The following is a 72,089-nucleotide window of genomic DNA, read 5'->3' on the forward strand; positions in this document are numbered from 1 at the left end:
GTTCGGCATTTATATAACTTACAAATGATCCCCCCATAAGTCTTGCACCATCTGACACCATACATAGTTATTACAATATTATGGACTATATTCCCTCTGCTGTACTTTGCATCCCTGTGACCATTTTGTAACCACCAATTTGTGCTTCTTAATCCTTTCACCAAGAAAAGGTTTTTAATGTTAGCAATGCTTCCTCTTGGAGTTTTACATTTTTTAGTGCATTTTAATTTCTCAGTCTCTTTCACATGCTTTAGTACATCTATTCCCTATAGCCCCAGCAGGTATAGTTCTATTTATTGAAGAAACTACAGTTCAGAGAGCTTTGGGGATTTCCTTAGTGACAGAGACCCTCTGGGTGGTAAAGCCAAGACTCAGATGCAGTTATTTTATCCAAATTTTATTTGTTCATTTATTCAGTAAACAGGTTTTGAGGATACCGAACGTCACGCAATGTGCTGAAGGAATAAGGCCTGGTGGGTCTTGTCTTCAGGGTATCACCATCTAACTGTGGTTCTCAAGCCTGCCTTGTCATTGTCTCCCCTGGGAGAATCTCTAGAGTGATGATTCTCATGGACCACATCTGGATCTGAGGTCAGGGCCACCCTATGGGGCAAACACCCTGGGCCAAGCACCCTCCCTCACGCCCACCTGCTCAGAGAAGCAACCAGTGTGGGAAAGGTGAAGGTGGACTCCAGACCTCAGAAGACGCTCCTGTCCAGGCAGTGGGGGTCCATCCTAGAAAAAGACTTAGTGTCAGGGTCTTCCTGCCCCCACTGCCCAGTGCAGGCTCCGCCCACTGTCTCCTGGTTGGCCATGCTTTCTCCACCTCTGGGGAGGACAATACCCCTCTGCTGAGTCACCTAGCTCTGGATAGGGGACTTTTGCCTCTTTTTCTGTGGTTTCTTACCTCAATTAGATGTGATTTTTTTCTTTAGTGTTTAGATTTTAAGTTGATTCCTTCCAATGGGTGTTTGGAATTATTTATCTTGCATCTGATGATTCTGTCTTCTGATCTAAAGTATTAAATCCCCCTCTGTTTTGAGATTTACAGCCTGGCTGCTCTAGGTTCATAAAGCTCTTCCATTAAAGGTCTCTCTCCTCTGCCAATATTTATTGCTAGAGTCACTGTTTGCCCAGAAGCCACTGGCTGCTGCATCTTCTGGGAAATGAAATTTATGTCTCCTGGCATCGATGGGGGTGACATCACTAAAGCACCGTTTAGATCACCCAGCTGCATAAAGCCCTGAGCCCAAGTCTCCAATGGATGACAAAGGAAGGGCCCGGGAGAACAGAGTGGGTTTACATAAACAAACATGTCTACCTCTTCCTCTCCCTTCCCTCCCTCACCGTCCCACCTGCCCCTTATATTGACAGTATCGTTGTAGAATTCATGGACTCTCTTAACATGGACACCCCTTCTTACAATTCGTATGGAGGAGCTGGGGCCAGTAGTAATGGAGGAATGGACAGGAGGGGTCTGCTCCAAGGGCAACGACCATGCTTGAAGGTCACCTTCCTTAACTGTGGGACAGAAGCTTTGCTGTCCTCGCTTGACAGGTGAGCTACCTAAGAGACAAGAGTTTCAGAGTGGTGCTAGTCCCTAGGAGAACTGGGATTTTCTGACCTGGGGCTCTCTCCTCTGCCTCCGTGATCGCCTGGGGTGGCAGCACGTGCCTCGATGAGGAGTGAGTGGGTCTCTCAGTCTCAGCCCCTCCCCCACGTGCCCTATAGGAAAGTGAGCCCCAGGCTCCCATGCAAGCTGGCCCGGGAGACAGAGACAGAAAATGCCTGGGCAGCAGTTTGTTGGGTACATATCACCGCCTCCCACTCTCGTCTCTCTTTCCCGATTTAGGAGCTTTGTGCTAAGACATCGGTCTATTTTCTCCAAGGAGTGTTGATGCCGTCTCTACTTCCTCACCTCCCGTTCACTCCTCAACCAACTGCATTCTCCTCTCCTCCCTCCTCCCCACTTCACCTGAATTGACCAATGGTCTCCGACTGCCTAGCTCAATGGACGGCTTTGGGTCCCAGGCTGACTTCACAGATATGGGACGAAGGCCTCGTTCTGGGTTTAATGCTCTGCTGTTGTTGTCTTGGTCATCTTAACAAATTTTGAACAGAGGATTCTAAATTCTCGTTTTGCCCTGGGCCCCACAAATTATGCAGCCAATCCTGCTTGGCTCTTTTAAAAATGCAACTTCTGTAGCAGACATCATCCACTGTCCACCCAACATGCATTCTCCCTCCTTCCCTCCACCAGAGGCCCGTTTTTTTCAGTCACCCTTGGAGACCCCTTGCTCTCAGGGATACAGAATGAATCTGATGAATTCAAACAGTGATGGACTCGCAGACTTTTGGTCAGGAATTGATCTAAAGGTGACCACATGACCTAAATCTCATCAAAGCGAGGAAAAGAAAAGCTTGTTCTGGGGAAGCTTAGGTATTCCTGAAGAAACAGACTCACTCAGCTGGCCTGCTCCTTACCCTCTTGCCCATCTCCCTCCTGCTGTGGATGTGGACACAATGTCTGGTGCCGCAGCCATCTTGAGACAGGAGAAAGAAACCCAATACACTGCCGATGGCAGAGAAAGAGAAAAAGGAGCTGGGCCTCTGTGGCATTATTGAGCCACTGCCCCTGTCTAAACCTCCCTCCCTCTGAACTGCCTGTCATGCACCATACAAACAACACTACCACCAAAACCCTTATTTTTAAGTCATCGTGATGGTCATTTGCTTTTTTCACTTCCAGTGAACACTGTCTTGTAACTGCTACGACGTCTCGGCAACAGTTAAGACAAGGCTGTGTATTTCCTCCACTGGAAACATTCTTTCCCTGGCGTCGACACCATGTCGTTGGCTTTCCTGATCACGTCTCATAATCCACTTTTTAGCTCCGTCCTTGCTGGTGGGGTCTGGCAGGATTTAGTGGCTCATTCTTTTATTCACCGCTAGGTATTTACCGAGTATGCCTGTGTTTGGGGCTTTATGCTAAGTGGGACAGATGCCGCTATGGAGACAGACAAGACCCCTGCTCTCATGGCACATATACTAGTCCTAGTCTGTTCCCCAACCCCTGCCACACTCCTGGGCCATCTCATTTACCGCCTCAGCTTCACCAGGTGCTGTGTCCTCCCACTGCAGGACTTCACGTTCACTTACCTAATTAACCATCAGATCTTCCTAGATAAGAGAGAAGAGACCTAACTGCCCTTGGTGAGTCAGTCATAAAAGACTCCCTAGTCTCAGCCAAGATCTGAAGAGAAGACATTAAAGAGCCAGCTACCTTTTCTCCTACCGAAGCTCCCACTTTTTTTTTTTCTGTGGCCTTCAGATATGTTAGGGGACGCTACAGTAGTAAATCCCCCGATAGAATCTTGTCGTACGTGGGGATTTTCTTTCATTCCCCATAAAATGTATTGAAAGTTTCCATCAGGTTTCACAGTTACTGAAACGGTGTCAGGAAACAATGAGAGGCCCTAGGAAGGGAAAATTCATCAAATTCCCCCCAGACTACTAGTGCAGGTAGATGGCTACTAGCGATAATAGCATTTAAAAAAAAATTTCATTGGGAAAAGTTTAAAATAAAAAAGCTTAAAATAAAATGGCAACCCACTAATTCCATTTATGAGAACGTTAAGGTTTCTGACTTACGGATAGAATCCAAATGACAGAATACAATTGCTTATAATTTATTTACGATCACAAAAACTTGGGGAAAACTTTATTCATTGTTATCCATGTAATGCACTACTTCTTCGATCAAAGGAGAAACACTATATAATCATCTTGAGAGATGCTAAGAAAGCACTTGTTAAACTGCAACAACCATTCCTAGTAAACATTTTTAGCAAGCCAGGAATAAAAGAAAAGCCCTTCATTTTTAAAGGACATATGGGCGTGGGGGGAAGATCCCATTATACTGAATAAGAAAACAGGAAAAGCTTTCCCATCAGAGTTTGGTAAAACACCCTACAGATACTTTACAGCTGGTACCACAGTTAAGGTGAGGGATTAACTTACTGGAAACGCAAAATTTAAGAGCATGCCAACAAAGTCAGTAATTAGCAAAACAAATAATATTATAATGCAATATTTTAAAAAATGAAAATTGATGCAAAAAGTCCTTGAAGAACAAAATATACACATTTTAAATATAGACAGGATGAGGATTTTTCTCAAATTTTCCTTTGGCCTCCAGCTCCAATATGGCTCTCACAGTCATTGAAGTATTCTTTATCTTGATTACTGAGCTTTCTGGTAGCTCCCCAAAGTTTGCACCCAAGGCAAGTGCCTCACGCACCTCAGCCTGGAATTGACTGAGATGTAAGTGAACTTCACTTTGGTCCTCTGTGGTGGTTTGTGCAGGCCAGTAACCCCTCAATACAGCCTTCGGTGCCTTTGCCCGAGTCTGTCCTTCGCCCCTTACCCCGTCATCCTTCAATCTAACATCTGAAAAGGGCCTGGAGTAGGGGTTTGTCTTCAATAGATACTTCACAGGCACCTCCCATGTGTCGGCACTAGAAATGCAACGATGCACAAACTCCCAGCCTTCGTGGGCTTACAGCTGGCTGATGGAAAACAACAAATAAACAAGCAATACCAGTCAAGTATGGGAAGTGCTCCGGGGAGCTATGAGAGCACCTGGCAGGGCTCGCGGCCTAGTTTACGAAAGCAGCGGAAACGAGGTCCCATCCCAACCTTGAAGGTTGATTAGGAGCTAAAGGGACAAGAAGGGGCTGTGGAGGAGGAGGCGCTGTCCCAGATGGAGATGACCACTGATGAAAAGGCTTATTTGAGAAGGTGAAAGATTTACTGTGTAGCTAGAAGTCTCAAGAGAGAAGTGTGGTAAAGAAAGAAAGATGGAGAGGTAAGCAGAGGGCAGGTTGTGGAGGGTTTCGTAAACCGTGTCTAGGAGTTTGGGGTTATTCCTAAGAGCATTGAGGAGACTTTGAAACAGGAGTCCGTGTATTAGAAAGACCATGCCAGCCATGCTGTGAGGAGTGCAAGAAGGTAAAACTGTATCCAGAAGACCAGCTAGGAGGCTGTTACGGTCATTGCTATAGACTGACTGTCTGTTGTCCCAAAATTCATGTGTTGAAGCCTAATCCCCAAAGTGATGATGGTATTTGGAGGCGGGGCATGAGCGTGGAGCCTTCGTGAATAGGACTAGTGCTCTTATAAAAGAGGGCCCAGAGGGCTGCCTCATCCCTTCTGCCATGTCAGGACTCAGTGAAGAGGTGGCCATGTGCAAACCAGGACGTGGGCTCTCACCAGACACTCGATTTTCCCACACCTTGACCTGGGACTTCCTAGCCTCCAGAACCATGTGGAAAAAACTCTGTTGTTTATCAGCCACCCAGTCTGTGGTGCTTTTTAAATAGCGGTCTGCATGGACTAAGTCATCTAGGGGAGAACTGGTGGTGGTCTGGATTAAGGAGGTGACTGGGTGTGTCGATGCATTTTTTGAAATGTGGAGTAGGTAAAATCAATAGGACTTGGTGTTCGATTATATGTAGGAGGTGAGAGAAAGGAAAGACTCAAGGATGGCATCCAGGGTATTGACTTGTGCAATTGATTTTTTTATACGTTAGTCTTAATATCTAGCAACCTTGATATTCTTTCTTTTTAGTTCGGAACGTTAGCTGTCGATTTTCTATGTCGACAATTATATTGACCGTAAATAAGGATGGTTTTGTCTCTCAACCTTCATTTATATTGATGTGACATCAAACTTCAGTCAGGAAAAGAGAAACAGCTGTTGGTATTTCAAGCAGAGAGATTTAATAGAGGGGATTAGGTGCTTGCTTACAAAAACTGTTGGGAAAATGAGAACAGCGAAAGTCAGGGGAAGCTGCTGCTAGCTTTGCGGTTCACCACTGCAGCTGTGCCTACCTACCAATTAAAAAGTGGCTGTTGACAGCGAGGTCAGGAAAAGCAGGAAACCGCCACTGGTAATCCCAGGTATCCTACGTCAGTTGATGGGGGTGCTTTGAGAACTTTGTACATCCTCGAGTCTGCCAAAACCCAAACACCTAACAAGCCACTGCCAGAGACAGGATCACATCTTGTTGCCAAATGCCTTCCATTTCCAAATTTTTATCAGGTGCGTCTCATTGGCTAAATGTTAATGGTGTTCAGAATCCCAGAGATACAAGAGCATGGGATGAGTAGTTCCCAAGCTTCCAGCCCCTGTAATAAAGAGCGCAAATAGTAGAAAGAAAAGCTCGTTGCAAAAAGAAACCAAGGAAAACCAGTATCTAGCACCGTTTGGCCTTAATTTGCTAGGCCTATCCTTTTGTATGCAAGGCACCCAAAACACTTTCAAAATGAGCTCAAGCCTCTAAGTTCTTCCCTCACCATTCTCCTCCCCCCTCCACACACACACTGTGTTCTAGAAGATGCACAGAACTCCATGCCATGTCCCAAACATATTTCCCTACCTTTGCATGCGTCCTACCATTGGAAAGTTACCTTTCCTCTGCCTGTGACGACGCTTCCCATTGCTCTACCTCCTACTCCCTCCCAGCCTCATACCTGCATCAGGCAGGATTGACCCAATTCTCAGTTCCTCAGTGTATCCCCTGCATTTGGCTCGCAGTTCTACGTGGCAACTTGTCCCAGTGAATTTCAGCTTTTAGTCAAATTATCCATCTTTCCCAGGAGGCATAGCATCCTAAGGTGTGGAACCGAGGCTTATTTCATGTATATGCCTCAAAGACCTGCTACAGTGCTTGGGATATGATAGGTGCTCATTGAAGGTTTATCAACTGTATGAAGCACTGGATCTACCTGGTCACCCAGATAAGTACCTGAGGTCATATAAAGAGCAACTGCCTTCAGAAACAGGCATGCCACTTGTTCGTGAAAGGGCCTCTGACCAGTGATAGAGTCTTAGAAGGACAAAGATCCCTGTTTATGAATTGCTTATTAACTTATTAATGCTAGCTTCATGTTCTAAATTCTTATTCTCTCCTTATGTTGACTTTTCCCTTTTCCAGGCTTCTAGCATTTGTCCTTGCTTCTGAAGCTTGAAGGGTTGCTTCCTAGTAAAATAAAATTCCCATGCAACATTCTGGTTGCTCCTATCATATCAAATTAATGCAATGATGGCTTAAGCTGCTGGGAAAATATGGGTCATTACATCGACAGTGACATTGAAGCAGGACAGAGAACATCTTAATAAATAATGGCTTATGCAAAACGAGAGAACTCTAGAGTTTGAAGTGTCCTTAGAGATCCAGTTGTTTTGTTTACATAAAAATGGAGATTGAGAATTTCCCATGATTCCTTAGCTCTGTGATAAATTGGTCAGCGAGCTCATCTCAGGTGGGGGGAGCCTCTACAACCATACCTCTGAGACTTCCTAGCGCCCAGTATAATGTTAGAAGCATAATAAGCAGTTAACCAAATGTTTTTACATGGGTGCCTGGTGCCCTACTTATTCAATTCCTCAAAGCCAATATGCTTTGGTTCCCTATAGGAGCATTTGCCCAAAGTAACCTGCAAAACATGTTTTTCTTGGTGGCAGATACTGCATATTGGCTGATTTGGCATCCATTCCTAACCTTATTTCTCTCGCCCACCTTGCTCATACAGCCCAGAGAAGCTAAGTACTTCCCCAGCCTCCCTGCACTGCGAGTGAGCAGATGACAGTTGACCAGTGAGATGTAAGCAGAAGCCTACAGGAGTTTTCAGTGAAAGTTTTGCTTTCCTGATAGAAGGGACAAAAGAGGTAGGTGTTGTCCTTGCTCCTTTTCCTGTCTGCATGGTGAATGTATTAGCTGTACCTACTTCAGTCTTTTGGTGCCCCTAAGGGCAAGGCCAAGAAAATCACAGAGATCTTGGTCCCGATATTATTGCGCTGCCAAACCACCACCAGCACCCTCTACCTCCTGACTTCTTGTTATGTGAGAGAAACAAACCCCTCTTTGTTTAAGCCACAGTTTCTATTCCTTGTTCTTAAATGCTTTTCTAATATTTGCTCTGTGCTAGCTACAGAAACCTTTTAATGTCATTGCCCGAACCAGGAAGGATGGTTCTATGCCTATCAAATATGGCAGATGTGGACATTAGCATAAATTTACTTCACTATTTTAGTTTTGTAACATTTACTGGTCACCACGTTAAAAGGTTCCCATGCATACATAAAACTTGTAAACAAGAAAAACCAATGACAGTTGCAGTCTTATTTCAGCCTCATCATTCAACAAAGTTTTAAATTTCATTTTAGTTGCACAGTATTGAGAGAATTCAGTGCACACAAATGAGTGGTTGCAAATATATGAGTTTGTTCACCCTGCAATTTCACATCAGAAAGGTTGAAACAGGTGTGAGGACAATTTCCCTTCAAAGTGGAGTCAGCATGTAAGGGCTGCTCTCATTCTTTAACTGGCAAACGTCCAGTCGCAAGGACGGGAGTCTATAAACAGTTCTTCAATCAAATAAATCTTTATTGTTCAAAGAAAAAGCAGGGTAGCAAATAAGAGTTCAGACTCTCACCAATTATCTAGCATTAACCCAGAAGCGTTACCTTGCCAAGGAGCTTTTTTAGCCTTGAAAAGGAAGAGAGAAGCATTCAGATCTTACAATAAATAGGTGCTAAAACTATGCCTAATGTGACACAATCATTCCACCACAACCATTGTCCAAGTTTTATTTTAAAACTAATTATTGTACCTGATCACACATGGTGCTAAGCAAAAGTATATTTTACTCGGCATTTAATTTCATAGGGCTCATGCATGATATAGTTGATACTCAGTGCATAGCTTTATGTAAACAGACATGGGAAGGTCTGAATTAAATACTACTACTACTACTACTAATAATAATAATATAAAAAAGACCAGAACAGAGCTGCAACATTCCAAATCAATGAACATTTGCAAAATACTATGGTAGGAGCTGTATACACAGAAGCACGTAAAATTAAAAGGATAATTTAGTACATTGGTTGTCTTTAGTATGTGAACATTTAGCAAGTGAAACATTTAACTATAATTTTTTAAAATTACAAAGCAGAATTATAAATGAATTTGAATAAAGCATTTGTAGGTTACATTGGTTAGAGCTTAAAAGTCACCTAAATTATCTCCTAGGTCCCTTCAAATTTATAATTTCAGGTTATGTGAGTTAACTCATGAAACCTTACCCAACCTCTTCTGTTTTGACATTCGCCAGTTGCATTAGACTTTTTTATTCTCTGTAAGGTGGGTCTATCTCAAAAATAGCAAAATGGTCTTCCTTCAAGACATTTCATGGTGATTCCATAGTATGAGGTTTATATTAATTAGCACACTTTGGCCAACACGTCACTGTCAACTCAACTCAAAATGGCTTACAAATGAGGGCATTTGCTATCTCACATAACGTGGAGTTCAGAAGGAGGGCAGTTCCTTGGTTGATTAATTCAATATTTCAACAACCTTATCAAGGACAGAGGGTTTTTCTGTACTTTCTGCTCAGCCATCTTCACCATGCCAGCCATTTTCCCTCATGGCTGCAAGATGGCTGCCACAGCGCCAGCAGTCATATCTGCACAACCATGTTCAGAGGTAGAAAACAGACTTCTTTGTAGTTCTTTTATGAGCTAAAGGGCCTTTCCCAGAAGCATCCCCAGAAGAGTTACTCTCCAAACTTATTGATCAAAATTGAATTACATGTTTCTTCTTAAGTCAATTGCTAGCAAGAATAGAATTACCATGATTATTAAGATTGACGTGCTAGGCCTGGGAATAGGGCCAAATTCAGGAAAGTCTATGGCCACATTGAGAAATGTGCATATTGGGATTCTGGGTGGGACACCGAGAATGTCTGCTAAAGAGGCTAGAGGATAAAACCTTCTAAAGAGGACCAGAAATATAATCTCCTGCCTGTCTACCCTCTCCCCTTCCCAGGCTGAGTGAGACTAGGTGGAAAAGACACAGGCAACAGTTAAGAGAAAGCTAGGTTGTGTCTACACAGAGCCAAAACATTCCAATAGAAGTGAAGGTTCGATATGTTCACATAAAAATAAAAAGGTCTCCCAAGTGAGAGGCAAATGTATTTGAGATCAATAAGAATAAGTTATTCAGGAGGCACAGATTCAGCAAAGCCCAAATAGTGTTCCGATTAGGAGACAAAGGCAAGGCGTAATTATGAGAAGGGGAAGGGGAACAATTACATCAATAGAAGGGTTTTCTGTTGGTGCTGGTGATGTAACATAGTGATGTTAATTCTGAACAATGTTTTTAATTTTCAGTCCGGTAGTCGTCAGTCCATAGTCATAATAATTGCTTTTCTGTTATCTCTGTAAATAGTTTTACTGGGGGGCCATGAGTTTTCTCAGGCCCAGTCCAAAGTTTATTTTGCCGTTTTAACATTCTAAGGTCTGAGGTATAAGATGTGCATGGCACTTCCTGTGACATAGCAGCTCTGGCTCCATTTTAAAGTGGTTCCGTTTATGATATTGTTTACAATTGATCTGAATGTTTTACGTAGCCTAGTGCCAAATATTTGAAATAAGTATAAAGGGCCTAGTCTGGAGGTTGTGATACTTGTGCTAACAATAATTTTGGTTTGTTGTGTTATGCGTTGTTGTGTATAAGAGTAGGTAGGTATTGGCTGCAAAAGGAACATCCTGCAAAACGGCTTTTCCTTTCATGATGTGTTGTTTAATGCTTTGTGTATGACAAAAACTTTCATGAATCTGCTCAAATTATGGATCCCCTCCCCAGAAAGAGGACACACATGTACTTTCGTACAAATTCCGCAAACAATTTTAGGAGATTCATTGGTACCCTTTCACTCATGCATGGGCTCCAAGTTATGATATTTTTGATTGGTCTAGTGAGAAAAAAGAAGATTTTGTGTGAGGAAAGAAGCTAAACAAAATAGCAAAATCAGTAAGTCTGATGGACATTTGTTAGCTGTGTGACCTTATTTGAATCTTGTGTAAGACTTCCATTTCACCTTTGTAAAATGGAACTAGTGGAGTTTTTTCAAGAATGAAGTAGATAATGTTGAAGATTGTTGTGAATTACATAGCATTTTACTAATGTTAGGTTAAAAACTGAATTGCCAGTAAATCCAAATGGCACGATGGCTCTTACTACCCAACTGAATTTACTGAATTCAAAATAGTGCCCCCGATAAGGATATGCCTCAAAGTATGTTTTAAGGTTTCAAGGAACAGACGTTTTCTTCTCCATAAGCAAATATTCTCAAACTCATGGATTGAGCCCTGCAGCCTCTTACAGCAGCTGGTTTGAAAAGAGGTGCAAACCGAAATACCCCTAACCGGCCGTCAAGCGCTACTCTCAGTAGGTGATATCAGACATGCAACATGGCTGGGAGACCGGGGACAGAGAAAGAATGGAAGGGTCTTCTAGATGCTTCTGTCCCTGCCTGTCTCAGGCTCGCACCCACCCCTGGGACTCTCATTACTCACCAACGACACGGTCCCAGTTCTTGATTGGTCCCCTCTGTGGATGTACTCCAAATCGCTTTCACCTTTTGAGGCAGGAATGCCAACTCTAGCTCCCTCACCATGGCAGCCATCTTCACTCTTCACCTTACATTCCTTCGCCTCCCTGCTTCCACTCAGTGTGAGAGGCCCAGCTTCCTCTTCTGTTTCTCGTAATAGTTTTTTGCTTTCCATGCCCACCAGCCTTGGCAGCCAACCTTTCACCACTGAACCGCAAAATGCTCACTAGTTTCCCCAAGGATGGATCAACAGAGAGTTGCAGAGGATGGCAGACGGTCCCAGGGACTGAGGTGTGGGACAAACAGACCTGGCTCCAGCTCCACAGAGCATGCAGTCATTGCAGGGGGTCCTTCCTGCCTCTCCCAGTACAAGCAGGCAGCCGACCTGGGGAATTAGGATCTTTTGTTGGACAGTGGAGAGCATCAGGGCTATACCTACAGACCAATAATAAAATGGCAAAAAGTGATCAGTGAGGCAAAAAAAGAAATTCTCTCATTCTAGCCAAAGCTATAATGATGTTGCTGACAGAACAGCCATTCCCCGCGGCTGGGGACCCATATTCCTCTGATATGTGTTTGACCCAAGCTGCCTGCTTCTTGGGTCCAGCTGCTTAAATTAATGGAGCAAACTTCTATACCTGGGGGGTTCAAGAACTTTCAGAAGGGACTTTCTCTGTATTTGATATTTCCATGATTTCACAGCTGTGTTAAAGCATAACATACTCCCCCACGATTGAACCCCGGAGTTGGGGGGAAGTGAGTTCCCAGTCTCTTGCATGCCCATCAGTATTCTAACCCACACCTGTTAAAATAAGATGCTGAGCAAGCAGCACCGCCTGATTTAAGCTTTCTTCTGATTTCATAAACTCCCAGGCTCCTGTCACATGCACCAAAAGTAGAAGTTGGGGGAACCGATGCCAAGTGAGCTTTCAGGCTTTCCGCCCATCCAGAGAGAGGCTGGGGTCTGGGAAAGGTTTTGGGGAGAAGGCAGAGCAGCCAGATCACGCAAGGCACAGGGCGCGTGGTGGCTCCAGCATCCGTTCAGACAGCTGTTTCCGACAAAAATGGTTCATCTCCTCAGCAGGTCTGTGCGGGGGCTCCTTCAGCTTCATGGTGCCTCAGGAAGGGAGGGAGAAGAAAGATCTGCCCCAAACAGACATTCTTTCCCTCCTCACCCAATAGCTTTCCTGATTTAATGAACAGTTCCCCCAGAACGCGCTGGTTCCCTGGCTTATGGTTACACGAGTACAAAGATTATTGTCTTAACAGTCACATTCATCTTCCAAATTATTTTCATGAGTGTTGCACAGTCTTTGCCGCCTCCGATCGGACCCATCACCCAGCTCATTTCTCTCTCTGAGTCTGTTTTTGCCTCGATCGGGGATGAGGGTTCAATTCCCTGCACTAATTCTATTGGCTTTAACTTCCAAGGGAGCTTCTAGTTATTGGTTTGTTTGTTCTTCTCTGTGGATAGCGTGCAGATTTTTTGTTTTGTTTTGCTTTGTTTTTGTCTTTTGGGGGTTGTATGGCGCTTCCTAACTTCCATCTCTGCTTCATTTGTGCACATTTTGAGTCAATGTGTCTAGCAAGGGTCACAATAACTTTTTATGATGACCCTATTGAGTTTTCCAGGTCTCCTTCTTTACTCTTTTCCCCCCTTTCAATTATGAGGATGTTTTCAGGTTTGTTTAGTCCCTGAGGGATAACTGTGTAGGAGACAGAGCACGGTTTTAGGCTGTGTGGAGTCAGGTCCACTGCTGCCACTACGAGCTGTGTGATGCTCAATTAAGCTCTATGAATACCCGTTCCTTCAGCTCGGCAGGGGGGGATAAAAGAATCTCTCCTTCCTCTCTTAGAGGGATGTCTTGAGGATAAAATGAGATCAGGGAGGAAAGAGAGCCCTAAATGCTAGTCTAAAAATCATGTAAATTTCCATGTAGTGAGATGCTGTATGCCAGGCACCGGGCTAAGCTCTCTGTACACTATTTTGTTTCATTGTCATGATGATACAATAAGGGATAGTGTCATTACTACTCACGTTTCCTGGTGAGGAACTTGAGGCTTCGAGAGAGAGAGGGTAAGTAGTTGGCCGTGATCACACAGCATATGAAAAGGGAAGAACTAGTATTTGCACCAAGTCTGTCTGACGCCTGACTGTGGGCTCTTAACCACTGCACCATCCTGACACCAACTGAACCAAAGGTACCATCATTCAACTGGATGCTGGGGATGTCTACATAACTCTATTGCAATAAATCATGTGCCTAGGAGACCATGAAATTCCCAGCATACTCGGTGTGGGGATATTCATTGCTTGGCAGGCTGGAGAGAAATCCCTTACATTTCCAGAATTAAAACTCACACCACTGACCAAGGGAGCAGCATGGTGTACAGGGTAATTAGCATCCTTTTCTGAAATTAAAACACAAACTGTGACTTGGAGCAAGTCAATCTCGTTGGCTTTCTATATCCTCACTATGAAGAGGAAGAGCTTAGAAAATAAAACCGTTACTGTCCCCAGTAAGTCACAATAATTATAATAGTCAACATTTATTAAGTGCTTCCTAAGTATCAGGTTTTTTCTAAGTGCTTTATGTTCAATCTTACATGATTCCCACAACAACCCTAAGAGGTAGGTGATACTGTTATTATTCCCTTTTTGTAGGTGAGGAAACAGGCATAAGAAACTTTGCTCAAAGGCACATAAAGAGTAGGGGGCAGAGCTGGGGACGCACACACTTAACCACCCCACTGTCTTTCCTGTCTAACTTATGGGCATTATACTATTTGTTGGGTAACCACACTTGATCACTTCTTTATAGCCTGCCCCAGTTTTTCCTGCTCTAGATAAAAATGAGTGTATGTTTTTAAATACCCCATCTGCCTAGGACAGAGTATATGCTCAATAAATATTTGCTTACCTGTTTTTTTCATCATTAAATAAATTGTATGAAAAAGGCATGGAAACAAACAAGAATAAAGCAAAAAGTAGAAAATCATGAGACTGCATAACTGGGAGAAATGATCTGACTCAGACCTCCTAATATGAACCACCTTACCAGAAAATAATCCAAAGATAAAAAACAATATGAGCCCATACAGTTCTTATCTTGGTAATATAAATACAAAATTAAAAAAAAAAAAAATCGAATCATCCCGGTTGCGGAAACTCGATTATTGACTTTGGCAAAGCTTTCTCCATCTCTTTGTGCCAATAAAGTTATTAGAATTGAATTGAGAGAGGCAGATGCACCAGAAGAGCTGGGACAAGATGCTGAGCGGTTGAAATCAATGACTCTTGGAGCAGATCTTTTGCCAAAGGCTACACCAACTCAAGGGAGGAATCCGCCACTCTGTCCAGCAGCCCAGCACTGCAGTGCTGTAGAAGCTGCAAGCCAGGTTTCTGGAGGGGACGCCCAGGTGGCTGGGGACTGACTGTTGTGGAAAGGAGGAAAAGGTTGCCTTTCCATTACCAAGAGCCAGCACCCACCAGGGTTGAAAACAGTGAGGCTTTGCTAGTCTACTATCCTCCCCAGGCTGTGGAAAGGGAAAAAGAGGCAGAGAAGGAAAATGGGAAAGAACGCAATGTTACTCACAATCAGTTTGTGACAGGAAGAAAGAGTGGCTTAATAACCCATAGCCAGATTAATGGAATATTCCTCTCTCCTCTGGCAGAGCTGGTCCTCTAGTGCCATCACTTGTAAAATAGACGGCTGCTGGAGGAGCCATGGAGCTGATTAACAGGTCTGCCCATGAGTGTGCCAAAACCCATTCCACTAAAACTGCTGAGCTAGAGACTGTTTACACACCAGCTTAACGAGGGAACCGCTAGCATTCTCTGGAAGCCACTGTGACCGCTTAACTAGCATCTCTTCTAGCCACTTCCTCCCTCTCGGTCCACTGTCTTCCCATCCTCTTCTATGTTGGCCCCAAGCACCTTCCTCCCATTCATTTTCTCCATTGTCTACCCACCAATTATGAAACATCAGAGCCACCATTTAAAGTTTGTGCCCAAAATCTCTGAGAATGATTGCGCCTTCGTAAATCTTTATGAAGTTCCTAGCAAGGGTATGAGCTTTTGATTCGTTGAGTGGTATATATATATTTGCTTCTCTGGGTACAAGTTTTCTACAATAATTACAATGGCTAACATGTATTGAGCACTTGCCATATGTCAGGTAGTTTTTTTAAGCACTTAGAGTGCTTAGGGAATTTGTGTAGCTCAGGAGGGACAGACCTAGGAATATTAACATAGGAGGTTCTTCAGCAATCCTACATCGCAGCACAAAGTCCAAAGCTCCACCCACTGGCCCAGCGTTTTTAATCAGCTAAAGAGCTCCCAATCAGATTAATAGTCCCACACTGTTAATCATGATCAGATATCCAAGTACTACCAAACATCTGAGGAGAGCTGACAATATAGACGATAAACACCAACACAAACAACAAACAAACTGAAATAAAAATAGCATGTGAGGGACTGAAAACATGCAAGGAGAGAATTAAAGTGTAGGTATATTTTAACAGAGATAAGAGAAGAGACTACATCCAAGGGGGGGGGGGGGAAGTAATACAAAAAAAGGAATATTCAGAGGCCAAAATGGAATTCTTGCAAATTAAAAGCAGCAGAAATAAAAAACTCAATAGTAAATCTCATAGAAAGTAGAGCAGAAAGTCAGAGAGATATAAAAATTTAAAAAGAAAAAGAAAAATCAGAATAAAAGAAAAATTAGTCTAAAAATTCCAATGTCTAAATAATAGGAGTTCCAGAGAGAGAAAACAAAAAAAAAGATAATCACAAGTGAAATTATGCCTCCAAATTTCACAGAAATAAAAGACAAAAGTCTCCATCTTCAAAGAATACACCAAATACCCAAAACAATGAATAAAAATAGATCCACATTAAGGTACCTCATTGGAAATTTTCAACAAATGGGAGGAAGTAGTTTTACAAGATTCCAGAGAAGGAAAAAAGTCATATACCAAAAAATCAGAAATTGGAATGGCTTTGGACTTTTTAATAGCACCCCTGGAAAGCGGGGCAAGAGAATATGGGGCAATGTGTTCAAAATTCTGAAAGAAAATGCTCTCCAATCTAGAGTTCTATACCCAGCCAAATTATCAAACAAATGCAAAGATAGAATAAAGACATTTTCAGACATGCAAAGTCTCAAAAATGTATTTTTGATGTAACCATTTCTGAGAAAGGGAAAGATAAAACAAAATGGAAGTTTCAACATAGGACACAAGTAAATGGTATCCCTCAGAGGATAGTGAAAAATCCCAGAATGACACTGTACACCAACCATGGAGGGCAGCCGCCCAGATTGGTACAATACAATTCAAGAGATAGACATGAGACAGTCTATCTTTTCAACCCACGGACAGAATACTCAGGTAAGCTTGGCCTGTATTCTTTACTGTGTGCTGATCTCTACTCTTTGCTTGCTCTTTAGATAAGCTTGTTTCACCACCATGGAAGTACTCTGCAACGACCTACTTTGAAGAGTGAAGTAAGCCAATCAAGTATTCATTCCAAGATGAACATAGAAGCAGAATATACAGAACAGTCCACTTTCCCTGACAGTTTTCCTGGAGGAAGGCCACAGAAGCTGATGTGCACAAGAATAGTAAAGGGATCTGGATGGAAAATAGGATGAAACTCTGCTATAATAACCAGCAATATCTGCTACAGCCTATAATTGGCATGAAACTCTTCTGCAGCTTGAAGTGTGAATAGGAACTCAGCTGTTAAAATGTTCACATCCCACTCTCTCCTGAGCTGTGTGCAGCTGAAGATGCTCTCTGCTTAGACTCCAAGGTCACACCCACATACTCAGCCACAGTTTCCAAAGTAGGTCCTATGTGCTGGTGTGGTGGGTCCAGAGAGAGAGGCTTCTGTTCCTGGTTACTTCCTGTGCCACAATCAGCACTCCCATCTAGGCCTAGCATTGACTTCAATGAGTTTCTCTTGGGGTTCTTTGTGCCTTTTCCTGCCAGCCAATATCATTCAGAACCATCTCAGTAAATGGAAAGATTATAGATATGTCAGGATCTAGGACTCCTAGCTTCCAAGAGTTTCTTTGACTTGAAGCAAATTGGCCCAATTTCTCCCTAAGGGTATTTGGAAGAGAAGCCTTTGTCAAACCCCCAAAAGTTCCTATCACTTCTTTTCCCCTTTAAGTAATGGATGCCTATAAGGCTTGCACTGAGGGAATGCTCAAGTGGTTTGAGAATAAAGATCTGCCCTCATGTGGCCTGCTCTCTCTCCCCCCAGGGATTAAACAATTGACATACTAAATGGCAGCTTCTTTTGCTAAAGTTCCACCTAAGTTGATAGCATCTGCTCAGCCCTAGTAAAAGCATTTTCAATGATGTGTGAGACTCTCTATCTTTCTACTCTGCAGTGTAGTTCTTTGTATCCATGTCTTCTTCTAGACTAAGTTCTTTGGGGGCGGGATCCATCACTAATGCTTTATGTCCCCTCCCCCCAAGCCCCTTTCCCGAGTGGATTCTTAGCACAGAGTAGCTGCCCAATGGATATCTGTAGAGTGAACAAATGAATAAATAATTGAATTAATGGTGACTCCTGAGATATGCAAGATGTGCACACTTCATCTTATTAGGATCAGGTACTTCTGCCAGCTCCCAGGAAAAATCACATCCCTGATTGACTGCTAACGTCTTATGAATCTGAATGCAGGGCAAGACAGCCTTGTTAAATTAGTGCCAATCATACATTATGAAGTCATTTATAAAGAAATTCACTTATTTTCTATTCAGGAGCTTAAACTACATCAGCACAGGCTTCTGTAATAGAAGTCTTAGTGGATGGTGTGTTATTCACATAGTAATTGTTAAATACGAATACATACTTCTGAAGTGTTGAGGGCTCTTGACAGCAGTTGTTCTTTTCAATGTTTTGAGCGTCCCTCATCGAATTGCATTGTATTTAAAAATACTGCACATTCAGAGTGCTCAGACATTGCGAGTGGGAATGTAAATTGACACAGACTCTCTGGCAGCATCTGCTAAAGCTGACCAAATGTCTGCCCTATGACGCTGCTATACTGTTCTTGGGCATGCATCCAACAGGATGAGTTCTATGACCTCCAGTGAAAACATACAAGAATGTTCATGGCAGCACTGTTGCTAACAGCCCCAACCCAGGAAAAAAACCCCAGTATCTATCAACAAAGAGAAGAACTGGACTATCGTCACACAATGGCATACTTCACCGCAATACAAAAGAACTTACTAACCATTGCACACAAAGAAAGACATATTGGTGAGAGAAAGACACTAGATGCAAAAGAACCTACAACATGTGCCTTTATTTATGAGGCCAAGAGCAGGCAAAACTAGACTGCGATGGAGGTCAGAATGGTGATTATATTGGGGTGGCATACCACCTGGGGCGGGGGCAGAGAGAGCCTTCTTGTGTGCTGGAATATTCTGTGTGTTGTAGTAGTGGTCTCATGGGTGTATACATATGTAAAAATCCATCAAGCTGTACATTCTTTGTGCCCTTTATGTAAGTTGTACCTCAATTAGAACAATACTATGAAACCGAGTTCTATATAAAAAAGAAGCGCCGTGGATTACAATAAAAAATGTTTAAAATAGAGTGTTGACTCTGGAAGAGAGTCAAAATTAATTATGGAAAATAAGATATTGGATGAGTGGTCCAAGTGAATGTTGTAGGATTGCAAAGAAGGGATGGAACAGGGAGGTAAAATGGAGCCTGTGACTTCTGAGTTCAGCACTGAGCATCCTATGCATACTTGCTCCATTAGTTTTTTTTCTCTTTCTTAAATCTCTTTTACAGTCTGTTTCTCCTGTGCAATAAGTATGTTCAACTCTCTTCTATTGAATTTTCCTTCTCCGCACATGCTCCAAGCTCTTTCTGTCCCTTCCTGAGTTTCTGGATGGAATAGTCCACCTACTGTCACCACTTCCGTTTTCATTCGCTTCTTGAACCGCTACCTTCTGGCTTCTCCCCAAATACCCTCACAGAATCTTCTTTCACCTGGTCACCCCTAATGACCCAGGTGCCAGATCTAATGGCTTCTTTTTGCTTCCCTTTTCTTCAGAATTCACCCTTCCATTGTTGCCTGATAAGACATCTCCTCTCACCTCTTTGCTTGCCCTGCGTGGTGGGCTCATTTTCCTCTGCCCTTGGCATTCTCTGGAATGGCATCCTCAGCTCTCTCCTCTGTACATGTTGGGGCTCTCCCTTGGCAAGCTCTGCCCTCCATCTTCTGATGTCTTTGGGACCTGAGATCTCCAGATCACATCTCTCTCAGGAATGCTGATTTCTGTACACACAGACTGATGGGTATCTCTGTTTGTCTTTCCCATACAGAAAGCAAGTGCAACATATTAAACACTTAAATCGTCATTTTCTCCGTCACATTCTTCCTTTAAACCCAATTGTCATTCAGTGAATGGTACTTCCCTCCACTCAAAGAAACGAGGAAGTTACCCCTGACCCCCCCCCCCCCCATTTCTCCCTCCCCTATATGCTGCTGGTGACTAAGACCTATTGGCCCTACATTTTGAATGACCTCGGGACTTTCTTAGTCCCTCGTCATCGCTCTCTTGGATATTGTAATAGTCACCTGTCTCATATCCTCACCGTCATCTAGGGCATCCCTGACGCCCTCCCTACAACTGGAATCTGATCACCCCTCTTTCCAGCGTCCCTTCCAGGATCAGCACCAAGCTCCTTAGCTTGCATCACCACCTTCAATGTCTTCATTATCTCATCTTCTTTCCAGACTCACCTCCTGCCCCTTTTTTTCAGACAGTCTGAGCTCCATCCATAGACAATTCTAGCACTTCTCCAAATGTCCCTCACTCTCTTGTCTGCATGAATCCCTCTCTTCCCCTTCTCACCTCCAACAGGGAACTCCTGACTGTCCTTCAAATCCTGACTCCTACAGATGGGGATGGAGCCTGTTCTCCCTGCTCCTGTAACACTCACAACATTGGAGCTGTTTGCCTATTTTTCCCGCTGGCTAAACTCTCAGCGGGCAGATATTTCATCTTATTCATCCTTAGCTCCAAAGCACATGGCTCAGAGTTGGTACTCAAAAATTTATTGCGTAAACAAGTAAACGTTCAGCCCTTGGGTACCTAGACTGTTTTGCCTCAAAGATACATAGCTCAGCAACTGCATTTCTAGCACCGTCACTGTTTCTATTTCTGAATCTAATTGCTATTGCACAAAATTGTTAGGGCAGAAACTGCAGTAAGTGAAATGGTCCAGCGACTCCTTTGCAATGCAAATGCTCCATGCTCTTGCGAAATTGCTGCAGTCCTAAAAGGGTGTAGGTCTTTGGAATTTTAGGCAGGAAAAAAAAAAAATTCCTGTTCAGTATGCTGCCTGGAAAATTCTTACCCCACTGCTGGAAAGCCCCTTCCTCCAGGATTGCTTTCTCCCCTCTCCTCAGTTCAGGTTAACCATATTGAAAAATCACAAATCTAAGAAATCCAGGAGAATCCATGGGCATGTGTATTGCTGCCTGGGCCAAAACCCAAGGCCCAAGGGTACAGAGTTCTCCTTTAGTCCCTGCAAAATGCTGGATGTCCTTCCTGGTGGCAAGTTCACAGGGTCATGGGATACCCCACACAGAGATCAGCCAACCATGAACTTACCTGAAACTTCTTTTGATGTACTTTCTGCCCTCACACTCGGCTCCTTCTTGAATAATGATTTCTGTGAGTTTATTACTTGCCGGAAACAAAATAGCATTTCCTTTCATTTAACCTAAAAGTCCTCTGGCTCCAATGTCACCAGTCCCTTCCTAGACTTGCTCCCCGGGTCCTGTGTGTCCAACTTTAGGGACCTCTCAAGCTGCCTCTCTCAGTCTTTAGCTTTCCAGACCGAAGTAAATATAAGGTATTTGGAAGAAGGCCTCAAACATAATAAATATGGAACGATGACTGTGGAGCTGAATGATGGTAACAGCTGCCTTTCAAGGGGGATTCAGATTCTTGCCACGAGTCTGAGCTGTGAGAATTAACTAGTAAAGCACTGGCAAGCACAGCGTGGAGATAAAACAAATGAGGGTGCTTAGGTTCCCCCTTGGGACAGGGCCTGGGTTCATTTGTTCCCAGATGTTCTCCGGTTTTTCCTCTTTCCACGCCCAATCATTTCCATTACATGTGCGGCAGCCTACCTTTGTGAGATGGCAGGACACTGCCAAACCTTTCTGAGGACAGTATCCTCATGCAGGGACCATTGCTCTCCTACTAGGAGGGGAAAACGGATAAGGAAGATAGGAGAGGGAAAGAGGAAACCTAACAAATGCCCAGCTGCTATGTTATGCCAGGCCCTATTCTAGGTGCTTTGCACAGGTCAAGTCTTGTAGCCCTCAGAATATTTTCTGAAGCTTTGGGGTCCCTGATGAAGACGCCGTGGCTCTCAGAGGCTGGGGACCGTGCCCAGGATGCTAGAAGCAGTGGGTCTGGACTTCAAAGCCAGACCTATTGGAGCCCAAAGCTCATGCTCTGTTATTTGCACATACCCAGGGGACTATGAAGTTGCATGTGACCCTCCCACCCCCATAAAGGCATGGCTTTGGCCCCTGTCCAGGGCAGCGGACCTGTTTCCCTTCCTGCCTTTCCTACCCCGCCCCTTTCCCCTGCAGACTCATGGCTGGAGCCCACCCAGGCCCCGCATGGTGCCACATGAGCTGGCCAGCTGCCCCTCCTTTCTTTTCCTTGCCTTATCGCCTTGCAGGAAGCACAGGGATAAGATGGAAGCAATGACTCATTGCTAGAAGAATAAAATCTTAAGTGGGGGCAGCCTGAGTGGTGTGGCTGATGGTCTGACAATGGAAGAATGTCCCCTGAGCCTTCAAAGGGCATTGCCACTCACTGCTGTAAAACAAAGGCAGAGAAAGGACAGCAGCCACGGGGGTGGGTTGGGAGTGCAGCCGGCAGAGCTGGAGTGGAGACTGCAGTGCTTTCCAGGGGGAAAAAAGGAAGAATAAAGGGGATTGGCGAGTTTTCTGTGGCTATCATTTGAGCTATTTGCGTTGTTAGGCAAATCCCCATGTTTTCTCTTCACTCTTACTTTTATTGAGCAGATTAACCTGGCCTTTCACATAGGATGAACTTTCCCTGCATTACAAGCGGGGCAGACAAAGGCCCCCACGTGTTAATGGTTTAACCTGTGAACTGTATGAGGAAGCCTGCCCAGGCTTCACCAACTCTGTAAGGTGTCTGTGGTCTGTCCCCAGGCTAGGAGCTCGCTTCTGCCAAGAACAGACGAGAGTTGTCACTGCCGGCTTCCTCTTACCCTTTTCCCAGGCTCACCCAGGGCCTGACCAATGGCTGAGACGGGGGCACAGGAACAAGTGGGAATCAGCAAGGTGCTGGAGGGCTCACCAGACAGACTGCTGTCCAGACAGCTCTGCCAGCCTGCATGCCTCACCATACGTCAGGGGCTCCCCCCCTCGCTTCTCTGGGTGGTATGGCAGAAGCCAGCCAGGCTTTGAGATGGGGGAAGGAACTGGACGCATGGCTGGACCAGAGAATGCAGCCTGGGACTTTGTGGGGGGCAGGGAGAGGCAGCAAACACCTCAGAAGGCACCCTCTTCTTTGAGTGTCTCGCTGTTTGATCACTGCTATGGGCTGAGCCCCCACATCCCTCTGTGGAAGCCTGAACACCCCAATGTGACTGTGTGTGGAGACAAGGCCTATACGGAAGCAGTTAAGGTTCAATGCAGTCACGGGTAGCTCCTCGATCTGTTAGGATCCGTGTCCTTATAAGAAGAGACACCAGCGACCCTGCTTCCTCTCTCTGAGCCATGGGAGGACACAGCGAGAAGGTGGCCCCACTTGCAAGCTGGGAAGGGAGTCCTCACCAGGAACGGGCCAGGCCCTTTAACTTGGGCTTCCAGCCTCCAGAACTGCGAGAAGTAAATTTCTGTTTTGAGGCCACTCCATCTATGGCATTTTGTTGTAGCAGCTGGGGCTGTCAACTGCTAAGAGCTCAAAGAGATGGACCCTCAGCTGCCCTTTGCTTCTGGTAATGAATTTTCATCTTAGTCTGAGCACCCCTTGTGCCACAATATCACCCTGTAAGAGTGATCGCAAAGGTGCAACTCATGGAGAGTTTGCTCAAGGGAGGGATTCTGCTGCCTCGTCCCTCCCAGGCCACACTTCTGGTGAAGCCTGGAAGTCCAGCTCTGGCCATTGCAGTGTCACGGAATCCAGTCCCAAGCCTGGAGGCCTGGCATGGAAAGGAGGCACTCTGGGAAACTGGGCATTCCAACTATGACAGTGACACCCCCAGGAAGTGACTCTGGCCCCGCCTCACCCCACCCCCCGGCCAGGCCCATATTAGGGCCAGTACTAGGGCCCGACAGTGCCCCCAGAGAGCCAGACTCATGGGCCACCATTCTGTGTCCCTCGCTGCAAAAATCCTGAAAGGTGAAGCAGCTCCCAAGAATTCCAAAGTTTTAACATGAAGTCCTTAGGAAAATGTAGTTTTACCCAAGCCTTGAGGAACTCAGTGTATAAGAAAGTATTTACAAACTGGATGTGATTTACAAAAAGGCTCACAACAGAAAGCCTTCACCTTGGCTTTCCTTTTTCCATATCAAAATTAAAGGCTTGAAAAACTTTGCACTTCTCCTTGAGTTCCTTGAAAACATTTACGTTCTGTGAAATAAAGGTAGGTATGGATTTGAAGCAAGTACTGGAGTTGATTTCTTGAGAACAAGTGTGGCTCGGGCCCGGGGAATAGCTAGATAGGCCCATTGCAACTACCCAGAGGGAATGAGGGAGAAGGGGCAGGCCCGGGAGAGGGTGGCACACGCAAGAAAAGACTGATGTTCAGTTTCCTGGTTGTAGCGAGGAAACCCCTCAGTAACCCTTTGACGTCATTTGAGCCCGTGTCTCCAATTCCAGCAGTAGCCATGTTTCGGACCACATTTCTCTTTACGGAGACTCTCTCTTTCATCTGCTAGGCCTCTCCTGTCTCCACTTCTGGCCACTAATTAACTAAAACCTGACCCTGATACTGTACATAGCCCCACAGCCCAGAGGCACCAAGCAACCCACAAAGACGTGTTGCCTACCTTCTCATCACAGAAGCACAGTTATAGGGGTCGTCTCTGTGCCTCCATGAGAGCGTTGTGTGAACTGACACGTGGAAACCCCCCTCCCCCCCATTTTCTCCTTGGATCCCAGACACAAAGAAGAAGAAAGCTTGCTGACACGCCTAGGACATTTCTGAGCTCCAGTGCCCACACAATTTCCTAGGATTGAGAATGTGAGTCTGTCATTATGGTATTTGCAGAACCAGAGACTGTATTTAAGGCTTCAAGATAATGCTTATTATAACCCTTTCTTGGACTATTGCGCCAGAAACACTACATGAATAGTCTTTTTCAAGGAAATTTGCCAGGGAAGGCAGAATGCAACTGATCATACAAGAATAGTTTGGGGTTGGTTTCAAGCGATCGAGTCTGGGGAGGGGGAGGTTTTCCTGAGGACTGCCCTGGGCAAGGAAACTTTGCACAGGCCTGGGCACTGCACAACTCAACGGGCTGCCATCCTCAGAAATTACGATGGGAATGGTACCCCCTTGGGGTGAGCATGGGCAGGCCTGATGTCACCCCTAAGAAGTGGGCAACTATGGAAGATGTAGAATTCTGAATTAAAGGTTAATTCTGGGGGAAACTGGTGCCTCAGGGGATAGATGAGGATTCTGAGTCTTTCTGGGGAGAAAGAAGACCCCCAAGCCTGGCACATAGAACTCTCAAAGGAAATCACGTTGGGGTGGGAGGAACAAGCACTTTCACGCTGGTAAAGTTCCCATCTTCTAAAAACATTATCAAACCCATTTCTATTCCTCAACGGTCAAAAGTCATCCCGCCATTTTGCATTTCTCCTTTTCTGAAAACTCATAATGTAATAGGAGAGATTGCATGCTACATCATCAATATCATTATGACACATGACCACATTTAAAAAAAACTGAAACATTGGATTTTCTTGTCTTTTATCTGCCATTACTTTGCTCTGGGGAGGAAAGGAAGTGACATGCACAAAGTCATGTTCTAGGAAGATTGATCTGGTGGGGGACACAGAAATGGGCTGGGGAGAGCTTGCAACAGTTGAGAGATGGCTCATTCCTTCCTTTACTCAGCAAACATTTATTGACCACTTGCTATGCGTCAGGTCTATAAAGATGGTTTCTGCCTCCGCTTCCTCCAAGAAGCAGACACTAAAAAGGATTTGATGAACAAGAAATGTACTGAGGAAATGCCTATGAAAGATAAAGGAGGAAGAAGAGCAGGTGGGGATGGCATTTAGACCGTGATGGATGTCTGACACTGGTGAAAGGAGAGTGGGAAGCAAGAGTGTCAGCCTGCAGTGCTGTTCGGAGAGTCTTAGCCAGGCCGAGCGACAGCCTCCCAAGCTAAAGTTGCCCATTAAAGGAGCCCCGCATGGGGCAGGAACAACCATCCTTAGTCCCCCTGCTGTGCTCATTGGCTGAGGGGAGACAGGTGAATGCCATAGTGGATCCAAAAGGAGCTGCTAGAGGCTGTCAGTCCATTACATTTCCTGTGGCAGGTTCTTTTGAAGGAGATCTAAGTGGAGCATTTCCATGGCTGGCACAGCTTTCTGGGAACTCTCAGGTGAGACGTGTGGACCTATACAACACAGCCATAGTCCATGTCTGTTCCATGTTCAATCAGCCACAGGCTGGATTGTGGGCAGTACCTACCACATAAAGCATGACTACTTAGGGAGGGCTGTGATGTGTGGGTAGGTACTGCCCACGAGCCCAGTACAGCAGGGAGATGGTTGATAGAATACAATTATGTACAAGACACAGGAAGGAGAGAATTACCTACCTGCTAATGAAGGAGAGGGCAGGGAAGGGGTCAGGATAAAGGGATGTAGCAATTGGGTTTCAGAGCATGAGTGGAATTGGTCCTATACCAGGAGAAGATGTCTGTCTCACCGCAAAGCTAGATGCACATGCCTCTCTGTCGCTTATCAGCTGTTGACCTTCGGTCAGCTCCTTAATCTCTTTTAAACCCAGTTTCTTCATCTGTACAATCGAGATAATGATAGTAGCTATTTTACAGAATTGTGATGATAATGCACGTAGAGCGATGAGCAGAGTGCCTGACCCATGGCACGTGATCAATAAATGGTAACAGTTAGTATTCTTCCACTATCTGACATGCCAGATAGAGGAAACAGCCTGTCAAAAGTCTGCTTGATCGGGTGAAGGGCAGCCAGTCAGGGAGCTGCTGGTGGTTTTCTGTGGCTGGACCATACGGCACAAGGGAAGGTGTGGAAGAAAAGAGGCTGGGGAAACAGGCCCCATCAGAAGAAAAGCCTCATGTGCTGTGTGAGATATTTCAGATTTCACACTAGGTTATGGGAAGCTATTACAGGATGTTATGTAGGGAGGGCGAGGATCAGATTTGCATTTTAAAATTTTCTCTCTGGCTGCAGGGCATTTGGTAGATTAGAAGGAGAAGAGACTGGAGAGGCATGATATGTTTGGAGACTTCTAGAGATTTTTGGACTAATCCAAGCAAAAACTCAAAGGACCCAAGAGTGGGAGAGGAGAAACAGGTTTGAAAGCTATTTAGGAGGAAGAACTGACGAGTGATGGCAACCATTTGGGCATACAGGTGAGGGAGGCATCTTGGGTGAGGAGGATCCCTGCTTATTTGGCCTGATAATTGGGTGCTTGGAGGTGCAATGCACTCATAGTGCCTATAAGGCACGAGCAGTGACCGAGGGTGGCGGGTGGAGACAAGACAGCTGAGTTTTGTGGTGTTGGATCTGAGGGGCCAGTTGGACCTCCCAGGGGCTTATCTGGCAGAAAGCTGGATGAATGGCTCTGGGGCTCAGATGACAGGTCTGGAGGCACTTGGAGATTGTGGCCACAGCCCAAGCAGGGGCCTGAATAAGAATGACAGTAGAAATAAAAAGACGAAAGTCAGTGCAAGAACCGTCATGGCGCCCATGTGATTTTCCTGGGCATCTCACCTGCAGCCACCTTGTGAACACGTGCGGGAACGTGGGGGAGGTGCTCAGTGCCACTCCTGCCTCCTAAAGCCTTGGACCCACAAAAATACTGAAAAAATGAGCAGCCAGCTAGGAATGAACACCAGCTCAGACTGAAAAAGCCAAAAGGAGTCCTACAGTTACTCAGGCTGAGAGGACATGGATAAAAGCAGTTGCAAAGCTCACAGGAGACCTCATTTCTCCCAAGGTCATGCAGCGGCTGTAAAATGAGTGACTGCTGCTTTTGTCCCAATGGCGCCACAGGCCCACTTTGCTAACCCATCTGGTACTGAGGATACCCAATGGCTAAGCTGCGCTCGCCTGTGACAAACAGCACTTCATCCCTCCTGCCTCCCTTGACCCCACCTCAGAAAGCAACCAGTCCAGGACGGATGGCTGTTCCCTGCGGACCTCTCAGAACCCTTCCGCAGGACCATACACCTTCGGGAAGGGGCGTTCCTCCTCCATCTTGGCCACATTTCCTCTGGAGGGTCCTCTCTTGCTGCAGCAAGCCAGTAAGTCTGACTCTGTGTGTGTGTGTCAGACAACAGGTGCTTCCTACTGGTCTTTGGCTGATTCAGTTTTAACAATACGCACATCCTAAAAACATAAGCATTGCTGATGACCGTGTGCTACCCAGCAGGACCATTGCAGCCCATGGAACACTTGGCTGGAATAAAGTATAAGAGGAACAAGTTTAATCAGAAATCTCGAATGGGAGCAGCCTGGGCCACATTGGGCCGGGAACTTGTCCGCCCACACCCAGAGCCCTCAGCTTCTCCTCTGGGGCCACACTTTAAAAGGGACATGGGCAAATGAGACCACACTTCAGGGAGAAGGATAGAATGCTAAGATAACTCAAAATAAGTCACGTGGGAATGCTCATAAGAATGGGAAGGTATTTAGTTCTTGAAGGGAAAAATGCAAGAAAACCATCTTCTGTTATTAAAGAGTGCATAATATTAAAAAGGCATTAAATGTGCCCATTAAGGCCTGGAAGGATGGAATAGGACCAAGGGGAGAGACTCCCAGCAGTCAGATTCGAGCTCACTCAAAGGAGAATTTCACTCAGAGGCAGAGTGGGTGACAGGTAGCCTGGACTGCTTTAGGTGGCATTGGGCACCTTGTCATAGGGGGTTCAGAAAGAGGCTGGATGATGCACTGGCCAGAATATGGTGCCGGAACCTCCGTCTCACAGAGACTCTAGACTAGATGACTTTTAAGGCCCTTCCTCCTCAGAGTCTGCATCCTGAAAGCAGAGCCCCTAAGTGGACAAAGCAGGTCCCCTAATGCCACCGGTGCCTACAGTGCCCTCCTCAGGGAGGTGAGGGGGGGCAGGGGAGGTGGGGGCTGTGGAAGCAGCCCAGAGCCCTCTACCAAGGGACATTCCTCCATCAGAAGCAACCGTGATACCATGTGACCACGGCCATCTGGCTGTGGCTGACTGAACCAGCAGTGGGCAATACTATTGCAAGAAAATTCTAGCCAAGCAGGAATGTGAAGCAGAGGTTATGAAGAGAGGGTTTGGGGCAGAAATAGAAACTGAAAAGAAAAAAAAAAAAATCCACAGATTGTTGGCTGGCAAGCAGGGCCATGGAGCCAGCAGGTACCCCACGGAGTACCGGTGCTCAGAAGTTGTGGGTGGTCCAAGGTTACGGATGTTCCAGCAGCTCCACCAGCCAAGGGGGGGTTGGTCTCCATATGACGTGGCGTGGAAGAGCCCCTGGAGCCAAGACCTGGACGGGGAAAGAAGACGGTCGCTGTCCTGGGGTTCCAGCTGTCATCCCTCTTCTGGCCTTGGTGGAGCTAAGTATGCTGCCATCCCTGGGTTCCCATGAGAGTCCAGTTGTCTTTACAGACAAACACACCCATGGAAACTGAGTGAGGTCTGTTTCTTGAAACTCAAAGAATTTAAGAGAAGGTCTGAGGAGGAAAGACCATGACTTGTTGGTCTTGAAAAGACTATGCAAAAGTAGCGCTGGTAACCAGTATCTAACCCAAAGAGTGCAAATCCTTTATCAGTTACATGTTCTCTCCCCTTGGGCCCATCACCCACTCCCTACTCTCTACCCTCCAGGGAGCCAACAGTTCCTAGTTTTCCTCTCCTGCCAAAATAACGGAGAATCCCGGAATGAGAGTATAGCGCCCTGGGTCAGAGGGACCCTCCAGGTAGACAGAATTTTAGATGTTCCAGCCAGAAGTTTGACCACAAATAGAAAGCAGCCTCAGTCTGCGAAAGTGAGAGGGTATCTGAGGTGAAAGCACAGTCTCCCCAGTCCTTCAATCAATCATGGCCTGTTTTCCAAGTCTTGGGGCCAGAGCCAGCCACCTGGGGAGCCTGAGGCTGCAGAGGGAGACTGGTGACCTCTCTGATGGGCCCCAACCTTGGCCCAGACTGTCTGCAAGAGGACTGCAGCGTCATCATGAGGATTCATGAAAGTATTGTTGATGAAGCCCTTTTTGACCCCTACCCTTCAAGGAAGAGGGACCACTCCCCCTTGTCACCACAGTGTAACACTTGATGACAATACCCACAGAGCCCTGCAGCGTGAGTGCTAGTTCCCTACAGCCCCTTCGGTTCTGACCAATCATTGCTCATACTGCTGCTGTTATTATTTTTCAATACTATTATTTTTAACGAGTCATTTCCCTGGAGGGACAGAGGCCTTGTCTTTTTTCTGGATCCCCCAACATTCGGCCCCAGTGCCTGGCATAGACTGGGGCTCAATCAACGTCTGATGAATGAATGACCTTCAGACAAGATAACTAAATTTAAGCTCCATAAATTGCTCAGTTGGCTCTATACTGATCCCAATGTCTAGTTCTGGACCCACCTCCACGCTGCCCCAGCAACTATACATCCAGTTTGAAACGGGGGTTTATATTTACACATTTAGGGTTCCGTTTACTGAGTCCCACTTCTTGAATGCCTCAGCTGTTGTCCACTTCAATAGCAAGCTCCAGGCTCCTGGGGACATGGACACATCACCGAGCTCTCTTATTAAGACTTCAAGGGATAGCGTTGGAAGATGTGGCTTCATCGTCTGAGTTTTGTTCGGATATAAATTATTGAAAATGCAGGCACTAAGGCCACTAAATCACATCCCACTAAATAGAGAGTGAGATTTTGACACTAAGGTGTGATCTGTAAGGAGGATCATTATAAAAGCCTGTGCTTCATAATTGTGAGACCAGGTCTGAGAACCAGCCCCACCGCTTCCTGTCAGTGTGACAGTGGGTGGACCAGTTTCTTAAACTCCTGAAGCCCCAGTTTCCTCATCTGTAAAAGCAAGCGCTTAGCATAGGCCTGCCATAGCATAAGCTCTGAGTCACTGTTGGCTGTTATTATTGTGGTTCTCCAGAAGCTGCTAGACACAGAATTCATAGAGATTTTAAATGTCACCAAGTTTCTGAGTCCTTCAGCGCCCGATCAAAGGTGTTCTGGAAACAGTGGGGGTAGAGGTCCTAAGAACCCTCACTTCAACCAGGATGGCGTGCATCTGCTTGATTGAGCTTTTACGGAGAATTTAGGGGAAAGGAAAAGGAAAAGTTTTTACTGCCAGTATTAATCCAAACTACAAAGAGGTGCCGGATTCCCTTCTTTAACATCCTGGCCAAATGGTTGTCCAGTCTTTCCGTAAACACTTAAATTCTCTCTGTGAGGCCCCGAACTAATTTGCTTAGCAATTTTCTTACTCTTTAGGATATTCAGAAGCTCAAACAAATGACTAACAACGTTTTATTGCCTTGTAGAAGTCCCGCCAGACCTACTTTAATCAAAAGAGCATTGTTCACAATTAATTGAAGTCCAGTGCTCTTGCAATAATGCCACGGCAGTCACTGCAAACGGTTGTCCTCGGTAGGTTATAAATGTGTCCCCACAATCTTGGCCACCCTGTGAATTTGTTTAGCAAATCCTTTTAGTTAATAGTGTGCACAAAGATAATTTCCAGCCTGGCTCCTTATGCAAATTCTGAAGCAATGGAGTTGGAAAGAAGATTTTAGTGTTGCTCCAACAATGTCTTTCACCCTGTGACTTCTGATTTTGCAAAGCATTTTCGTAGCTGATGTCTTACTTTCGCCAGCCCCCTTGAGTTGAGATGAGATTCAAAGAAAATTCTGTAAGTCAGCACACTCTGTAAACTGCAGAGCTCTGAAAATGTTTGTAATGAATAAGTTATTAGACTCCAGGTCTCCTGACTCTGGCTCACAGCCTAACCTGTCTCCTTAGGCTTTGCAGCCCATTTCTTTCCAAAGAGATGGAAGATGACTCATGTGAGAGCTGTCTAGCCACAGTTAGAAAACCCCTGGACATCTGCATGGCCTTGTGTCTTTCCAGACCAAGGAGGACACTGGTGCCTCATAGCTGCAGGTGGATACAGCAATGGTGAATGGGTGAGCATGTGTGGAGTGCCGTCGGGAAGGGGTAGCTGAGGAATCCCTCATTCACATGAAAAGTAGCCCTTTGGTTTACAGTTATAACTGCTCTTTGCTCTGCTTGCTGTCCTCACCCCATTTCCATTCTCAGGTTCATATCCATCTTTCAAGTCCAGGCTAACCAGCTCAAAGCCACCTCCTTCAGGAGCGTATTCTAATCATCTCAAGTTCAAGTCGTCCCTTCTTCTCTGAATTTTTTAAGCTCTCTCCCCTACTCCCCTGACCCTTCTTTCATATTGCCCTATGTCACTGCAAGGGAATAAGACACGTCTTTTCCACTAGTTGACGAGCAACCTGAGAGCAGGGGCCGTGCAATTTCCATCTTACCTAGTCCACTGTATTATGTGGAACAGATTGTGGCAGACAGTGCTATTGCCCAACTACCCATTCTCTCCTTCTTCCTTTTAGTGAGTCTTGGCTGAATACATACATGGCTGTCTAGCTACAGCTACATTCCCAGCTCCCTTTGCAGCTAGGCATGGCCCTGTGAGGCTTCTGTCAAATGGCTATGAGCAGAAGTGAGGGGAGCTTTCACTTCACATTCCTAACAATGGAGTAACTTGTCCCTTTTGTGCATCCCCCTTCCCTTGGGCTGCCAAGCAGATGTGGCAGACGAGCCATACCCTGGTGATGGCAGGGCAACAAGACGGAAGGAATCTAGCAAAGTCCCCACCACCTGGACTGCTCCCCACAAACACTATACAAGAGAAAACTACTGTTTTTCTTAAGCTATTCTATTTTGGGATCTCTTTATTAAAATTGCTTTGCCTAATTACTAGTCAGTGTACAGGTGCTGAATACAATTTGTGTGTGTGAGTGTGTGTGTGTGTGTGTGAGTGTGTATGTGAATGAATGGGTGCATGGATAAACACAAGAATAAATAAAACGAATGCATGAATAAGTAAATGTCCTGTTGCCAATTGCAGTTCTGCTTGAAATAACACCTGTCTAATTATCCTAATGGTGTCTCTGATTTTCCTGAGAGAGAAGAAGCCGGGGAAGAGTTTGGGGAAGAGAGAGAGGACCTATGCTTCAGAGGGTGGGTCCCCAGGGAGTCCAGGGATGGATTTGCTAATGATTCACTTTTTGTATGTTAGGCTACTCCCCAGGGACCTGCTATCAGGAAACTCAGAAGGAAGTTTTCTACTGTCAGGAGTTCAGTTGGCATAGCTTGAGCTGGCTGTGTGCAAGGACTGTATCAGATGACAATAAAGGACATCCAATGTCTCTATCCTTCTTATGACAATGTCCTTTAACAAATTCAAAGCATTTTGTCAAGTGTCCAACCCACTGCCCCTGGAAGGTGGTGCGGCGTCACGTAGTGGAGAAAAATAATGTGCGCTCTACACTCCCACAGGGTTAGAGTGAGAATCAAATGAGATCGTACATGCAAGCGTGCTCTGGAAACTGTTACACTCAGTAACGGGGGGCTGTTGTTTTATCTGCCTGGCAACTTCCTTCGATTATCTATCTCTGTGATTCTGGCTGTTAATCACAGTCTCGTCTCCTGGGTCAAAATAGTGAGAAAGGGACCCAGGTCTGGCCAATTGTAGTTCTCAGTATTTTGGCCATAGTGATTCACTCAAGGGGTGCACACAGGACCCAGGCCAAGTCAATCAGAGCCCTTGCTAGGGAGAGCTGTACCTCTCTATTCCCCCTGGGGTACCAGCTGGGATGAAGTCAGCCTAGACCTCTTTGCAGCCCTGGGTTCTGCGTGGAAGAAGCAGGGTTCAAAGACAGAGAGGGAGTGATTGTGTTTGAGACCAGCTCTACCTCCGTCCTCCAGAATTACATGAACAAATCATGTTTGTTATATGAAAAAATTCCTGTTTTCCCCTGAAGCTAATTGACGTGGGTATCTTTCACCTGAAATCAAAATAATCCTCCTAAAATACTGTGTACAAGTAACTTTATTCAAGAGACGCACATGGACCTTGAGAGCTTGCTTATTTTGATATTCTAACCAGGGACAATGTCACTTGGAGACCCTTTAACCAAGAATGGCCATCGTCGGTCTGGAAAAGTCAGTCCTTTTTGACCAGCGCTGTGGCTTCTAAGGGGTGGGGTGATAGTTTCGCTTGAACATTTCCAAGGATGGGACTGTCACCTTCTCATAAGGCAGACTACCTTATTGCTAGACATCTCTGATTCTTAGAAATAAAACCAAATCTGGTCCCTTGACACTTTTCTTTGTCTTTGTTTCACTCTCTGAAGATATATAGGATTCTGGCCTGCGCCCCCACTCACACCCCCAACCCTTCTAAGTCTTCAGATGTGTAAAAATAGATAACATGTGTCCCTGAGTCTTTTTTCCTCTGGTCTGAAAGGCAACTTTGTTCAGGTGACAAGGCTGTTAAACTCTACTTCAACTTGACTTGTCTCTCTGGGTACTTGCCCAGAAGCCAATGTGTCTCTTCAGCCATGTACCTGGAACCACATTTCCAATTGCTTCTGTCTTCTGCCAGCGTAGAACATACCAAAATGCTTACCACCCTTGATCTGAAACTGTACATTCGGGAAATGCAGCCTAAGTGTGTCTTTTTAAAAAATTCTTCTCAGACCGTTGACTCACATTGAGCCGAAAATAAACTAAAACCACCAATTCTTCTCTCTCATGAACTGCTATTAGCCTGTCTTGTACTTTTGTGGCTTATTTTTTGAAACCCAGCGAAAGAAGTTGCACTGATTCTGATTTATGCATTGTGGTCCGTCATCTCCTATTTTGAAAAAGACCAAGTATGTGAACAAACATGTTTTGTATATTGCAGAGTTGGGTCACTTGCAAATTACATAAGCGTATCTCTGTGCCTTTATTCAAATCATTGATCAAAATGTTGACTAGGATTGGACGAAGGGCGGGAAACTTCCCTTCAGAAGGCCAGGAAATTTTTTTTACTGGGGAAGGGCCTTCAGCCAACAGTGCATCCACCCACGGGCACACTGTCCAACCCACCTTTCTCCATCTGGTTTCCATCATGAGAAATTTGTCACACTCCTAAGCTGACCTAATTAATGCATTAATGATAATTGTCCCCTGGCATTGGAGAAAGGCCTAGGCCAACAGACACTGGACAGGTTCATTTTGTGGGTGGGGTGAGGAGCAGCAGAGTGGGCCCTATAGAGAGATCAAAGCAGCAAAGAGGCCCTGAGCCCTCTGGGACATACGAGCTTTTGAAGGGATGTGAAGGAAATGACAACCTCATCCCATTCACCATTTACCTAGGCAGGTCTATAGGGTTCTCTGCTGGGTTTAACCATGCAGCCTGCACTTATCTGGTACTTAACAGTCATGAGATGCTATGGCACAAACACCAGAATCCATATACCCTCATCATGAAAATTTGAGGCACATTTAAAGACTTTCCTAAGCCCTAGAGCCCTTGAACTTGGTTGGACCAGTGAGAAATAGTGGTAAACATCCTTAAGAGCTGGGGTGTGGGGCTCAGCTGAACGCATGCCCTGGGGAAGGTTATATAGGGCCTGCAATACAGCAAAAGGGGCCAAGCTCTGATGGAGGAGTCTAAGAGCCTGGGGAGCCACGGCGAGAACTCAGAGAGACTGTTGGGCCCAGAGAAGCTGGGGGGAGTATCCAAGGGGACTTTTCACCGTTGGAATACAGATTGAGGTTTGGGTGTTTATATCTTTCACACTAAACATTTGTGAGGAGATAGCATTTCAGAACTGCATTCGTTTCATAGCACTGCTGTAACAAATTATCCCCAACTGAGGATTTGACACAATAGAAATGTAGTCTCTCCCAGTTCTGGAGGCAGAAGTCTGACGTCATGGTGTTACCGGGCTGCACTTGCTACCAAGGTTCCCCTGCCTCTCTCCGAGTTTCCAGTGACGGTTGGCAATCTCTGGCATTCCCCGGCTTGTAGCCACACCTCTCCAATCTCTGCCCTGTCTTCACATCACCTTCTCCTAGTCCCTTCTCTTCCGTTCTGTCTCAAACCTCCCTCTGCCCTTCTACTGTAAGGACACCGGTCACCTCATTTAGGACCCACTGGGTAATCCAGGATGATCTGATCCCAAGATTCTTAATGTAATTATATCTGCAAAGACCCTTTTTCCAAATCGGGTACCAGTCACAAGTTCTAGGGATTAGGATATAGACACATCTTTGGGTGGGAGGCATCATTCAACCCATTATAAGAATCCATGTTGGTGTTCTTTTGCCTCTTAGCAAATCACTCTCTCATTGTGAACACATATGTATAGTATAATTTGGGTGTGCCTGTACATATATCATGTGTTTTTAAAAAGTCATTTAATCAGGATCCATTGTCGTTCTTGTTTGTTGCTTTTATGTAACAGCTTGATGACCCCTTCTGTTTCCAGCAAAGAGATGATTCAGGGCTTCTTCTTTCTGGGGCTAACCCAGGCTCTCCTTACCATGCTTGCCCCTTTATGAATAGCTGCCCTCCCCTATTATAATAATTCTCAAGTGGCTGCTGCTGGATAGGCTAGCACGTACGGCCACTTGGGAGGAGGGTCAGGAAACAGGGTGGCAATAATTGCATAGGGCCACTGCCTGAGCAGTTATGAGCTACATTCATTCATTCACCATTCATGCGTGCAGAACTCTGAGCACGTGTTATGTGCAAGGCACCATTTTGGGTCGTAGAAGATGAGGGAATGTAGAGGTGATCCCTGCCTCCAAAGCACTTACAGCAATTTCATAACATCCCATCTTTCCGACTCAGACTTTTAAATCCAGAGTAAAGAAGACAGTTATGGAAGCAGAGTGGAATTGTCAGTACACATGGAACATCGTAAATGCTTTACTCTTTTAGTTCTTTACAAGCAGCGTTCACATACATCGTCTCATTAGATTTGATGTTATCACCCTGGGGAGGCTGATGGCCTGTCAGTGTCCAGAGAAGGAAGCGGCTCAGGGGGTAGCTGGTTTGCCCAGGTTCCCAGCCAGTGGGCAGCAGAGCTGGGGTCTGAGCTCAGATTCCTCCCCAAGGTCTGGGGCTCTGCCATGAGTTTGTCTTTGCTCTTTCCTGCCTCGACTTCTGAGCCATTTGTACTCTCCTCCTTTCTGTCCCTCGCTACTCCCGGGACCCCGTACCTTTAGTGCCACCCTCTACTTCCCCACCCCAAGACTGCCTGGGCTCCTTCCTCTGCACCCAGGAGCTTCTCGGTTCTCTAATCTGATAAATTATGCTAATGGATGAAAATGGGTCAAACAGCAAATTTCCAATCCTATTTTTAAGCTTTGGGGAGATGGAGCTTTAATGGAAAATGAACACAAAGTCTGTTTAATGGACATGGTGGCTGAGGGATAAACTACTTTCATTATGCAAACGTTTAGCCAGCACTTACCATCTTGGGGGCAGTGAACTTGGAGGAACATGGGAGGGCGTGGTGTAATTGTCTCCCCAGTGCCATGGCACAGCGAACTTGAAGTGGGGAGCCAGCTGGAGCTCTGTCTGAGTCCTTGCTGTGTGATACTGGGCGAGTGACAAGCGCTCCAAGCTTAGTGTTTTGTGAAATGGAAATGAAGATACCTACACAGGTTCTTGTGAGGACTCATTGGGTGAAAGTATATAGACGTGCTTGCTGTGGGTCAGGAGTCCCTTTCCCTCTTACAGATCTTACCTTCTGGTTGGGGAGATGTATCAGCCTCACTCTTCCTGAAATGTGCAAAAAAAGCCACGCTCTGGGGATTTGGTAAGAGGACAGAACACAGGTGAAAAGCTGGGGTACAGGTGAGAGAACAGGAACACGGGGAAGAGGATGAGAAAGTGGGGGTACAGGTAAGAAGATATACGCACCGGTAAGAGGGCCGGGACACAGGTGAATGGGCATGGGCACAGGTAAGAGGGAAGGGGCACAGGTGAGAGGGCAGGGGTGTAGGTTAGAGGGCACAAGAACAGGTGAAAAGGCGGGGGCACAAGTCTATAGCCAGGTAGGTAAGGTGAAGCACTTTTGGGGCTTGAGGGCACAAAAGGAGGGGAGTAGTGGGTGTCAGCGTAGGTGCCTCCCTTCCTGGGTGTCTCCTTGTCTTCCTTGCACTTTTTAAAACCATATTCGACTTAGAAAAGGACTGCATACTAGTAAAAATAAAAAGTTCAAGCAATGCATTCAAACAATAAATTCTTTAGGAACTACGTTTCAGTTGCTTCTCTCACTTTGCCAGCCCCACCACCAGCATTAAGCATTGTCACCATCTTTCCACACCTCCACCTGGGTCAGGTTGAACATGTTTCCTATATACTGCCTTTGATTTAAAACAATGGTGTGTGCTAAGAATTATTCCGCAACTTGCTTTGGTTGTTGGTTTTTACTCAAAGCCCATCCTCTCCAACTTTCCATGTCAGTAAACGCAACTCTACCTTGTTGTTTTAAAGACCTGCGTGGTATTGTACAGCGTGGATAAACCATGATTTGTTTACCTTGTTCTCAATAAATTGTCTCCAGTTTTTCACTGTTATGAACCATGGTGTGATTTGCTCGTTAATTCAACAACTATGGGGTGAGTAGCGATGCTGCAGCAGGCTGTGCTGTAGAGACAAGAGTGGGTAACGAGGGTGACAGCCCCCGTGCCCCAGGAGCTTGCACACCGGAGGAGGAAGCAGACACCCATGCAATGATGGCACAGGTAAATGTAAAGTGGTAACGGGGACTGGAAGGCACATAATACCCTCGGAGATGAAAACAGGATGGTGACCTTGTCAGGAGGTGAAGCAGGGATGCTGGAGCCACAGCCAGCGGAAGGAAGGAGCATTACAGTTCTGTGCAGAGAGCACAGTTCCTAAAAAGTCCCCTGGTGAAGGGAGCGGGAGTGAGCCGGGCTGAGCGCAGACCGGGGCAGGGGGTGGCAGGGCTGCACCGCAGGGCGTCCTCTGCCAGTTTGAGGAGTTTACCCTTTATCTTCAGAGCCACACAAATCCAAGGGTTTCAGCAGCAGGGCCAATGCAGGCTGATGCCGCTGGTGCAGGTTCATTACGTTCACCGTGGTGATCTTTTACCAAATCGTACCCTTTAAATACGTGCAGTTTACTGTGTACGTCGATGATACCTCAGTAAAACTATTTTTTAAAACCCACTGGAGCATTTTTCATTGAAGCGGAGGCATGCTCCGATTTTCAAAGATCTGCCAGCTGAACAGAAACAGGAAAGATGCTAGACATAGGGAAACCGGTGAAGGCATCGTTATGTCGAGTCAGGTAAAGGGGGAAGTGCTGGTTCGTTCCTTTTAACTGCTGTGTAGTATTCTACTGTGGGAATAGATTGTATAACTTATGTACCCATTTGCCGCTGAAGGATATTTAGGTTGTTTCCACTTGTTTCCTATTACAAAAATGCCGTCACGAACAGTCTTCCTTCCTCAAGTACACACATATGATGGTGTCTCTGATGAAATGACCTGCAGGTGGGATTGTTGAGTCAGAGAGCATGCGTGCTTTCAAGTGTCCTAAATGTTGCCAGATGGTGATCTCCAAAGTCATTGCAAAAATATTCATTCCGGTCAGTATTTTATGAAAGTTCCCATTAGTCTCCATTCTCATCAACACTTAGCATTATAAAAACGTTTCCATTTTGACAAGTGTAAAACGGTTTCTTAGTGTTTTTCTACTTTGCATGTCCAGGACTATTAGTGAGGTTGTGTATCTTTTCTTATTTCTCTTGGCCATTGAGTTTCCGCCTCCGTAAATCCTGTGCGCATCCCTTGTTTATTTTTCTCGTGGGCCCCTTGTTGTATTTTTATTGATCTGCAGCTCACCGATTATATCCTTCTACTCAAATTCTTTGTCAACTGTAGGCTTTGCAAAAACCTTCTCCCAATCTGTGGCTTCTCTTTTCAGTTGATTGTATGGTGCCTTTTGTTTTATGGTGAATTTGTCTCTTATAGCTCCTGTAACAAGCTTCCACAAACCTAGTGGCTTAAAACAACAAATTGATTAATTTATAGTTAGGATGTCAGAAGCTCCAAACGGCTTTCACCGGGTGAAAATCAACATGCCGGCAGGCCTGCATTCCTTCAGCAGGTTCTAAGGGAGGACCAATTTCCTTGCCATTTCCGGCTTCTTAGAGCCCACCTACATTCATTGGCTTGTGGCCTGTCCCTCCAGCTTCAAAGCCAGCCATCTAGAATCTTCAAATCTCTCCCCAATTTCGACACTCCTATGTCCCTCTTTTCAGGGTCGGTCCAATTGATTAAACACAGGTATCCCCACCTTTCAAAAGTTGGCCTTACGCCACTTAACTTTCGCGAAGGACCCAACGCACCTCTTTTCAGAACTGAAAGTAATCCAAAGAGGATTTTTGCTTTTATGAAAAAAAGGTGAAAACCAAAAATAAGCTTGGTTGTTTTGCAGCAAGCTGTCAAAGAGACAACAGCAATCTGAGCCGATAGAGGGGTCCAGCCAGGCTCCTTCCCCGGAACCACACTCAGCATCTCAGCCTCAAGCCGTCAAAGCTTTAAACTGCGTAAGTACCTGTGCTTTATCTCCATTTATTTTGTCCTGTTAGCAAGATGTGTCCTGAGCTATCACTGTTCTGAAGGGTGTTAATGCTTAGCATAAAACTGGATGTAACTAAGCAAAGTATTTGGTACGCGTTGGTAGGTTACTTTGGGGGTCTGGAAATGCTCAAAAATTTTCCGTAGAATTAATGGTAATTGCTTTTTCGCTTTATACTGACTGGGTCAGCTTAGGAAAAGTTTCACGGGAACGTTCTGCTCTCAGACAGCGGGGGAAACCAGTAGTCTACTTTCCCTGCTCCTCTGCTGTGCCGTCTTTATCGTAGAGCAAGCTTTCATAAATGCATGGGTTTGCTTCTGGGCTCTTTGCTCTGTCCTTTCAGTTATTTACTTCCTTGTTTCTCAAAGTGTGGCCCGTAGACCAACATCAGCTGGTAGCTTATTTGGAAAAGTCAAGGGGCATCTCCTATCCTCTCAATCTGCAATTAACAAGATCCCCCAGGGGATTTCTATGAGCGTGAAAGTTTGAGAAGCATTGGTCTACCCCATGCTTTTGAAATCTTAATTACTATAACTTTATTTCAAGTACTGATATCAAGTTTGTCAAGATCCCCTCTTTATTCTTCCTTGTTTAATTTGGGCAGGATTGAAAATTTTATAATAATTGAAGTCAGTTCCTAAGTTTGTCCTATTTCACTTATTTGGGTCTTATACTTTTCAGTAAACTCTGGTAATACGCTTCAGTAATTTTCTCCATAGAGATTTCATATATATTTTCTTCATGGGTTTTGTTGCCATTGAAAGTGTTATTTTGATTACCTTTTCTAGTTGTTGTAGGTATATTAGAATGCAGTATATATTTGCATATTGATCTAGTAACCTTACAGAATGTTTTTTATTAGTGCTAATAGTGTTTCTATATATTCTCTGGTTTTCTGTGTGTGTGGATAATAATCGCTTTGTTTCTTCTTTTCTTTTCAACTTTTGTGTATTTTCCTCGTGCTAATCCACTAGCTAGGATTTCCAGTATAACGTTGAGTAGAAGCCGTGAAGCAGTAATGGTCTTGATCTTGAACTTTAAGGAGATCATTTAAATCTCCAGCATTCAGTTACATGGTTGCAGTTGTTTCTTTGACGGATGCACTTGAAAGGGCTAAAGAAGTGTTTTTCATTTTCTCATTTGCAAAGGTTTTTAAAAATTATAAATGGATATCATATTTTACCAAGGGCTATGTATGCATCTACGGAACTGTCTAGTATGCACATAAAAAGGATGGCATAGGAATGTCTCCAAATGGCAATTATGTTAGAGTATAGAGGTTCTGAGGGATTATTTTCATCTCCTTTCCGATCTGTAATATTGTTACATTGCTTCCTCATTTTAAATCCTTCCTTCTTCTGGGGACCCAGTGGTACTGTTGGAGGATCCAAATGAAATATACTTTTCTGTTCCTTTTAGGATTCTCAGACCATCAGCCTATTATTCAGTGATGTTAAGAAAGGGGATTAAGAAGTACAAATTGTCGTTATAAAATAGTCACTGGGATGTAAACTACAGCATAGGGAATATAGTCAATTATATTGCAGTAACTGTGCAGTGCCAGGTGGGTAAAAGGAAAAAAAAATGGCCGTAAATATGCAGATCACATAGCCAAAAGTATTTATTGAGCACCTATTATATTCCAGACACACTATAAGCAAGGATTAAAAAATAATAATAGTAAGATTGGGCTTTTTCCTCAGAGAGTGAGCATTGTGTAGTGTCTAAAAATCCTAGAGTCAGGTTGACTTTTTACAAGCAGTTAATCTTCGGTAAATTACTCACTTAAGCTCATAGAGTTCAATTATCTCTCGTTTGTAAAATGGAAATAATAATAGGGCATTCTAATGGATTTTGCAATGATGAAGATGCTTTTGGCTACAAGCAATGTAATTTAAACAGTAAGGAAACTATATCTCCTCACATAAAAAAATAGTCCCGATACTTCTGGGTTGGTTACCTCAGTAATCAATGACAACATCAAAGACTCAATTACTTTCCATTTCTTGATTCTGGCATTTTCTTTATGTCTCCTTGTTCTCAGCCTAATTCCCCTCCTAATTGCAAAATGACTGCCGAAGTTTCTGACATCCAGAAAGTTTTGAGAAGCACCTCTGCTTTCCCCCCAGTCCTTAGACTTCTCTTCACATCTCAATGGCCAGAATGTTATTACATGTCCATGCTGAAACCAATCACCTGAGAGAGATGGGATCACAGTAATTGGTTTAGACCAACTGGGATATACCTTTCCTTGAGTTACTAGGAAGAGTAGTGGATCCCTGGATGAAATTAGGGCTCTGCCAGCCATGAATTGAGGAGCTTGTTGTTTGTTAAGCAACACGAGTGTGTACCATGGGGGTGATGGAAAACTAAAGAGATCATTTGTGTGGTACCTGGTGCGTAATACTCAAATCGATGTTAGCTTGAAATATTTCTCATGCACTTCACAATTAAGTTATAAGGCGAGGCAAGCTTTTTTAATTGTATTTTCCTTATGGTGTTGAACAATAGACCTAAACACGGTGATCACGGGTCAGCAAAGGAGCCCCCAACTTGGTGTGGAGAGAGGAATGGAAGGGTGAAGAGGCTGGCAGAGTCCATCAAGAAGGGCTTCTCAGAAAGAGATGGCCTTGAGCTGATTGTTAAATGACAAATAGGAGTAAGCAGATTTAAAAAAAAAAAGGGGGGGGGATGGAGTGGGCATGGGGCTAGAGACTTTGTCCTTGATGGACTTGAAAATGCCTGGGGAGGAGGTGGTGGCTTAGGAACCCTTTGCATCTGGGTGTGCCTGGAGGGCAGGGTGATGTCAAGACATTAAATGTCTTAGACAAATTGATCTTGAGCACATGTCCAAGTTCATTCTCTTGCTAGCAAAGAAACCAGCCAGACGAAGAGTGTGCTGGGTTGGAGAAGGCTTAGGTAGTTGGGAAAAAGAATCTTACCTAAGTAGCCAGTTTTCAAAGTGACCATTTCACAAGGTCATTTCACAAGGTCATTTTGCAAGGTCGTAACAATATCATGTGCATATTGGTTGTACCAAAGGACCCTAGTAGCAGCACAGTCCGAGATGCCAGCTATGCTGATCATCTGTCAAAAGAGGAAAGAAAAATAAACACAAAAGACCTGGCACATTTAAGAAGCAAATGATAAGGGTTTGTTTCTCTCTGCATTTGGAATAGCTAGATTGCCTCCCCAGCAGTAGTGTTTTAGGGGGCCAACGGACAGGTAAGCAGGAAACAGAGTCAACTCTGTGGCCGGATGAGCAGAAGCATGAGCGTGGGGGTAGGGGCAGGGCAAAGTGGGACTTCAAGTTCTCCTTCTAAACAATCATCCCTGATGATATGTTTCGTGTGAGCCAGAAAGATGCAAAATACAGTTTGCCCACTGCTTAGTTGTGGATAACATTTTTTCCCACCAGATGTGAAAGCAGGCTATGTGCACTGCTGACAGGTGAGGGAGTTGAAATCGATGCTGAAAGTTGGAGGGGACCCCTGCTGGGTTGTAAGCCTCACTCTTTGTGATGCAGTCCCCTCCTCCTGGGCCTGGAACATCCTACCAGAGCACCCAGAAGGAGAACAAACTGAGACCAACAGCACGCCCAATTGACACACTGTCTTTCATTTTGGTAAGGCACTAACTGTATCTACGCTTTTCAACACTTAATCGAATGTGCTAAAACTGTCTAGTGAAAGGAACCTGCACGTGACAGCTCTGTCCTGGGTTACCAGTTTTGTCAAGTCCAAAGCCTGCCCCTCCCGGCTTAGCAATGGCAGCCTCCTTGCTGATTTCCAGCCGGCCAGCCCCTGTCAAAGGCAGCAGCAAACCAGAAAGCACCCTGCCTGGAACAGCATCTACCTGAGTTCAGTTTGCTCTAGGCCAGAAAAGCCAGCTCTTCTGAACCTTCCAAGAAGGGATGTCCTGCCAAGACAGAATGTTCCAACTCAGCTACACCCAGAAGATATAAAACAACAGATATGTTTGAGAGAAGCAGCAATCAAGGGAGGCAAAGTAAATAATTTTGCACTCCCTGCTTGGCTGGAAGTTGAGGAGGAAGTGAGAATGGCCTCCTGGCCTTCCGTGGAGCTGTCGGCCTCAGCCAACCTTCTGTCTTCCCCTCCCCTGTGGGGCCCAGCCTCATCCCTCACAGTGCAGCCCACAGTCAGCTGCCCCTCTGAGCTCCTGGAGGGCACCGTCCTCTGTGTCAAAGGCCCTGCTGAGGTGGTGACCAGGGACTTGAATGGCAAGGCCTAGGGAAGAACTTTCTGCTCCCCTGTCCCCACCCCTCAAACCTGTGTGTTTGCACCAAAAGGTGAGAGTAGAAAAGGAAGGTAGAAGAAAGTAAACTGTGTGGCTGAGGAATCATTACCATCTTCTCAGGATGCCCATCTCCCGCTATCCCCTGCTCACACCCCCTCCTTGAATAATACCGGATTTCTTCCTGCCACCCACACATAGGTCGCTTCTCTCCTCTGGGCCTCTGTCCATGCTGGGTCCCTTCAGCCTGCAGCGTCTGTGGACTCCGTTCTGAAAGCTGGAATAAGAGTTTTTCCCAGGTGCCACGGATGCCGTCAGGATGAGACACATCACTCAGTGCAGAAATTACTGATTATCTGTCTCCTCCACCATGCTGTGACCTTCTCAAGGTCAAGGACTGAGTCTGATGCCTGTGTGTACTGTGATATCTGCCATGGTGCATGCACAGAGTAGGCCTTCACAAACATGCCGTTAGAGTGACAACATGAGCAGGAAAGAGCTGGCTTGAGCTGCCAGGGTTGCCCTTTGTGCCCTAACCATGCCCACCTGGCTTCTCCTGCAGGCCTGGGCCCAGCTGGGGCAGGCCAGTGACAAACCTGGGCCAGGTTCAGTAGGGCACAGAGAAATGAACCCTTATCATTTGCTTCTTAAATGTGCTGGGTCTTTTTATCCCCCTCCCTCTCAGCAGCTGAATCGCAGCATAAGAAGTGATTCTCTCTCTACACAAGCGCTGACTGCTTTGTCGGGGCAAAGCGCTGTGTTTCTCGTGTAGTCGGGGTTTGCCTGTTTTAGCCCCTGAAGATGCCACTTGGGAGAAGTAGGGCTCTTTAGCAGGAGGGTTTCTGAACACAATGGACTCTTTCCAGCCCTGGGCTGGTTCTGCTTGGGGTGGTGTATTTATGTGAAAATGACACCTCTCAGAGAGGCCTGTGGCCTCACAGCCAAGGCTGATTTCTCTGGGGAAAGCACCTTGCAGAGTAAATAGGGAGCCTGCATTCCCTGAGCAGAAAGAGACTTTTAAGAACAGCTAATGTTTTATTCTGTCAACGCAGTAAAAGACTGTGTCCAAAAGGGCCCAGAGGTCAGGAAGAAGTAACCCTGAACTCAAGAAAAGAAAAACAAAATCTCTAGAGTTTATAAATCCCACTTATCTCCCAAGCCAGCTCCAGTCCCAAGCAATGCCACACGTGGAAGTTATACCCATTGCTTCTCTTCTCAGTAACTGTATGCCATCTACGCTGATAGGACAGTCTCACCTGTGTTATTTCCCCCATTCCTCGCTCCTTTCTTTCAGATTGGCTCCTTCCTCTCTTTTTTCACCACATCTCTCCATTTACTTTCTTAATATTTACAAACTCTCTCTCTCTCTCTCTCTCTCTCTCTCTCTCTCTCTCTCTCTCTGTCTCTGTCTCTGTCTCTGTCTCTCTCAAGCTTACCGTGTTTCCCCGAAAATAAGACCTAGCTGGGACCATCAGCTCTAATGAGTCTTTTGGAGCAAAAATTAATATAAGACCCGGTATTATATTATATACATTATATTATACAAGACCCGGTGTTATATTATATTATATTTATTATATTATTTTATACCGGGTATTATATTATATCATATAAAGACTCAATATTATATTATATTATATTATATTATATTATATTATATTATATTATATTATATTATATTATACCACATCTTCTATTCTATTCTATTCTATTCTATTCTATTCTATTCTATTCTATTCTATTCTATTCTATTCTATTCTATTCTATTACATTATATAAGACCTGGTATTATATTATGTTATATTATACCCAGTCTTATATTATATAAGGCCCGATCTTATATTATATTAAAATAAGACCGGGTCTTATATTAAATTTTGCTCCAAAAGACGCATTAGAGCTGATGGTCCAGCTACGTCTTATTTTCAGGGAAACACGACACACACACACACACACACACACGCACACGCACACACGCACTTTCCGGTGACATGCCCTCACTTCACATTCACATCTCTCAGCAACCCTTTCTACCGCACGGTCTCACTGGACCCCAGATCACCCTCCTCCACCCACGCAATCCCTGAGCCCCCCCTTCTCACACCCAGTCTGGTAGCTCACTGAAAAAATTTACCTGACGCCCTCTCCAATTCAACTTACATTTTATCTCAGAAGTTATTAAGCACCTATTATATATCAGGGCCTGGACTAAGGGCTGAGGTTGCAAAGGTGAGTAAGATGTTAGACTTTGGGGGTAAGACATATATAAACGTATACTCTGGGTACGATAGTGAAGTTGTAAGATTCACACGTTCATAGACCCTGAGTACTAGAGTGGGCACCTATCCTGGGAGTTAAGGGAAGGCTGCCAGGAGGAAGTGATGCCCAGCGAAGAAAGATGGAAAGAACTTCCAGAAAGAGGCAGCAACATTACCAAAAGCATGGAGACAGGAAATGGTGTGACTTATGCGAGGAGCTGCCAGAGAGCAGTCCGGGATTATGTGGGATGTTAGAGGAAATGTGTCCGATGAAGTACTAGGAGAAGGTTCTAGAAGCCCTCTCTCTTCTGTCCAAGATGGGGAACCCATGAATGGTTTCCAGCAGGGAAATCACACGCTATGAGTTGGTTGCAGAGTGGAGGATGGACCTATGCTCTAGTGGTCAGACTGGAGACAGGGAGTATTGCTAGGAGGAGTTTGTGGTACCCCGGGCCAGAAATAATGAGGGCATGAGTCAGAGCAGGGGTATTAACAATACAGAGGGAGAAACAGTTTCAAGACATCAATGGTTAAAAAAAAACCCTCTCTCTTTGGTGGCTCCCTGACGTGGGGAGGAAGCAAGACAGTCTAGAGTGATTCCAAATTTTCTGGCGCAAGTCATTGAGAAGAGGGAACAGTGCCTCTAATGACACGTAGATGATCGGGGGTTGAAGTCTGATTTCCGGGACAAGAGCAAGACCTTCAGAGGCTCGGAGCACTAAAAAGATTGTGTTGTCCTCCCCATGCATATATATTTTTTAATAAAAATCAATGTTAATTTATAATTGTAATAAAGGCCAACAGAATTTTGATTTTTCCCTAGCTATCATCCACTTAAATATGTATTTTAATATACATACACATGCATTCCTACGTATATATGTGTAGTCTCTCATTGTTTTTTTCTTCACAACCCCTTTGCTCCATGGTACCCTAGGACCCTGTTTTGTCTGCTTGCTGCTGTTGCAGTGGTTTTCAGAGTGAATGAGACACGAAGAAGTGATGAGTCAGTGTAGCTAAAAAGGGTAGGGCAGGAGAGAGAGAGAGAGGAGAATCTGGGGACAAAGGGAAGTTTGCATTTTAGGGGAAGAAATCTGGTTATGCTTCTAGGCTGAAATGGGGAAACAAGTAAATAGGGCGAGGTTGAGAACACACTGGTGAGAGAGGAGGAATGATTGGCAGGACAGCAACCAGGTGATAGGAGATGGGAGTTGAACATCCTGGAAGCAGGTGGCTTTGACCGCAGGAAGCACCTCTCAGGCTGGGGCCAGAGGAAATGGGACACAAATGGGGATCACTGTTTAGGTGGGATGGGAAGCTGATGGCCTGCAATGTCTCAGAGAAGGAGATATGGTGAGAATGGGGACTTGGGGGACCTTGGGGGACAGTGGGCGACTTGGCACTGGTATTGAAAGAGCTGATCCAGGACGGCAACTCATCTATTCACATTTCCTCAGCTCCTCCAGCATCCCCCTCGTCCCATCTCCTCACTGTTTCCTGCCTATGAGAACCCACCATCAGCAACAGCTTAACCAGGAGGTCAAACTAGGGGCAAAGAAGATGGCTGAGGCGCCACTGTGGAGACAAAAGGTCAAAACCCCCGCTACGGGGACCTGGAGGCGACCACCTCACACTTCCTTTGCCCTGGCTTTCTCTAACACCCTGGCTCATTGTGAATTTTCATCCAATTCCACATGCCTAGGCGTCTTTGTGAGTTTCTCTCACCATCTCCATGACTTCCCCACAACCTGGGTTAGTTTTGCTTAAGCTGAGTGCAATTTTCCAGTACATGTTCGTGGATTTCTGTCGGCCCAGAGCTATTAAGCTGGGGTGTGTGCCCACACACTCGCACACACACTGTGGGCATCTTGGGGCATGGTTCTGAATAGCTGTCCCCAAGCTTGAAAATTTTTTGAAATTTCGTGTTATATTTTAAAAACGTATTGGAATATTGTATTCTTCTCCATAATATATTTACTTTTACTTTTTATTATTTGATTTAGGTGTTAATTTAATTACACTATATGGATAGAATGTTAGCAGTTGTAGGGATCATAAAATACGGGTGGTCCGTCTGGAGCCCAGAGAGAGTAAGTGACTGGCCTAAGGTCCCAGAGCAAATTAGTGGTAAAGTTGGGACTTGTTCCCAGGTGACCTGACTCTCCGTCAGGGCTCTCCCATTCTGCCATATCTTTCTTTGATGTTTTTGAAGATCCCATCTAGTTTTAAAATCATATGATTCTAAATAAGGGTATAGAAGTTAATCCCTGTGCACTCTTTAAGATACCTTCTCTTCTAGAATCCATTATTCTTTATCACTGTCCTTTGTCCAAGCAGCTTTGTATCCCCTCTTCAAAGCTGTGTTTAGGTCCTCGACAAATGGAATTAATTAATAACCCGAATAAATCCAAGCACTTACCATATAGGATTATTTCTTGGTGGTGGGATACACACTGTTAGCTCAAATACCATTTTCGGTAAGACATACTCTTCCTCTAAAACCCGCAGCACCTCCCCCATCACCTACGGCATCAAAACCTTCTCCACCTTCTTCAGCTACTGGCCTGGGATTCAGACTCGACATGTTGTGTGTTCCTTTGGCCCTTGTTACATGATTTGAAGAGTAAACAAATAGGGTGTTGTGACCAGTGCCCAAGTGCTCGCTAGGAAAGCAGGAAAGGGAATGGGAGAGGGGTACGGATTGTGGGTGGCCCAGGGAGAGGGTTTTTGGCAACACAGTTCAGTTTCCCTATAATCCAAGTCCACCCCCATCCACTTTCCCTCCATCATGGGCGCCATTTCTCCTCATACTATGTAAAGGCAGGCACCCAAACACTTCCTGTGCATCCCCAAACTCTGTCGGTGTTGTCACAATCTCTTCCTGAGAGGGCCTCCTGCTCCTAGACTCTCCCTCGCCAGTCTACTCACTACACAACTGCCAGAAGCAATTTCTTTAAACTGTACTGTTATCGTCTCAGGCCCCTATGTAAGCTGCTTCTACCTCCTGCTTAATCCATGAAGTCCAGATGCTTCGGTTTGACCTCAGAAGTCTTTTAGTAACTATCCTCCTCTCCTAACAATCTCGCCTCTTACTGCTCCTTCATGTGAAGCTCTTCATGAATAGAATAAATGCCTCTCACCGCAGACCAGTGGGACTAACATCTGTGGTGGGGGATGAGGGGTGGGGGATGGAGGTAATACCCACCCAAAAGAGATAATTAAACATTTGATTTGGAAGAGGAAGAGGTGATCAGTAGGAGTTAGTACCGTGTTTCCCTGAAAATCAGACCTAGCCGGACAATCAGTTCTAATGTGTCTTTTGGAGCAAAAATTCATATAAGACCCGGTATTATATTATATTGTATTATCTTATATTATACACAGTATTATATTATATTATATTATCCCCAGTATTATGTTATGTTATATTATGTTTGTTATGTTATGTTATGTTGTTATGTTGTGTTGTGTTATGTTATGTTATGTTATGTTATGTTATGTTATGTTATGTTATGTTATGTTATGTTGTATTATACCCGCTCTTATATTATAGTAAAATAAGACCAGGTCTCATATTAATTTTTGCTCTAAAAGACACATTAGAGCTGATTGTCCAGCTAGGTCTTATTTTGGGGGAAATAGGGTAAGTGTTCATGGAGAATAAATTAGATTCACTTGTTTCTTTGACGAGGTTATCGTGGGGGGATGGATAAAAACATGACACAGTGGTACCTCGGTTTTTTAATGTCTCCATTGACGAACATTTCGGTTTACGAATGCCGTAAATTTATGGATCTATGGTATCATTACATAGTAAAATTCATGCTCAATTTGCAGTATTAGGGGTTGATTTTAAAGGTCTGGAACAGATTAATCCATTTTGCATTACTTTCTATGGGGAAATGGTGCCTCGGTTTTCGAACGTTTCAGAACTCGAATGGTCTTCCAGAACGGATTACGTTCGGAAACCGAGGTACCACTGTACATCTTTACCAGAAGCTCAGAGTAGTTCAATTATCATGCAACTAGCAAGTGACACAGCTGCCATTTTAACTTAGTTTTCTCATTTCTGCTCTTATCTCTTTCCATGCCACTATGCTATTTAGGAGTTTTGAATAATGTCAGATAAAGACCAAAAAAAAAAAAAAAAAAAAAAAAAATCTACTGGTTTGGGGCAGGAACAACATGGGACCAGTAGATTTCTTCAAACTCCAGATTGGCCTCTCCCTAGTGCCCCAGGCAGAGTCCTCTATAGCCTTTCGGTCTCCATCAAGGCCGGTGTCTCCTTCCTGGGGATGACAGACTTACACAAGCCACAGGATGGGGCCTGTTTGGCTATGGGAAAACAACACAGAGATATGAGGACTTCCAGAAATTGTCCCCCTTGCAACACACCAATAGCACCCTTCTTCTGGGCCATGGCTATGGTGGACCCAGTCACTAGCGTCCCAGGACCACAATAAATGCAAAAAGTAGGACGCGACCCATCTTATCATAGACTGTGACCGGAAGTGGGTGCTGGACTGAGCATTTCAAGTGTCTTAATCCGTGCGTCACAAAGATCTCCCAAACCTGGCCAGTTCATGTCTGTCTCTTTCCATAGCATCACATTCAATAGTATGTGTAGCACACATCAGAACAAATGTTTTCTCATGTGTTAGGTAGTTTGAGTCTCACTGCACAGAAAATGATATTCTTGTCATCCTTATCTGTAGGTGAGAAAATAAAGGCCCAGAGAGCCGAGCTAGCTCTCTCGGTCCATCTAAGCCAGTGAGAAACAGGTGAAGCAGGACTGCAATCTGTCTTCTGCATCCAAAGTCCACATGCCTTTGTTTTAAAACCACATTCCTCTCCTTACATCACTCTGCCTCTTATTGTTACACCTTGTGGGCACAGGACCTGCCCTCACCAGGCACACAGGCTGGGGAGCCATCACAAATTGCCCACGATGTGCCATTAGATGGTTGGGGTGTGCTCGCAAACAGTTCCTCCCGGGCATTTGTGTTTAATAATGTACCTGTCATTCATGAATCTCTTAAACCGATTGGTATTTTTTTATTGGAACCCATTAAACCTTTTGGAGGAAGTAAGCTCTTCCAGTATTACCCTGTCCTCTACAAAAATGGTATTTCTTGTTTGATTGTTCTTGAACGGATTAACCTCTTCCAAGGTGCCATCATCGTTCCCTATTCCTACTCTTTCAGGCTGGATGAATGCATCAGGCTGGATGAATGCATCACTGTAGTCTTCCCTGGACAGTTTTATTCACATGCTTTGTTCCATCACAGTGTTGAGTTTGGTGAGGGTCTGCCTTTGACCTTGTCCAAAGAGGGGAATTGCCAGGAAGACCTCATTTCTATATGGTCCCCATGGACTCCAACAGTGTTTTCAGAGTTCAGCACCTGTGTGTGAGGCGGGGGAAGACTGGCAGAGGGTTTGCAGAGCAGAACAAAATGACGTTTCCCTTTAATTAAGGATTTTACTTCCTCAGAGGAGAAGGGGTGTGAACTGTGACAACTTTGGTTCTTCAAAATCTGCCTCCTGTCGCATCACATTTCTTCTGTGTTCACTGTTTTCCAACTCACCCCAAGTAACCCTGTTCCATCTACCCTTCTGCAGACCCGGGCAGCCCCCGCCAGCACCCATAAGTGCTGGAGTTTCTGGACTGCCTAATTACCTGCCCTGTGGCAGCCAGGAGGAGCCTAGCACCAGCTGGAGCCCAGCTGTAGAGAGATGAAATATTAAGACATTTTCCTTGCTTCCGAGTCCTGTTAATTCTTCCTGGTGGTGATTAGCCAGTTATTTTTAGCTCCATCTAAGCTCCCTGGTTAGTATTCAGGGCTGGTTTAGACAGCACTGAGGCGCACTCAACATGTTAACACTCTCGTTACATTTGGTCCACTGAAGTGGATAAAAAGACCTTGTAGAGTGGGCCCATCCCCCAGCCTCCCCAGGTGGACGTCTCCTGCTGCTCCCTGCAGTGTTGGCTGCTGTCCAAAGGGCCGGAAGCTCTGGGGCCAGAACAACGTCTTAGAGGAGGGATTTGGGAAATGAACAATTTGGAAGCCATATGAGGAGACGGAAATTACTCTGCACCAGAAGCCGAGGAACCAAGGTTTCAGTCTAGACTTTATCACCAGCTAGCTGTGTACCACTGGGCAAGTTACCTGCCTCTTCTGAGCCATCAGTAAAACAACAGGGCTGGACCAGTCGGCCCCAAAGCCTCCTCCAGCACTAAAATACTATAGTCACCAAGTCTAAAACAGGAACTAAATATGAAGACACCCAAGCCTGTGTGAGGACATCTTGGAAGTGAAATGCAGGTGCCTTTTTCTTTCTTCCCTGAATCCACCTGGCTTCCCTTTTCCAAAGCCCATCCTTACATGACATGGTTGTTCTCACTCCATGCCCCTGCCTCAGCCTCCTTCCTCTCCACATTAATCCCTGGTGTAAGTTGCCTCCTGCAGAATTCCCAGAGATGCTGAGCATGCTCAGAAGCAACAAAGTGTGTCTGGGAGATTTGGGCACCTTTGGGGCAGTTCTGCTAACAAGATGTAGGAAGCAACTGGGCCTAAGAATGCAGTCCCACCCCATTCCGTTTAACTAGCCTAGGAAGGATGAACTCTAAGTGATGGATCTTGCTTTACCTCCTCAAGCAAGTATAGACTCTAAGCTGGTTCAAAGGGGTGTGTGTGTGGCCATTTTTCCAGCCGTTGTACTTGCTTTGGGGCGATGGCAGAGCACTCCGCCATCTGCGATGCTGGTTCCTCGCTTCCCTCGTTTGTAACATATGGGAAATTGCTGCCTGGCTAATTGTCATAGGATTAAATATTGTGAATATTTGAATCCAAATATTGTGAATCCATGTATATAATTTGGCCCAGTGCCTTGTACACAGTAGGTGTCACTTTGCTTTTTCTATTTTTATTTTTTTTAAATGTTTTTTTTAAAACCCTGGTTTGAAATTCATTAATAGTAGCCAATTTTACTGTGTGCTCACTCTGGGCCAAGTCGTGTGTAGGATGAGTGTGTCCAGTGCTTTACAATGATGATCCCTTTAGATTAAAAATTGTGAACTCCAGGTAGCAAGTCGCTTGCAGAAGCCACACTGTACGTGTGAAGCTGGACTTGAACCCAAGCTCTCTGAGGCCAGAGTCTGAGCTCTCAACCATATATATACACCTCTGAATAGATAGATGATTTTTACTTACTTTTAACATTCCCATATAAAGTGATACGTCAATTATATCTCAATACAAAAATTGCCATGAGCCCTGCACAAAGCCCATTTTAATAGATACTTTATGGATAAATCAGAATGGTGACCAGCCTCTCCCTCACACCTTTAATGTTTTCGTAATGAACCACACGTTCTGCCCTGTAGTTTCTCTTACACAGAAGCTCACAATGAATGTTCCACATCTTCAACCTAGTTCTGCGTTGCCCCCCATCTCATTTGCAAGCTCATGGATTGCGATAGGGGCACAATTTTTGTACGAGCCAAATCAGCTGTGGGCCCTACAAGTAAAGGTTCCTTTCCCACCAAGAAGTCTCCTGGGCTTCCTTCACGGCAAAGCCCCAGGACTTTCCTTCACGGCCACCTGCTCCATGCCGCTGTTGTAAGCTGGGCTTATAAGCATCCTTTGGCCGCTCTCCCAGTCTTCTTTGAGGGCACAGCTCTCACTGGGTTGACCTCTGGCCTCTATGAGCAGGTCACAACATGACGATCACTTTTCTTTTTATAGTCATCGCGTGTTTATAAAACTAGTGGGCATTGTTTTTTTCATCCGTTCCCTAACCCCTCACCCCTTGGTGACCATCAACTTGTTCTCTGTATCTATGGGTCTATTTCTGTTGTTTTGTTTATGTTCCACATGTAAGTGAAGTTATATGGTATTTGTCTTTCTCTGACGTATTTTACTTAGTATAATGCCTTCTAGGTCTATCCATGTTGTCTCAAATGGCAAGATTTCATTCTTTTTTATTGCTGAGTAATAGTCCATTATATATGTACCATTTCTTCTTTATCCAATCATCTATCGATGGCTTCCAATCATCTAGTTTGCTTCCGTATCTTCGTTATGGTAAATAATGCTGCCGTGAGCATAGGGGTACAGATATCTTTTCAAATTAGTGTCTTTGCTTTCTTCTGATAAATACCCAGAAGTGGAATTACTGGTTCATATGGCAGCTCTATTTTTAATTCTTTAAGAAATGATGGTCATTTTTGAAGGAAGTCGAGAGCATACCAGACATGGGGACACCCAAGCATTGCTAACCTGTGGCTGTGAGGCAAACACTGTGTGTTCACCTTAAAAAGGTTTCCCCTGCTTCTGCCGGAACTGTATCTTGATTGACCAGTCGTCCCTCTGGGCAGTCAGTGTACCTGTGTCTGGGACAAAGACTTCCAGTGGACCTGGCTGGCTGACTCTGCCAGCCCAGGGCAGGCAGGACCAGTCCTTTCCGGCTGGGATCCAAGGCAGCCTTACCTCCCCCTTCTCCCTCTGTACCGAACGCGACCCCATCCAGCCGCTGCTGGGCAGAGCTCCCAAAGCTGCTGCTGTTCACACAAAGCATCATTTTGTCATAGCCCTTTCAGCAAGCAGGTCCTACCTGAAGGGACCCCCGCTAGCTGACCCTTGCTCCTCCCTCACTCTGAGTGTTGGAATTGAAGGAAACTCTTGTAAATCCTCTCATGCTTGAGACTATAACACTCAATGCCACAACAGGTGCACCTGGGCACTTGACTAAATAATAAATGCAGCTGACTTTGTTTCCTATTTATTCAGTGAGCCAGTGAGCCTCGGAAGAGCTGGGGGGAGGGGCAGCTGAGCAGAATGGCAGGGTTGGATCGCTGCTGTAATAGAATCGGAGAGGGCGTGTTCTCATCTTGGACTCAGGGAGTACAAGCTGGATGTTGACACATCAGCACACCTACGTGGTGTGGGGCCAAGTACCAGGTTTCCAGCTGTGTGCCCTTGGGCAGGCTGCTGAACCGTTCTGAGTCTGTTTTCTCACCTGCTACGAAAGCACTAACATTTAGGGTAGTTCCGATGAGTAAATGAATTAAGGGCCTCGGTCTGGGGCCTGTGCTCCCTCTGTTAACACTCTCCCCACTCCCCTGGGGAGGTGTTTGGAAAATCTGTCTCTGAAGCTTGTCCTTGGTTAGAGACCCCTGCTTGGGCCAGAGTTAAAAGAGAGTTATGATATTGGAACAATCACTTTGTAAGGTATATACATGTCTAATCATGATGTTGTACACCCAAAACTAATATATTGTGTGTCGAGTATAATTGGAACATAAATTAATTTTTTTTTAAACAAAAGAGAGTTATGGGCCAGCTCACACCCACTCAGAGAGCTACTATAAAAACAAACAAACCAGAATATAACAAGTGTTGACAAGGATGAGGAGAGAATGGAAACTTTGTGCATTGTTGGTGTGATGTATAAAATGGTGTAGCAGCCATGAAAAATAGTGTGGTGTTTCCTCAAACATTAAAAATAGAATTATCATACGATCCAGTAATTCCACTTCTGGATCTATACCCAGAGAAGTGAAATCAGGGTCATGAAGAGAGGTGTGTATATGTGATGAATTCTAAATTATGGATCTTGCTGTGTTTCCTCAAGCTCGTATAGACTCTAAGCCAGTTCAAGCGGATGTATGTACCGCCATTTTCCCCGGCAGCTCACTTTGCTTTGGCACAATGACAGGGCCAGCCCTCCTCCTGGGATGCAGTTTCCCATGGTCGTTGCTGTATTGGTCACAGTAGCCAAAAGGTGGAAGCCAAGAGTCCATCAACAGATGAATGAATAAACACAACGTGGTGTGTACACACAATGGAACAATGGGATTCTATTCAGCCTTAAGAAGTAAGGGAATTCTGACACTTGCTGCAACATGAATGAAACCTGAGGATTTTACACTAAGTAAACAAGCGAGTCACAAAAAGACAAATATGGTGTGATTCCCTTTACATGAGGTACCTAGAATAGTCAAATTCATAGAGAGAGTAGAGTGGTGGTTCCCAGGGGGTGGGAGAGGGGAAGACTGAAGACCTGTGGTTTAATGGATACAGTTTTAGTTTCTGCACAAGATAAAAAGAGTTCTGGAGATTGATTGTACAACGGTGTGAATGTAAGTAATACAACTAAATTCTAATGGTTCAGATGGTAAATTGCATGTTATGTGTTTTTTACTAGAGAGAGAGATAGTGAGAGAGACAGAATGAGTTATGGAGCAAAATGGTAGTGCCTGGTCACAGGGTCCTTCTAACCAGGGCAAGCACTAAAGCGAGGCCCTCGTCAGTCCAAACCAAGGCTGGTGGTCAGTGGTCAACTTGATTGGCTGAGTTGTGGCCTTACCTTCCCGAGACTGCAAATGAAACGGGAGGTATGTGTGTGTAAAAATGTAGACCTTTCCTTCATTTTATTTTCTCTGCAGATGTAGATAATAATCATAATTACAATAGTAAATGCTATTGAGTATTTTACCTGGGCTTTGCGTCTACCATCACCTTCAATTTTTACAGCAATCTAAGTAAGTAGGTGTTCTTACCCTCAATTAACAAGTGAGGGAACCGAAACTCAGGGAATTGAGTAAGAATGGAATGAGTGATGTAATTCGCTAGTTGGTGCTTGGCACGTACCTTCTGTGGTCATGATAGTGGGTGATAGATACGGGGGTCATAGGTGTACCTGGAGTGCATCTGTGGTCTCTGGGGACACCCCCTTCCACCCCCACACCCAGGACCATTGAGGAGACATCTACAGAGAGAAGGGCTCAAAGTGGAGCCTTGAGATTACGGGAAGGGGCATCATAAGACTCCAGAGTTCATGAAAAGGAGAGGACGCTGAACTGGTAGATAAGGGGAAGTTAAGGAGCCTAAATTCTAGGAGACAGGCGGTAAATATAGATTCAGATGGAAAAACAGTATTAATTAGCAGGGGGAAGGGGCCTATACTTACAAACAAGATGTCCTAATGAGGGTAAAATGTTGTTAGGCTAGGGAAACCCTACGTAGGAATTGCTATTGTCAACACATTTAAGTCCCCACCCTAACAGCTACTATTTATTGAGCCCTGATTGTGTGCCAGCCACTGTTCTACATCTTTTACATACAACAATACGTTTCAGCCTCACAACAACCCAATGAGGAAAGTCTGGTTCATTATACTCACTTTACAGATGAAAAAAAATCCAAGGCTCAGAGACGTGAAGCGACTTCGTCCACCCTCACAGAGCCCGCTGCTGGGAACAGCAGAGCCCGGATTCAAATCCAGATAGTCTGGCTCCAGAACCCAAGCTCCCAACCCCCATTCTATGTGGTTTGGTCATGCTGGAGTAATTATCGAGCCAAAATTACTTGAGTCAGAAATGGTTGCTGATGTGCGTGTTTGGTACATTGCACCTATCACAGGTGCTGGCGAAATGCCTGTAGCTGAGTGCGTGTGAGGAGCTGCAAAGGGGAGGCTGAAAATGGGTAATGACGCTTCAAGTTTCCAACAGCAAAAAAAATCATTCCTGTATTTGTCGCACAGCCGCCAGAGATGGGAAAGGACCTAAATTAGTCAGGAGGTGTTTTGAAGTGACAGAAAACCCAAGTCAAACTAGCTCAAGCCACGAGGAAAATCTGTCCGCTCACCAAACAAACTTCAAGAATGGCCTGGAGTGGAATCCACTCAGACACACAGATGCTGTCACAAGAGACCTCTAGGTAGAAGTCTCCAGTGAAGGTCCCGCCCTAACCTTAGGTAACTCTTCCTTAAAATTTGGCCAAAGGCCATTTGCATAAGAATTGTGTAGAGGAGCGAGGTGGAAGAGCATGTTAAAACTGTAAATTTCTGGAAGGGATTCTTGACCTACTAAATCAGACGCCCTGGGGATGAGGTCCAGGAATCTGCTTGCTGAACAAGCTTCCCAGGTGACTTTTGCAATGCGCCATTGCCTAGGTTACAACAGCAACAAAACCTGTCATGTGATCTGCTCCTCTGTCGCTGTCTCAAGGAACCAAGTCCCTTTCCTAACAGCTCACTGAGGAATTATCCAATAGTGTGATTACCTGATTAAAGCCATTTCCCCCTCTGGACTGCAGGCTTCGTGAGAACAGGCACTGCATCTATGGGTACAATGCCCCCCATCATAGTATCCCATTGACTCAACTCGGTGTCTGGTGCATAGCGAGTGCTCAGTAAATATTTATTGAATAAATAAATGAATAAACATAATGACTTCTGGTCCACAGAGTAGTCTCACATATTTTTCAAATTTCCTCTGCACAGCAACCCCCCCATGAGGTAGGTAGGCTAGACATTATTTCATTTTTCAGATAAGAAAATTGAAACCTCCAGCGAAATTGACTCACTCACGTCACGCACGTAGTAAGTGATCTCTCGACTCTCATTCTACGGTCTCCCAATAGGCTTAGTCAAACAAGGTGGTCCAAGGGTCCAGTGGAATTGTCAGGGCATCATAAGGACGTCCCCAGAAAGGCAGAGGCGGCACACACAGTCCTGTTCCCTAGCCTCTTCTCAGGCCTCATTCCTAGGCACTGCTTTATATTTTATCTCTCTCTTTCTAGTACAGCTCAACATCTTTAGCTGTTTTAGAATGAACCAACTCCTATCCTCTCTCCAGGGGTCGGGAGAGGATATCAAAGGAAGGGGTGAAAAAAAAGAGTCCAATTGCTCAGAGATCTGTAAATAAGGTCTGATCTGCAGACAGTGGGACAAAGAACCTCACATTACATCCAAATACCCCCAGGCCCAGTCAGCTGTCTGTGCACCCCCCACACACCCAGCAGTGGGGGGCAGCCAGTGTCACCATTCTGGTGGTGATGGCGAACAGCCACAACCATCTGTAAAGATGCGATGGACCTTCTAGGTGTTTTGTCGTTCAAAGTTTCAATAAATATTTACTGAGCCCCTCGCTGGCCCCGAACAATCTGCTGGGCACCAGGGAGGGAAGATGAGGGAATGGAAGCCTCCGTCCCTTGCCTGGAGGAGCACATTGCATCCTCTATGTTGAAAAGATTGCAACGTGAACACATAATGGGGGAGAAATTGAAGAATGTGTTACGTGTGGATTTTCATGCTGTGGGAGGTTTGGGGCTAAAGGGCAGAAAAAGAGTCCTAGAAAAACGTGACTGGGTCTGGAGAGATTTATAATTTTAAGAGGCTGTAAAGAGAAAGAACATTCCTGAGAAGGCAAGAATGAGCGTGGTATGAGCGTGGAAGAGGGAAGAAGCTGTAGCCTGCAGGAGGGGGTCGGTGAGGTGGCTCTCTGTGTACTCACTCTGCCCCGGCTCTGCCCCTGGCCAGCTCGTGTTTTCATTTCTCTCCTGTCAAAGGGGATGGTCATGAGATTATAATAATAAACACTTTAATAAAGATCACAGTACCCTACTTCATAGGGTTGTTGTTATAAAGAGTCGATGAGTTAATATATGGAAAGAGCTTTTTGAAAGCGCCTGGTTTGAGTCAATAGTATCTGTTATCCTTCAACAACATTCCTTGAGCTTCTGCTACGGGGCAAGCAGGCAGTATGGTAGGAGTGAATGATAAGATTCTTCCTTTCAAAGATCTCCCAGGAAGGAGAAGGAGGAAGTCAGGTAACCCAAATACAGCACAATTGCAGGTGCTAAGTACACGACAGAGGGCACTCTGAGACTCAAGGACGGGTCACCTCCAAGACCGCCTAGAAGCATCCCTGGAAGACTTCTCGGAGGAGGTGATGACTGTGGACTCCAAAGTGAGACGTTTCTCAAATGAAGAGAGGAAGGAGAGGAAGGGCAATGGAGGTATAGGAACCACCAAATATTAGAAGTACCACAGGTAGTGAACATGAGTAAATGGCGTACAGCATGAGGAAAATTGAGATTGGAGAGTTGGGTCAGGGGAGGGTCTGGAAAGTTTTTAGGTGCCACAGAGAGTCATTAAAGGGGCTGAACAATGGGAGCCAGGGGGCAAGTGGAGGCTCTCACCTCTCTGGACCTGCTTTCCTCATCCAGGAGGAAGGAAAGCTGGGAGAGCCAGTTGTCATCCTCGTCTGAGAACTGACGAGTTCGTTCCCCCATCCCCCCCTGCCTGTCAGATTGCTACAGACCAGCCACAGTGCTGCAGAGAGGTTAATAGACACTCCTGAAACATTGTTAAATCATTTATTTGCCAAGTATTTATTGAGTACCTACAATATGCAGGCACTAGTGAACAGGGTTGCTGGGCTTAGATGCTTGAAAATGGGACGGGAAGGGCCCTGCAGCACCCAGGCCCCTCTCGTGCAGATCGGGCAAAGCTAGCACTGGTCTCTCCTTGGCAGAACAGAAGCTACTTGTGGGCAAGGGCAAGCTCCCTAGGGTTAAGTGGGGTGAGGTTTGGGGTGAGGCACTGTCTTTGGCCCTCCCTGCCTCCTGCAGACGCTGTCTCACCTGTCAGCCTTCTCCTGAAGAGAGTTGCACAGTTTGAAATGGGAGCAGGTGTGTACTGACTTGTGCCAGCAGAGATCTGATGGACTGGGAACCCCGGGTGGTCCTGTTTCCCACAAAACACGCAGACTAGCAGCTCAAATAGTTTGTAGAAGTTTAGGTAAATATAAACTGTCTTGTTCCCAGGTTATACAAATTTCATTGCACAATTGCTTCAAAACCAGCTGGGCATTGTCCCGTGTAAAGGAATGCTTCCATTCTTAAATCTTTGAATCCTGCTGTCTCTTATCTTGCCTACTCCCCCAGATGCCCCTGGATTCCTAGGAAGTGATACACATTTATCCAACTGGAACCAGTTCAGGTCCAGGAACAATTGCAAAGTAAGGGGCTGGAGTGGTTGCTACCATTTGCCCCAAGACAAGGGCTTACCATGGGTGAAGCCTGGTGTGAGAATTAGGTCCCGAATCAGGGACAAAACGCCCTGCAGGCCGTCCCTGGGGACTGCGGGCTGAGACAGTCCTAACGCTCAGGCATTCTCGGACCTGGCCAGTCTGACTCCAGACCCTTGTTGCTCACCCCATGACACCTCCTAGGTGGTCCCAAGAGCAACCCTTGATTGTCTTAGGCCAGCATCATCAGGAGCCCTGGTCTCCTCAGCCTGTTGCCAGCATTCTGCATAGAAACCCTAGTTTCACCCTTCACAGCTGTATGGTTTGGGGTTATGTGAGTAGGGACACCATCTATGTCACAGAATGAAGGTGAAGGGTCAATTAGATAAAATACATAAACCACATAGTAGGTGATACATAAACCACATAGTAGGTGCTCAGTGACTGTTGGACTCGTTCTTTGTTTCTTCCACATCGTCTGAAACTCAATCAACAACTTTAGTGAGTATCCGCTATATGGCTCGTGCTGTGTTAAGTGCCGTAAGAGACACACTCCACCTCGTTTCTACCCCCAAATCCGTCAATGAAAGAATCAGAAAATAGGTATTTGGGGCTCACTCCGTGCCTGGTATCATGCTAGGATCAGTGACAAATGACAGTGTGCGTAAAGCATGTCACAGACCCTTCCCATGAGACCCTTACACACACAGAAAAAGTGAAAAAACAATGTAAGACCTAACAGCCCCGAAAGAACAGATACAAGAACCACACGATTTGCACCATTCACTGCTAAATGGATGAAAGGTCTAGCAGAGTACAGGAGCCCTCAGGCTAGGTATCTGGGCACCAGGAGGCCCCATGGAGAGGACAGGAAGGGGTCTGGGGATCCCCAATTACATTACTGAGGTTTTGGGTGTCGTGGTTGTAGTTCTGGTCAAGAGAGAGGATAAACACATGGGGCGTGGACCACACTGGACAGAAGGTGGGACAGTTGGTAGATCAAGGGCCTGGGCCTTGTTCACCAGGTAAGACAGCCTCCTCTGCCCCTTCCCTGCTGAGCAACCTGAGCAAGTGACTTAACTTCTCTGAGTCCCATTCTCTGCAAACAAAATAACAGTCGTTTCTACTTTAGGGAATTGTAAAGATTCAATAAGATATTTTCACATATATCAATTGACATAGCATGAGACACTTATGTAACAATATAAGTGAGCATTTGTTATTATTAATGACCTAAGGATAAGTTATGGTACTTTTTTTTTTTTTCAATCTAACCCATCCGAAGCCTTGAAAGTCTTTCTGTTTGTTAGGAAAGAGGTGACGGCTACGATAGTATGTGAATTAGATTTTTAAAAATTAGTTCTCATATTTACTTTGCTAATGTATTTCATTTAGAAATACAAATTTCCAACCACTCAAGAGAGGAAAACTGAGTGTTTCATTTATGTCAAAACCCGTTTTCTCTCATGCACCACAAAAGATGTTCCTTGGAAGATTCTGGGTAAAAGCACACATACATCCTAGGCCTGCAAGAGGGGACAGTGTGGGGGGCATGCCGGCCTTCTCAATCCAGCGAGTCTCAGCCTGGGACCTGGCTCTGGGGCTATGGATTTCAGTCCTTTTCTTTCTTCTCCTGGCCAGACTTAGCAGAGGGGCTCAAAGAAAGCAAGGCAGTTGTCTATTGTACATTGGAATGAGATTAGCAAGGATACCCGGAATCCACCTCCTACCCAAAGTGCTTCTTAAACAAACCCTTTGCTGTGATCCCTGACAGGTCCTAACATTGATGGATCTCAAGTCCTCTGCCTATTCCTGCTCTGGTGGGTGTATTAATGAGGAGAGCCAAGAGGGAGCTGGCAAAGAAAGCGGAGCGAAAGAGGGCACAGAACGCAGAGGATGTACAGATTGCACCATCACGCTATGAATAATTGAGAGTCGACTCTGTTTGAAAATTGACTTTGGTAATGAGGTGGCCAGAGCCGGGGACCCAGGAGGCTCCGTTCTAGCTTCGTCACGGAACCATGGGGCCAAAAGCCAGGCCTGCAAAGTGCTTTTCTAAATGTCAACAGCTGCTGCTGTCATTACCCAATGGAAAGGGTTCCAGGGGGATGGTAGCCCTTGTGCTTTCCTTCAGCCATATTGTCACGGGTAGAGGAAGGCTGGGGGACCACGGCCCACGTAGCTTCAAAGGATAAGTGAACTGGGCCTTCGGCTTCAAGAGCCTGAATTTTGGAGCTTCGGAAAGGGGCTTTGCAGCTTTTTTCGGTTCTTCTTGCGATCCTGTTTGATAGGCTTTCCTGGGAATTAAGATCAGGGCAGGGACGGTACTGGCCACAGGTCGAGACTTGCCATCTCTTTGCCGTGTTGGCACAAAGGCCCCATTGTGAGTGAACCAGAAGGCGGGGTCACGCTCCGTTTGCCCCTGTGGGGGTGGCAAGTTTGGTCTGTCTGAACCCCCTATCTGCTAACTCACTCATGAAGAGTTGTTTACTTCTTTTGTCTGTGGTGTCACCTCATTCACCCAGAAAGAGGCACTTGGGGTTCTGCAGGAGACAGATTGGGGCTCCACTTAGGCTCTGTCACCCTGGCAAATCGCTGACTGCCTCTGTGGGGGGGGAAGGGAGGGGGGCAACAGTGTTTCCCCTCAGAATTTTTGGAAGGAATATATAAGATCAAAATATATAAGATCGACATTCCTGCGGTGTCTGTATCATAGTACCTGATAATAAAATTGTCTTCCTTCTCACAAGCCAACGATACCCACATTTGCGTCTCTTGAAAAGAGCTCGGTTTCCTTCTGAAGCGGCAGTTCCCCGGTGGGAGCTGCTGTTGGCACAGAACCATCTGATGAATTACGTTGCTCTTCATTGTTCTTCATACCCAGGGGACTCCCCACATTTGATGTCTTCAGGGTATTGCCTTGAAGATGATAAGAGCACTTCTCTGCCTCTGAAAAAAAGAGCAGCTCAAATTCAAGGCAGGGACACCAGAAGAAGCAATAAAATATCCGGGGAGACCCTTGGACTACTATGAAGGTCACACATGGAAATTGGGATAGACAGCATTTTCCTCAGTCGGCAGGAGCACCAAGCCAAACACCTGGAAGGATATTCATTCCAGTCATTTCTACAGTTGATTCATAAAGAGCCTGGAAACAGAATCAACCTGTGAGAAGAGGTGAGAGGGCCACGAGTCAGGATACAGGTTTGAGAAGCGACGTCCTTTAGCCTGACCAACCATTAGAAGAAGATGCTGAAAAGACATAATGATTCAGGGTTGGCAGCAAGGAAGTCTTCCACTTCACTGATTTACCTGAATTATTGTTTAATTCTTATAGTCATTTGGCTTTTGATCGTTACGGACCCCAGCCAAGAAGAGGCAGAGGAAATGGAACAGAGGGCACCGCTGAGAAACAACAGGAAGAAGTCCGGGGCACGGGATTGCAGGGGGGCCATACCAGGAGCTGCCTTGCCTGGAAGAGGTGTCACCCGGGAGACTCAGGGTACCCAGACTTCACCCTGTGCCTCCCCACTCCCTGAGGTGCTGGTGAGGAGGCAGCCCCTCCTGCAAGCTAGCTCCCCTTGGCCAGGCTTCCGTCTTCTCAGGGCAGCCAAATGAGATGAGCTCATTTCCAGAACCCGAGAGGTGGCTCTGACCCCATCTTGCCAGTTATTGCTGGAGTCGGGCAGTTGAAGCCAAACAGGGCATCATGCTGGCACCACGCCCGCCTTGCATCAGGCAGATCTGCTGACTCATCTCCCTTTTCTTCTAAACAAGCCCCAGGATTTTGGCATGCAGGAAGCAGCCCAGGAGGAGTCTGGTGGCTGATGGTGAGAGCCACCTGGCTGGCAGGAACCAAGGTGGGGGCAGGGAGGCTGGGGGGAGCAGCGGTTCCCACCTGGCACCCTAGTCCCACCTTCCACTCACTGCCCTGGGGGACAAAAATGTGTGGCTTATCCTAGGATTTCAGGGCTCCTTTCACAAGTAGAAACAAGCATATCCCAGGAGGGAGTGTTACAACAGGAGAAATGTATGCTTTGCATGAGAAAAGTGAATAGCCTGGATAATCTTCAAAAATTATCCTTGGTTTATGGTAAAGCTTAGTGGCTACTTTCAAAAAAAAAAAAAAAAGGCCACACATTAGGATTTGGAAAATATGCACAGAGAAGTATAAAGAATAAAACAGTGATTCCTCTCCCGCCACCCCCAGATAATATCTGCAGACAGTTAAAGAATAAAAGTACTTAATTAGGTAATGCGATATATATGTACAGAAAAATACAAAATGAAAAGTCACAGTTCCCTCCCCCCTTGCTTATTTCTCTCCCAAGGCACCACTTTCAAAAGTTTCTTTCACAGGGGAAACAAGCGTATGTGTATACCTTCATATCTGTTTGTACTTAAATATTTTTAACACACCAAACGAGCCGCAGGCTTGCACAACTTGTGGGACACCAACCCCATTGTACTTGCTGGTACCTCGGGCAGGAGCGGCTTTCACGGAGCACACAGTGTGAATGGTGCCCACCAGAGTTACAGGACGTGGTAGGAATGTTGCCTCCTCTTCATAATATATCCTGGAGCTCTTTCCAGACCAACATGTAGATCTAGCTCATTTATTTTTGAATCCGAATTCCCATTGTTTGGATGTACCATCAATATTCAACCAGTCCCTATGGGTGGACAATTGTTCCCTCCCCCCACCCCCCGTTGCCAAAATTAATGTCCCTGTGCAGGTACCTTAGTAAACTTTTGTGAGTATCCACAGAGTAACTGCTTATCAGTGGAATTCCTAAATCCATGGGCATATATATTTTAATTTGATAGATAATATCTAACCAGTAACTTCATTATAAATAATAGCTACTGCGAGGAACAATAATAGAGTTTCCTTGGTTTAGTTCTTCCCTGAAGAAGGTGAAGAGGATTGACCTGCCATTGGAACAGGATCCCTTATTACCACGAGCAGTATTGAATGTGTGTGCACACAGATTGGGTGAAAAAGAAGGAGGTGAATTGGATGAGGAAGAAGAATAAAGGCAATTCTTTGGAACTTAAGAAGGGCTGTCATCCTAACCACCGATAAGGGAAAAGGTGGACAACAGGGTATAAAGCCTGCATTTATAGAGTCCCTGAACCTCAGCTAGAGCTGCCAAGTAGCTCAAAAATAAAGTGGGAGTTCACTCTGGGCTGCAGGTTTTTATAGTATTTGCTAGGATTTTCTCAGATGTGCCATTGTTTAATGTGAGTTTCAGTTACCATAACAATTTATTATTATCTCTCCTGGTGCTGTGGGTTGACTGGTCTCAGCTGAATGGTTCTGACTTAGGGTCTCCCATGTAGTGACAGTCATAGGTGGGCTCTTGTTTTGACTGGAATTGCCCAAAAGAAATTGTCATTTCCCCCCAACTTCCTGTAGCTTACTGTCCTCCTAAAGAAAGAAGGATAGAGGCTTGGCATTTGTCTTTGGGTCACAAGAGACAGATACCCAACTCCAACTGAAGAAACAAGGAATTTATTGACTCAGGTAACTCAAATGTCCGAGACTTTTGCAGGAAGAGCAGAGTTTAGTTGTTAAAGGAATGTTATTAGGAATTTGTTTCTCTTCATCGCTCAGATTCACTTTTCTCTCTTGACTTCTTTCTCAAATAATGCCACCAAGCCCTCGAGGCTTAAGAGAGCAACCTCAGGAAAAGGAAACTATCTCCCTCATAATGGCTTCAATGTCATCCTGAAGCTGTTGATGGACTCACTGGGGTCATATGCGTGTCCCTAAACAAATCACCATGACCGGTGAAGGGACTGTACCAGCCAACCCTGGGTCCTGTGCCAACCTCTAGGTGTGGGAGTTGGGATCAGACTTACAGAAATCAGATGAACTGAGAGCAAGGGTGAGGTGAGGTGGTCCCTTAAAATGAAAGGAGAAGGGAGACTGTAGGTAAAGATCAAAGGTGTCGACCTGCAAGGCTCCTGAATGGGACAGGTGTGACGATATGTGGGGAGAAGTCATACTTTGGGTGACACTGTGATTCCCTGGCATTTGAGTCCTGGCAATGATTAGAGAACACTGAGGCTTTTCACTGTTGACAATGATAAGTGGATACGTAGAATCATGGAATCATTCAATGGTGGAGACATTGGAGGCCAGTGGCTCCAGTCCCCAATCCAGAGATAGAATCCCTTCCTCACCACCTCTGGTAACACTTAGAAATTACTGGTGAGAGGAAGCTTGTTCACTGCCTTTGAAAGAGATCAATTGTACTATTAGGTGTGAGTCATTATGAAGTAAAATAAAACTAACACTGTAAGTGGGTACTATGTGTCCAGTCACTGAGCTATGTATTTTACATGCGTATTTCAATTTCATAATATTCTGTGGAAGGAGATACTATCATTAGCCCCACTTTACAGAGGAGGAAACCAAGACTAAAAGACAGCAAGAAACTCAGATATTTCAAGGACAAAATATTTGTGGTAAACCTCTATACTGTGAAGACCTGCCATCCTATGATTTTCACCTGTTGGTCTTACTTTGATGTTTTAGAAGTATTTGAATAAGTTCTTCAAATAACTGTAGACAGCTATTACACACCCCTAAGGCTTCAGTCTTCTCAGGTAAGCATCCGTAGTACCTCCTTACCTTCTATAATGTAAAATAGTCTGCAGAAATTTCACTAAATCCCCTTCTCTGGACATGCTCAGTGGCCCTCTTAAAATATGCTTAAAACTCAATGTGCGCTAAGTGGGGTCTAAACAGTGTGAAATACACGGGCCCTCCTTGCTCTGGCCACTGTACATCTCAAATTAGATTCAGGTCTTAAGGAGCCACATTCCACTGACAATTCGGATTGAACTTAGGTTTATCTTCCATCCTAAGGTCTTCTTCATCTAAGCTGCTTCTGAGTCTACCCCTACTTATAATAGGGCTTTTCATTTGTCCTTATTAAATTGCACCCTGTTCCTTTAGTTTATTGTTCCGGCCATGACTGAGAATTCTCATTCTGTCTTGCCATACCTCCAATACCTCTCCCACCTCGGGTCATCTTCAAACGTGACAAGCATGCATTTGTCCAAGTCAGAAATAGAAGAAACATTTGACAAAATAGAGGCAAGGATAGAAAATGCTACTGGAGGCTTTCTTATGGATTTATGGGTCTGGTAACAAATCCCACCAACTATACCATCATTCCGCCTTCAGTTCTCCACCTTTTCTATACAGGTTTATGAGAGATTTGTCAACTACTGTGGTGAACTACGGATAAACCATGTCTAAGGATCTAGTACTCTATTAAAATATTTCAAGAGAAAAAGAGATTAGTTTCTCATTCTTTTATCCGTTCAGTTATCTAATATTTATTGAGCACTAGCTCACTGTTTATTAGCTGAGAGGCCCTGGACAAGTTGCTTAACCCACCTATGCCTTAATTTTCGAATCTGTAAAGTGGGGATAATAACCTCACAGAGCTGATGTAGAAATTAAACAAAGAGGCTATATGGGGAAGGCATGTTGGACATATGTCTGTGGAATGGCTATGGTCTAATTCTGAATTAACAGGGCCACCCAAGGCTCTGTCAGCAGGAGAAACCCTGGCTCCCTGACAGATTGGGAGGAAGGAGGACAGGCAGCCACCCAGTCTTCTTGTAATTCCCAAGTGTTCTGATCGGACAAAGGACTGACCCCCAGCCAACAGGGCACACAGTTCCTTTCTCACCTCAGAATCAGCAGCCCGGGAAGCTGCTCTGAGTAGTTTCTCTCCAGTCTTGTCCTTTTGTTTTCTCCATGGTACGTCCACCTGCTGACAACATGATTTTTTTTTATTGTCTGCTCCCCCTAGAATGTAAGGTTCTAGAAGACACTGCTTTCTTGACCCAAAGGAACACTTAGGAAAAAGTCATTGAATGAATCAGTGAATGAGTTTCAGGGAAATAGCCCAGCCCGAGCCCATCAAATGAGCCGAATGGAGCTTGAGAGATGGCCTAACCTGTTCCTCTAATTTTTCATGGAAGGACATTGGGAGCCGTCCAGGGATTCTAAGTGGCTTCTCAGACTTGACACTCGAACTGGGCTTTGCATTTTTGAAGGCGATTTCAAGGCACACTATCTCCATCTGACTTTCTCCATGCTCTCTGAGGAATGTCACGATGGTGAAAACAGAGGCTCAGCAAGGCTAAATCGCTCAGGCTCACACAGCCAGAACTTAAACTCAAGTTCATCTGACTCTAGGACGGATGCTTTAAACCATTATGTTGGGCATAGCAAATACGTTTCATTTCAAGAGCCAAGTGCAATGAACTGGGATGCTACCTCGGGCCACCATTTTGAGAAGGCGTCTGAGGCTCCCTCCAGGTTCAGATGTGTGATTGATTAGCAATGCCTGCCACAGGCACAGGACAGGGAGAGGGTGGCAGGGTTCTGCCACCCCTGAGACTAGATGATGCTGCAACATTGCAAGACGAGGGTCCTTATCCTGGACTCTTTCTCCCTCATCCTACTGCTTCTAAAGCCAGTATTTCCCCAGTTCCTGCCTCAACAATGAGAAGGTTTACGGGAAGGCTGCCCGGTGCTGCCAACTTGGGGGTGAACAGAGCACCGTTAGAAAGGAACTGAATGCATATTTGGCTATTCCAGAATCTTGTGTCCATCACACCAGGCTTAGTATCATCTCCATATAGGAAGGGCACAAACATGCTAAGGAGAGGAGGATGGATAATCCAAAATCATTTATATTACTTTTGGAGGGATTATATGATCTTCTGGCACAAACTTACTGGGTTCTGTTATCCTCTAAGTCCCCCGAGAGCAGGGAAACGTCCCGAAAATGTGCTATGTGATGGGAGGACTGGAGAACCCTTTGCTGCAAGTAACCACATAATGCAGAGCATCTCTGTGCAGAATGCAGTGTGGACAGTGTGGAGAAGGCCTGGCCATCACGGCTGGGACTCCCGGCAGTTAAATGATTGATCCCACAAAGGCTTATTGAGTCGCGAGCTAAGGGCTGTATCACAGGCCTTGCACAGGCCCAGTGACAGGCATTTCCACTTTCTCCCAGCTGCCTGGACATGTTTTGCACAGAGCTAAACAACATGGGGTTTAACATATGCCCTGAATTCAAGGGAACTATGTCCCTGTGAGACAGACCAGATTAACACTCCTGACCGAGGCACGCACCATCTGTCCCGATGCATCACCGGCTTGGACCCCTTTCCCTCCCCCAAAATCAGCCGATCTTGATGCCAAACGTATTTTCTTGGAATTCCCCTGGTGTTTTACGTCATTTCACACCTCCGTGCCTTTGCTAACTCTAGGCTACCTGGCAAACAGCTCTTCATGGTTTGAGTGCTGTCTGTGCCCCTCAGCAGCCAGGAGGCTCTGGGCACATTATTGAACTGCTCTGTGTCCTCATCTGAAAAGGGCGATAATAAGTTTCACCGCCTAGGATTGTTGCGCAAATTAAATGGGTTAATAGAGATCAAGCCCTTAGAAGCGTGCTCAGCATTAGACAAGGTGATTATTATTATTCATTCTTCAAGACGCAACTTGAACATTGTTTTCACCAGAAAGGGTTGCAAAAAGTACCCGAAAATCAAAAGATAAAAGATTGCCTGGAAAAGGTATTTCAACACCTGGGACAAAGGACTGATTTCTTTAATTCGTAAGGAATAAGTACAAATCTGAAGGAAGACAGCCATTCAATAGAAAACGTCCAATGGACAGGAATATACAGTTCACAGAAAAGGAAAGACATGTTGTCAGTAAGCAAGAAAAGACGTTCGATTTCACTCCTAATTATGCAAGTCAGAGCAGCAAGGAGAGAGTACTTTTTGCCTATCAGATTGGCAACATTTTTAAAGTTTGATGATACTCAAGGTTGGCAAGGATGGGAAACTGTGTGCATTTACCCTTTGAGGACGTACACATCCCTGCAGCCATTGCAGCAGGCATTTGGGTGATATTTATCAAAACTGAAAATGCACATTTCCTTTAGCCCAGCAATTTTCCCTTTTACTCTCATGATACCCTCACAAAGGAACAACAATATGTGTTGCTGTTATACTCTAGGTTTCTAGAACTGCCTGGCACACAGAGATGCTCAATAAATATTTGTTGAATGAACACATGGACCAAAATGTTCCTTATAGCAATGTTGGCAGTAGACAAAAACTGAAAACAACCTACATGTTCAGCAAAAGGGGAGACTTTAAAATATGATTGAGAATTCTGCAGTTTTTAAAACTAGTGTCTTGCATCTGCATATCCTGGTTCAAGATTTCTAATACGTAATGTGAAAAAACTCAAGGTACAGAACACTAGTCAGTATACATGACCATTGGTGT

Source organism: Rhinolophus sinicus, chromosome 7 (genome assembly GCF_057876585.1).
Source record: "Rhinolophus sinicus isolate RSI-liver-muscle chromosome 7, RSI-T2T, whole genome shotgun sequence".
In the NCBI taxonomy this organism is placed as follows: domain Eukaryota; kingdom Metazoa; phylum Chordata; class Mammalia; order Chiroptera; family Rhinolophidae; genus Rhinolophus; species Rhinolophus sinicus.